Source organism: Lygodium microphyllum, chromosome 13 (genome assembly GCF_053477565.2).
Source record: "Lygodium microphyllum isolate KBCC chromosome 13, Lygodium_microphyllum_v1.1.10, whole genome shotgun sequence".
In the NCBI taxonomy this organism is placed as follows: Eukaryota; Viridiplantae; Streptophyta; class Polypodiopsida; order Schizaeales; family Lygodiaceae; genus Lygodium; species Lygodium microphyllum.
The window spans coordinates 126,096,125-126,168,213 of NC_141147.1; the positions used below are offsets into that span (position 1 = coordinate 126,096,125).

General features: G+C 40.1%; 2 pseudogenes; both read left to right on the forward strand.

Annotated features, from left to right (window-relative positions):
- The first annotated feature begins 3,250 nt into the window (after positions 1 to 3,250).
- Positions 3,251 to 36,353, forward strand: LOC148027180 (trans-cinnamate 4-monooxygenase-like; annotated as a pseudogene).
- A 26,398-nt stretch (positions 36,354 to 62,751) lies between these two features.
- LOC148027181 (putative flavin-containing monooxygenase 1) lies at positions 62,752 to 68,235 on the forward strand (annotated as a pseudogene).
- The last annotated feature ends 3,854 nt before the right edge of the window (positions 68,236 to 72,089 follow it).

A 72,089-nucleotide genomic window follows, 5' to 3' on the forward strand; every position in this document is an offset into this window, starting at 1 on the left:
ACTAAAGTTGAAAATCTGTAAATTGCCTCGCGTATTTCTGGAGTAAGGCATCCGGTGATCGTGATCCATAGTACAAACCGCCACAAATGAGGAAGCATTATGAACAATGACTACACTCCAAATAACAAAATATGCAGGCCACTTACAGTCTATTTGTAGTACAAACTTGACATATCTTATGCCAATCATGGGATTTTAGCCGTGATAATTGGTTGTCTTTAGAGAACGTGGACATGAAAGAACGCATCATACCCCTCTAAGTGTGGATAGACTTGACTATTTGCTTCACAATGCGCTCTTATTTAGTGGAAAAAACCCAAGGATCGTGAGGTAGCTGCAAGCCACCATCACGACTTGACTACGGCCAAAGCGCCTCCATCTTGCCTACCTCCTTCAAATCCATTCATGTCCCTACGATGTCTCTCTTTCCTATGATATGGTCCCATAGTAAGCTGCCCATGTTCTTGAAAATATACAGGGGATCCAACAAGTGGTTGATTTGTAAGTGGGTTGAATACGAAAACTCGTAGAAAACTGAGAACCATTGCATTCCATTTAGATGTGACTCCGTGTGGACCATTTTTAGCTCGTACCAGCTTTGGGCATTCATACGTGCTGGAGGTCCTCCAAGAAAACCTTCCCTGAGTTCATGACCCTCTGGCAAGAAAGCGGTGTGTCCTTGATATACCATCTTCTTCATGGTTCGTGACCTTCGGGAGTCTAATTGTGGCCCACACAATGGACATGCATAATAACCTAAGGTAACCAGACCTGTCCCAACACCTCTATCTAGTTGTTAACCTCGAGTCAAGATGGCAAAAAATGAAGGAAAAAGCAGAAAAAGCATGGGAAAAGAGCAAAGACATACAGGCAACCACTAAAGCTAAGCTGGGACAAAAATCACAATTTTAAATGAAAGGCACCTCAAAAACTTGGAAAACTCTTGTAAAAGAGCGCCAGGCTCCCTCCTGTGCCAATTGTAAAATATTAGACGGGTGTAGGCTAAAGGCATAATGCTAGAAGAGTAAAATGGAAAAAGGACCTTGCCACAATGGCCGGTCATGTAAAAAAGGGGATGGGTGCCCATGGGATTTTAGGGCTTGTATATAAAGTTCAAAAAAATGAATGAAAGGTCATTCTTTGGTGTGTGGCTAACAAGAGCTCTTATCTTCTTCTCTTCTTCTCTTCCTTCTTGCTTGTGTGTGCTCTTGAGAGAGGGAGTGTGAGAGTGTGAGGGAGTGAGTGTGTGGGAGTGAGGGATCAAGAGGGTGAAGCTCTTCACCATCTCCTCTTCTCTTATTCTCTTCTCTTCTCTTCTCTTTTCTCATGCACATAGCTATGGAGGATGGAGCTTGGCAATGGAGGAGGCTTGAGGATGCTTGAGCTTGTGTCAAGAATCGTGGAGCTACCGAGGTGTGTGAGGGAGGAGGCTACTCACTTCGACATCAAGGTAAGCTCACTACACTTGTAGGATCAACGGTGCGTCGGCTAGGTGAGAGATAGCCATTAGAGCTCGCTTGAAACGCTTGAAGCAATAAGCGGTCCGTGGGTCTTAGCAGTTGAGTGTGAGCTCCCTCTACATTTTGGTTCCGTTGCCGGGACCAACGGATTCTAGCTTGAGCACTTGCGCGCCTCATATCGAGCATCGAAGTAGGGGATTCATCCTTGAAATGGAGCTTGAGATAAGTAGGAAGTTTGGGTGTTTTTTATCTTCAAAGACAAGTAAGTATTTTGGGACATTTTGTGTGTTTGATGATTGGAAAACATGGAGAAATTATTTCAGTTTTTTGCTTTCGATCCTTGTTGCATTTAGAGTAAGCTAGCATTAGGAAATTGCACCCGAGAGGCATAGGGTTTGCTACTATAAAACATGGAGAAAATCGGGAAAAAAAAGTGGAAAATGGAGGAAATGCTCATTTGAATGTGTAGGAATCGCAAGGAGAGTGATTGGTAACATCCGAGTAATGTCCAGCAGGGGTATAAGTTCTTGGAGGGCAAGGAAATCCTTATTTGCAACTAGTTGAGAGAGAGAGAGAGAGAGAGAGAGAGAGAGAGAGAGAGAGAGAGAGAGAGAGCTTGGGTGACCCATTTTGATCGACCAGTGCAAGGAGTTACGTTGCTATTGGCGATCCCCAGGTATATAGATCTCTTCCCCATCACTCCAGCATCATTCCTGTTGAATCTTGTAGCTTGTAATAATCAATACCTTAAGATTTTTGACGATTTCATGCTCAAAAGTGCGTTCGGGTCGGCGGGATCGGGACATCTGATCTAGTGTCTGATTCTCAAAATCGGACGTTCAATTCTAAGAATTAGACGCTCGGACAACCGTCCAATTGGACCATCCTGTTCGATTGGACCACTCAGATCAACCCGTCTGATTTTGAAAATCGAACCACTCAGACCACTCAGACCATCCTATCCGATCAGACCACTCGGACCAACCTGTCCGATCGGACGCCTCGTCCGATTGAGGCAATCGGACCCAGGGATTAGGACACGTCAACAATCGGACTACCCATCCTATCTGATTAGACCACTTGTCCGATTTTCGAAAATCCGACACTTGACCGCTGTCCGATTCTGAGAATCGGACATCTCAAAATCGGATCCACCTGGTCCGATTCTCAGAATCGGACACACCCTTAGGCAAAAAAAAAAGAAAACATCAGAAATTGTCCCCCGCGATCGACTGGAAGCACAACCCGCTCAGGATAATATAGCGGATGCCTTGTATGCAGTTCCCGACGTAGGAGTCACAACCAAGGGACAGGGGGACAGTGCTGGAGCACTACCCAGCGACCTAACGCGTTGAGAACGGAAATCCAATTGTAGGACCTGTGATCGACCCTCGAGTGAATAGCAAGAAGTAGCGTAGACCCTAGAATCCACTAGAACGGCCAGGACTTGAGTGACGAAGCTTATCAGGCCTGAGACAAGACAAGAGGGCATAAGGCATATAGAGATTGTTTGCCGCACTTGAAGTACACATAAGAAAGATGAAAGCTTGATTGACCACAAGTGCACGAGAAATGACACACACTGAGTGATCATAAATCGAGGATTGTATTCAATAAGTCAAGGAACTCACTCCGATAAAACCACTCAAGGAACCCACCAGCAGGAGAGAACCAAGTCATAGACAAACTATCAAAGCACAGAGTAGGACCAAGCAAGGAGCGCCAATGACGTGGATCTGTCAAGTCTATTTAACCTGATCGACAGCTTAGTGGAGTGCGAGAACTCGACCATGGCGAAAGAGAGCTCAGACCATCGATCTAATGAGGACCTTGATTTGAACGTATTCCCAGCTGGTGAGCAGTTACAACGCACACGCCCAGTACGAGCACCGCAGCAGGACAACAGATGCAATCATCGCACATCTAGAGGAGGAGAGAAGGCTAGCCTGCAAAGCATTGTAGATCATAGCCGAGTATAATAGGGATTAGCAGGCTAGGAGCCAAAGGCAAAGCATGGAGCTGCATGAGGTGCAGCGAGTGCTGAACTTAGCTGGCCGAAATGTTTGTTTTGTTGGTTTTTTTTGTGTTTTTTTGTGCTCCTTTGTGATTTATTATTATTATTTTAGTTTTGTTTGTTTATGTTGGGTGTGTTGTTTTTTGTTTGTGTGTTTTTTTTGTTTTGTTTTTTTTTGTGGTGTTTTGTGTGTGTGTGTGTGTTTTTTTTTTTTGGTTTTGTGTTTTGTGTGTATGTGTGTGTGTGTGATTTTTTTTCTTTCTTTTTTTGTTTTTTCTCTTATTTTTGTTGGTTTTGTTTTGTTTGGTTGGCGAAATCCATTAAAAAGAGAACACACCCCCGTCCCGTACACATGTGCGGGGTGGGAGTAAAAAAATTTGCATCGACAGGATCAGACGGGGTAGGGATAGCGACATGCAAGGCATAGAGAGCACAGGGGCGGCTCGAGGCACTGGAAACCAAAAACATGCGCGTTCACGCGCGACATGAGAGACGCGACCACACGTCAAGAGGAAGAAAAATTAATAAAACCCAAACTGTACATCGGATCGAAAGACCGTAAAAATGAAAAATGTTCCAGGAGATGAGGGGAAGATGATAAAAAAATGTGAGATGGGTTCCAGGGCAAAATCAGGGTGTTCACATGGAAAAAACACAAAAAACGGCTCCAATAATACATACGAGGATTAATATGGAAAAATCCGCTCGTCGAAACGCAGGGCAGAAAGAAGGAAAAATGTGCCAAATAATGTGTTCGACAAACCTATCACGTTAACACATGGTTTTGACCGAGAGAGAATGCGTTCACATGGGAAAAACCCAAAAATCGTACTCGAAAAGGGATTCGAAAATTAATATGAAATGATCCGTGCACCGGAATACAGAACAGTAAAGAGGAAAAATGTCTGAAAAAATATAACCGTGGGGACTATCACATCAAATCTTAGGTCGAATGGGGTTAGAAGGTGTGAACGCATGGAAGAAACAAGAAAATGACGCTAAAAAAACACCAATGAAAATTAATAACAAAAAATCTAGATGGTGAAGCATGGCAGAGAAAAAAAGAAAAATTGTGCAAGAAGGGTGGTCAAACAAGGCGATCTAGCCAGAATGGAATTCGTAAAAGAGTAGGGCAGGTTCACATGGAAAAATGTTAAAAATATGCACGAAAAATACACGAAAACTTGCAAAAAGTAATATCGGATGAACCGTGCATCGGAAGGACAGGAAGCAAAAAGAAAAAAGGTCAGAAGGAAGATGGAGGACAAGGCTGTCATGTCATATTTGTGTGCAGAAGCAAAAATGTGCGTTCACATGGAAAACCGTCCAATTTACAGGAAATGCTTCAAAAATTAATAACTCAAGAACCATCGGTCAGAATAGGGGTTGGTAAAAAGAAAAAATGGAAAATTGAAAGGGACAAAAAGGACTGTAAGGTTGGGTTTGGATTCCGGTGAACATAGGATGCGCTCACAAGCAAAACATTAAAACAAGGGATAAAGGAAAATAGGGAAGGAACGGCCCAAAGGGGGGGGGGGGGGGGGTAAAGTTAGATGGGTGGTTAGGAAAGGGACCCATGAGGGAAAAAAAAGGTCATGGCATACATGCATGATCAACTTGAGGCATATGTAGGGGGTATGCACATAAGACGCGTAGGGATGTGTCCCCACACTTAAAACCTTTACAGACAGAGTAGATTAATCGACACGGCCATAGACTTGTCAACCGATTGGATGCTGGCATCCCTACACTTAAGACATCACATACACTTGCAAACAGAAAAGTAGGGTTAGGAACACTTGGCCCGTTTTGCGTATAGTCTAAGGAACCGTCACTACTATAGAAGGGTTGGAGTCAACTGCAAGAGAGGTACCACGGCTCGCTCCAACGTTCAGTCAGCATGGCAAGGACCATGCAGCAGCACCCTAGGAGGTAGCTAGTTGATGAAGCCCGTCGGGGAAGGTGTCGTTGACGAAGGATAGTCACTCAACTCACTGGCACTCAAATGGAATGAGAGAACAGTCACTCGCCCCATAACTTACATCACTCGAGGTAATATTGATGGAAACCCAAATCTCACACCCGATTTAGGAATCGAAAAGGGGGTGGGGCAAAGGGAGTATGCCAGGGTGTACAATTAATGGTGCATTAGTGCGTCCAACCCGTGTGGCATAGGTGCAAGCAGGAAGGCTAGGGAGCCTTGCAATGCAATGTACAGAATAGAGTGACGTGTCTTGTGCTGATAGCAGAGACCCATCCCGTGGGTGCAGAGGGAAACGAGAATGTACCGGACTCCAATTGTCGTAACGCCCCTCAATCCTCACCTCTCAATAATTGATTGAAGAACCATCCGTCACACTTAGCCCACCCTTTGTCTCACACTCTGTTGAAAGATACAAAGGGTAGCCCGTTCCTGAAACCCCTTGATGTAATCTTCACTCTCACTTGTGCAGAGGTTGTATGCCTTGTGCGCATTTGATGGTGCAACTGTACATCCTGCCCTGTGTTGGCATACAGTGCAAGAAGGAAGGCAATGGAGCCTTATGGTGCAGTGTATAGTAACAGATCGTGCGTTGTGTAATGAAAGGCCCATCCCATGTGTGCAACACTCCATTCACACATCTCACCTCTCATTTGATTTGAAGGGAAAAACTGGTCACTCACCCCACCCTCTGTCTCACTCACTGATAGATACAGAGGGTAGCCCATACTCACATCCCTATCTTGTGAGGATGAAAGCTCACATCACTCAAGGGGTTGATGATGAAGATCGCTTTATCTGTTGTTGTCATCAAGATGTTGAAGAGGAGGCATACCTAGGGAGACAGACAACAACAAGTCTCGTACTTCAATGATTTGTAAGAAAGATCATATGTTAAGAAGGGCAGATGGACTGATATTGCAAAGACATCGCACCAAGGGAGGTGGCTTCAAATTACTTGCTGAAAAGGTGCTATTGATGAGTTAGCTATCCTGAACTGTGGGGTGTTACCACCTTTTTCACAGTCAGCTTCCCACCCAAGGGTGTTTCCACCTTTTCTTGGAATGAGGCATGTTATGACAGGGAATTTCTTCCTTTTCTCCCATAACAGTTTTGTTTGTTTTCTTTTTCTTTTTCTTTTTCCGTTTTTTTTTTAAGAAAGAGACTGGTAGAAATACCATGTGTCAGGACCAACCTCGCCACCGTTGTTGGATCAGACTAGAAGAGAACAAGGTCAAGTTGAGAGGTATCTGTGAGGGGCTAGCAGAACGAGATTGCCTTATAAGGAGAATCATAAGGGCTATCAGAAGCATGAAGAGAAGGACAATGCGAACCCAAAAGGGAGAGGCTAGGTTGACATTGATTGTCAAGATTCCCAGGGAGGGAAGTACTTCTTCAGACGATAGCCATTGATCAGGAAAGAATCATCAGCGGCATCAATGGTCTGTACTTGAACAAAGGCCATTAGGATTGATAGCAAGTACCTTGTATAGGCCCATCCATCATTGTTGAAGCTTGCCAGGAAACTTTCCAAATCTTGAATTATAGGCTAAGACAAGATCACCTTCTTTGAACTCCTTGTGTTTGATGAAACTGTCATGATAGGCCTTGTGTCACGCTTGAGTGGTTTCCATACATTGTAGGGCCATCCGCCGTATCTCATTCAATCATTCCAAGTGCATGAGGCGGCATTGCAATGACTTATCATCTCCCAAGCGTTCTTTAACTGCCACTCGTAAAGAGGACAATCCCAGTTCAACAGGGAAGACAGCTTCTGTACCATACACTAACTAGAAAGGGGTCTGCCCTGTAGCTGCCTTATGGGAAATTCTATATGTCCAGAGGGCCTCTATAAGTCGATCATCCTAGTCGCGACGATGTGCGTCAATCGTTCTTGTCAGGATTGAGCAGAGAATGCGATTGGTGACTTCAACCTAGCCATTGGCTCTGGGGTAATAGGGAGTGGACTTGCGATGGCGGATCTTATACAACTGTGTCAGCTCCTCCATGATTTTGTTAAAGAAATGAGTACCTCTGTCACTTACCAACTCAAGGGGACTGCCAAAAAGAGTGATAATATTCTCGTACATGAACAAGGCTATGTTGTTACCATCGTCTCGCTTCAGGGCTTTAGCTTCACACCACTTTGTGACATAATCCGTACATACTAAGATGCATCTGCTCCGCTTCTATCTGGTGGGTGGATCAATGGGACCCACAAAATCAACCCCCCACTTCTCGAATAGCTTTAGGGGAAGAATAGGTTGCAATGGCATGGCACTTGTTTTGGTGGTCTTTTCCATTCGCTGACAAGTGTCACATCTCTTACAATAGTCATGTGCATCCTTGTGGAGGGTTGGCCACTAGTATCCTGCTAACACAGCCTTCCTAGCTATCGCTTCTCTTGCGAAGTGTCCACCACATGGTTCGTCATGGCATGCTTTCAATACTATGCCGATTTCATCCCTTGCAACACATCTTCGCAGCACTTCATCTTTGCCTCTCTTGTACAGTGCACCGCCTAGCAAGGTGTAGAGGGCTGATTCTAACATAAGATTCTTCTTCTCATGGCTTGAGATGCCAGGAGGATACTGTTGAGTTGCCAGGAGGTTGGCTATGTCTGCATACCAGGGAGCGACTGTTTCTACTAGAAACAAGGAAGCATCAGGAAGATCTTGATCATCCTGTTCCTCTTTTGCAATTTGAGGGATCCGTGATAGATGATCGGCTAGGATATGGGAATGGCCAGGCTTAGTGACCACTTCAAAATCATACTCCTGGAATAGGAGCAACCATCTCATCAGTCATTTTTTAACATCTGCTTTGTTCATCAAGAAGGACAGGGCTTCATGATCCACGTAGAACTTGAAATGTGTTGACAATAGATAGTGTCAAAACTTCTCTAGTGCAAACACCATTGCCAAGCACTCAAGCTCTGTCGTTGTGTAGTTTCATTTCCTATCAGTGACCTTTCGGCTTGCATAATATATTGGTTGATCTAATTTAGAGGGGCCCTTTTGACATAGGACAACACCTAGCCCTTCAACTGATGCATCTGTGTGCACATGGAACTCCTTCGTCCAGTCCGGAGGTTGTAAGATAGGTGCTTTGTGATAAGGTACTATTTTAGGGTATGAAAGGCTTCTTCATAGTGATCAGTCCAAAGAAAATCCACATCTTTCCTTAGGAGCTTGTGCAGAGGGGCCGCCTTGGTTGCACAATGTGCAATAAATCTTCTATAGTAGCCCACATGGCCAAGAAATCCTCTCAATTACTTGAGTTTGTTGGTGCTGTCAAGGCGAAAATCTTCTCAATCTTCGCCGGGTTTGTTACAATCCCTTGTGCAGAGACAATATGGCCCAAAATAACTTCCCATGAGATGCCAAAGACACATTTGTCGGGGTTGAGAGAAATCCCATACTCTCGACATCTGTCAAAACATTGCTCTAGGTGTCTCCAATGCTCAGGAATCAAATGATAGACACAAAAGACATCAAGATACACCTCAATGAAATCATGCAAATGATTCTAGAAAGCAGCCATCATTACTCGTTGGAAGGTGGCAGGAGCATTACAGAGCCCAAATGGTATCACTCTATAGGTATAGGTCCCCCATTCTGTGGTGAAGGTTTTTTTGGATTGGTCATCTTCTGTAATTTGGACTTGGCTATATCTACTTAATCCATCCAAGAGGGAATACAGCTCATAACCTACCACTATGTCCAATAGTTGGTCTGTAAAAGGGATAGGGAAATGATCCTCCTTCATCTTTGAATTGAGCTTTCGAAAGTCTACACATATTTGAAGTTTCCTATTCTTCTTGGGTACTACCACAATGGGTGAAACCCATTCACTGTTAGCCACGGGATAAATGAACTCAACTTCAAGAAGTTTCAATAATTAAGCCTTCACCAGAGCAGAATAATTAGGATTCATATGTCTTTGTCTCTACCTTATAGGTTTGGCATCGGGTTCTAGGTCAATGTGATGTTGGCATACTATGGGATCAATCCCCTTTAGATCTTTATATGACCAAGCAAACATGTCTAAGTTCTCTTTAAGTAGGTCTCGCAGGACCACTAGTTCTTCTTCTGGAAGATTGAGACCCACGTTCAGGTGACGTTCAATACCGTAAGTATCCAAGAAGGTTACTTGTCTTTCACCTTCCACTTCGCGGATAAATGTCCCACGGATTTCTTCTGGAAAGAGGTCTGACTCTTTCAAGGGAGTAGTGTCATTGTCTAATGTTCCATTAGAACCAGTGTCCTCCTTCTAAACAAATGACTCATTTGTTTGTTGAGATTGCTGGAAAGGTATTAGAGTTTTGTTTGCTTTTGTGTGAGTGGTGATTTCTTCTAGACTTAGGGATTCATCTTTAGAGGATGCTTCTAGGAATGTCACATAGGATGGATCCTCTAGAAGCTGTGGCTCTAATGGCTCTGGTTTCTGTTGACAGGGGGCATCATCATCATCTTTTCTCCAAAATGAATGGTTAGGGCAACAGGAGCCACTAGTGAACTTAATTTTTATGCCTTTGATCCATTGCTTATGCAGATTCTTCATACTTTGTGGTCCATTGGTCAACCCGAATGGAACCATGGTCATTCCATCCAACACTTCCAACACCCCGATATTTTCGACCTCTGAGGTTTCTCTAGGGACATCAACAAGATCGTCCACTATCATAGGAAATTCTTCATCTGCACTTTCATAGCCTGCTTCGTTTTTTTCTTTATCATGTCCATCCTCTTCCTCTGGAGGCTCTGTCTCTGCTTCTGTAGAGGCTCTGTAGGAGAAGAATAGATCTTTTGTCTCTGCATATGCTTCTGCTTCTATTTTTGTCTCTGCCTCTGTCTCTGTTACTGTCTCTACGACTGCCATGTAGCAGGGAGAACCATACATCCATGCTTCTATCTTGTTGTTAGAGGCGATTTCAGAAGTTAATTCTAGTTGAGGTAGGAGGTATTCTTCCATGGACAAAGACTTTGCTTCCTTTGGTAGTTGGCTTAAGTGCCCACTGTTAGGGACTGTGCCTCTGTTTTCTTGGGAGAGATCTGTTTAATAGCCTCTTCATCTCCTGATGTACCATCTGTTACCTCGTTGGAGGAGTCAGTTATGACTTCGATGGATGTGGATCCATTGCCTTTTTGCGAGCCATACGATTTCAGCACCACTTTGTTGGGTCCTCTGCCTTGGGTTAGGGTCCCTTTGAACCAATCCGTCCTAGCTCTGGCTTCAAAAATCCAAGGTCTTCCCAACAACAGAGGGTATGAGATCCCATAAGAATTTGGTTTGACCACCAAATATGTCAGCCAATAGTCTCTTCTTGCAAGGGTTGTTTTTACGTATGGGAAGATGCCCAATGGTTTAATTTTGCTTTGGTCTGCCAATCTGATAAGCCACTCTGTAGGTTGAATTCCTTACAACCCTAAGTCCTTCATTGTCACATCCTTCATTATGTTTACTGATGAGCCTCTGTCAACAATCAATGGATCTGAAATAAAGCATCCTTCAATCCATACACTAATCTTTGGTATTCCAAGATCTAGGAATGTGTTAGCCACATCTACTTCCTTCGCAGGTTCTGTGGCTTTTTTGGACTTTATTATTATTGGGGGAGCAATCCTTAGTCCGCGTCTTCTTATCAAGATGCTTTTGAATTTCTTTCGACATCTGGGAGACAGCATCAGAGAAGGTTAAATTTGGTTTAAAAGTGTCTAGGTCTTTGACCAAGTCATATTCTTTGATAGGATCCATGGGCTTCTCCAACCTGTTGGGAAATGGGGCTACACTCATTTTCATATTTTCTTTTTCTTCTAGTAATGGCAGCATTGGCACTTCTTCTATTTCTGGAGGTGCTTCTGCATCATCTCTCTCTCGTGGACCTCTGGTCCTGTTTCTGGGACTGTCTCTGTGACTCTCTATGGCACTACAGTGCTCTATATACTACACTGTTATGTCTTGTACTAATCTATCCCTTTGTTGATAGGTTGAACTTCACAGTCTTGGCAAGGGAGTTGTTCTCTTCTTGGACAACTAGTTCCTTCTTCTTGGCATGCGTGACAGTAGCAACTTCCAACTCTACCAAATTGGAGGCAAGCTCTTGTACCTTCTGTTGGCTATCAGTACCATTGGCCTTTACAGGGGCTAGACTTGGACAATCCTTTGTAGTGTAGCTTTCTCTGCGGCCTTCTCCTTTGCATCAGTTGCATAAGGGCTTGTAATCCACAGATTGTCTAGGGTTTGGACAATTCGGGGAGATATGACCCTTTTCTTCACACCTATAACATTCCACCTCTGATCTCTGACCACTACTAGACTATCGTCCTCTGTAACTTTGAGAGGGAAACCTCCTTGGACTGAAATTAGGACCAAACTCCCTAGGCTTTGGTCCAATATCTTGTGTTGTCATTTTGGATTCTAGCAATTTTAATCTTGCATTTTCATCCTTTTGTCTTCGTTCATGCATCTCTTTCAGAGAGCAAATATCCTTTGTATGGTTCTTTCGCAAACAATAGGAACAGAAGGCTCCACGAATGGTTGGTTTTTGGGTACATTCAATGGCTAAATGTCCCGCTTGATGACACTTTCTGCACCACGTATTAGAGTGTATCACATCTCTTCCAACTCCCGTAAGGGTGGATATATTGGCGGTATTCATCTTCAGCGTCTGTAGCTACTATGTAATCACATCCATAAGCTCTTTCTTGATACTTGCAACTGAGTTGGATAAGTAGTCCTTCAGATTTTCACCTTCTGAAGTACTTGTAGTAGGATTTTGTGAAGCTTCTGTAATTACTGCATACACTGGTTGGGCCAATCCAGAGGGTCCTCTGTTCTAGTTCTGATTCAGAGCTCTTGTTGAGACTTGGGTTTGTTGATTCTGGTTGGTAGGATTCCACTATTGTTGAGTTGCCATTGGAGGAACTGTTTGAGGTCATTGTTGTTGTGGTTGAACCATCATTTGAGGCACTATCATCTGTGGTGACCATAATGGATTAGGTGCATTATACTGCGCACTGTTTGCATCTGAGGATAGGGGTAGGGAACTATCCCTGGAACTGCGTTTGGTGGGTATACCATTCCTGGCATGGGAGAGGTAAGACTCCTTTTCCTGGAGTCATTGACAACCTTGCTTCAACTTCGTCATACAATCTTGCACCTTCCACTGTAGCTTGCAGATTGACTGGTCTTCTCAATTTCATGAACTTGCAAACTTCTAGTTATAGGCCTCTAAAGAATACTCCTTTCTGAATGCCTTCGTCCAAATGATGGTTAGTCCATCTCTTTAGGATGGATTCCATTCGCGAGACATAAGCTTCTACTCTTTCTCCGAAGGACTGACTTAGGTTCATGAACTCCTCTCGCATACGCTCTTCAAAACCTTCACGCCTGAATTTAGTGAGGAAGGCCAACTTCAGGTCGTTCCATGTGCCAAAAGTTCGTGCTGCTTGTCTCTCATACCACTGAAATGCCCTGCCCTTGAAAGTAGCAGGGAATATTGCTAACCAATGCTCAGGGGTTCTGGCATTGTTAGCCACACATGCTACCATAAACTCTGCTACATGAAGATTAGGGTCTTCATTGTACTCTCCCTTAAAAAGTAGAAATGGGACTACATTTGTTGGCTTGTCATCAATATTTCCAGGACAAAGCTGACTAGGAAGGGGACATTGAGTCGCCATGGGGACTTTTGTAAAGAGTGCTTTTAGGGCGTCAAAGGAGGCTTCTACTGCGAGCTCGTTCTCAGCTTTGATTCTTGCCTTCTCTCTTCTCACGTACCTCTAGACTTGTTCTAACGATTGCCTCTTGATTGCATCATTCATCAGGGGGATGCCTCCAACCAGTTGGTTAGTACTCAATAGAATAGAATCAGAGAGGGGCTTCAATCTCTGGGGGATTCTCTAGCCAACATCTCCTCTACTTCATTATTTTCAACATCTCTAAATTTAGCTTTCAAACCACTATAGAGGGGGAGATATTCCATTCTCAAAGTATCAAAACTCATTCTTCTTAGGATCGTTGTTGTGCCAACATTATAATAATGCCAGCTTCTGATGGTTTCAACAATGTATGTTGTGAAAAACACTTTGTCTACCAACTTCCAGTGGGTTGCTAATTGGACAAACAGAAGATTGTCAGTGCACCAAGCATCCCACGTATCTTGCTGTTGAGCATCCACGAACAAATTCCAACTCTTTTCCTTCTTGTTTTCTTGAACCTCCACAGACCACAACTCCTGAAGCTTCTTCACAATCTCCCACTTGATGGTGTCTGGAAACTTCTCTATGAATACCAAATCTTCTATGGGTAGTCATTCTCTCTGCTTCTACTCTTCAGTTTGTTCCCAAACAATTTGCCACCAAGATGCAAGTTTTTGTTGCTTCAATAGGAAGGGGAAATAGTCCACCACATAGAGCTTGCATCATGATGGTAATATTTTTCCGCCATTGTGGGATGAAATTTTTGTGGAAAGTGGCTTTGGCAATAAGAATCTCCAACTCTTCAATGGAAGAAGAAACTTTGCAAACATCCATTGAATTCTGCTCTTCTTGGCAATGCCACTTCCTTCATTTTCAGCCTCTTCTGATGCTTGTTGATGGCAAGTTTTGTCAAGATTGTGGGAGAGAAGGAAGGAGTCTCACTTGTAGCTTTCTTGCTTGCACAATGGGGGAATACACACAAAGATGGAGGCTGAAAACAGTTTTCCTCTTCTTAGTTGTGTAAGCCAAAAGAACTCACATACAAAGAAATAGAAGAACCCTATATATGGGTCTCAAACCAAACTCAAATAACTAAGGTGGCATACTAACTGAGCCACGAACTAGAGTAGATAAGGATAGCTGTCATCTAGCTATTATTCATGGGCGGTGTACCAACTGCATCTACAACTGACAAGTCGGTGACATAAATGCACAACGGTCACCCTGGCATATCACGAGTGGAGCTCGATATCTCAACACTCCCCCTTGAGCTCAATCCCAATTCCTGCACACCAAGCAGGTCTCTGAACTTGTGCAGCTTCTTTGCGTCCAATGCCTTCGTGAATATGTCAGCTACCTAATCCTCTGTGCTGACATAAACTAGATCAATAAGACCTAGTAAAACCCTCTCTCGCACATAGTGATAATGCACCTCAATGTGCTTTGTTCTAGCATGATAGACTGGGTTATTTGCCAAGTGTATACTACTCATGTTGTCACAATAAATGACAACTGGTCCATCTGTATGCTGATGCATATCATAAAGTAGCTTATGCAACCAAGATACCTCACATGCAGCCATTGCTGCGCCCCTGTACTCAGCCTCTGTGCTCGACAAGGCAACTGTAGGCTGTTTCTTGCTGCTCCAAGTGACTGCAGCACTCCCAAAAGAGAACACATATCCACTGGTAGATCGTCTATCAGAAATACTACCAGCCCAATCAGCATCAATGTATCCATGCAACTGTATCTGAACCCCAGTCTCATAAAATAGTCCATACTCCAATGTGGACTTCACATACCTGAGTATGCGTCTAGCCGCATCCAAATGGGGTTTCCTTGGAGCCTGCATAAACTGACTTACCAATCTAACATCATAGCTCAAATCTGGCCTAGTAATAGTCATATAAATCAAACTTCCTACTATGCGTCTGTACATAGTAGGGTCTTCTAGAAGCCCACCTGCATCTGTGCTCATCTTCACATTCTGCTCCAAAGGAACTGAAATAGGCTTACAGCCTGTCATCCCATATTTGGACAGCATGTCCAATCCATACTGCCTCTATAAGAGCTGTATCCCACTTGGTGATCTAATCACCTCAATGCCCAAGAAATAACGCAGCTCTCCCAAATCCTTCATCTCAAACTTCTGCTTCAATAGCATTTTCACATGAAGGATATCTTCATCACTGTCACCTGTCATAATCAAATCATCAACATAAATGACAAGTAGCATAATACCTTTCTCTGTTTTTCTCACATAAAGTGAGAAATCTGCCTTGGAAATCTGAAAGCCAATAGTGACAAGATACTGTCCTATCTTGTCAGACCATGCTCTAGGTGCTTGCTTCAAGCCATACAAGGCTTTCTTCAACCTACAAACAAACTTAGGATGAACAGCATGCACATAACCTGGTGGCTGCTCCATATAGACCTCTTCTTGCAAATCACCATGCAAGAAGGCATTCTTTACATCCATCTGATGTAAAGACCATCCCTTTGATGCAGCCATAGCAATAACTGCTCTTACGGTTGCCATCCTTGCAACCGGACTGAATGTTTCTTCATAGTCAATGCCATATGTTTGTGCATACCCCTTGACTACTAATCTTGCCTTGTATCTGTTCACAGAACCATCTGCATTGTGCTTCACCTTATAAACCCACTTACAGCCAATTGCATTCTTACCTTTAGGCAAAGGTACCAATTCCCATGTAGCATTTGCTTCCAAGGCATCCATTTCTTCATCCATGGCTTTCTCCCATTTTTCTTTTTCCATGGCTTGCTCAAAAGAAGTGGGTTCTGGTTCCTGTATCACTTTGACCATATATGCATAGTGAATGGCTGTAAATCCATCATATTCCAGCCTATCCTTAGGATACCTAGCTCTCGTAGACCTGCGCAAAGTAGGTTCACTCCTAGGTGCTCTCAAAACATCCCTGGTCTTCCTTACTCCAAGTGTAACAATAGAAGGAATACCCAACTCATCATCAATGCTCTGTTCTGAGCCACTGGATTCACCATCCACATAAGAGTGACCTGCATTCACATCAAACATGGGCTGATCAACCTTCTCTTTTCCTTTTCATGATACCTGCATACCACTATCTGCATTGCTTTGAGAAGATTCTCCTGATCTCAATCTGCCTGTCCATGGCGAAGAATGTGAACCACTGCTAGAGGACGCTCCATGTCCACTAATATTTTGTGATTGCTGCTGTGAATTCTGTGCAGCATTACCATTTTGTGCATCTACATCATCAATCACATTTACTAGTTTATACCAGCTACTCATCTCATCAAAAACAATATCTCTGCTCACTGTAAACTTACGAGTAGAAGGGTTATAGCATCTATACCCTTTTTGCTGTAGAGAGTAACCAATAAAGATGCACTTCTCAGCTTTTGGATCCAACTTGGATCTCAACTCATCTGGCACATGTACATAGGCAATGCAACCAAAAATTTTCAAATGAGAAATATTTGGTTTCCTACCAGTATACCTCTCCTCTGGAGTCATCCCATGTATTGCTGCAGTGGGATTCCTGTTCATTATATAGACTGCTGTAGCAACTGCTTCAGCCCAGTAAAAATCTGGCAAGTCTTTTTCATTGAGCATGGCACGAGATACCTCTCCAATATGCCTGTTTTTCCTTTCTGCAATTCCATTTTGTTGTGGGGTATGACTGCATGAATATTGCTGCTTTATGCCATGCTCCTACAGGAACCTTGCAAACTCATTTGAGAGGTACTCTTCCCCTCCATCTGACCTTAGGCATTTTATTTGCAGGCCTGTTTCTTTTTCAACCATAGCTTTAAGAGTTTTGAAATGCCCAAAAACTTCACTTTTCTTTTTCATAAAATACACCCAAACTTTTCTGCTATAGTCATCAATAAAAGTGACAAAATAATGACAGCCTCCAAGAGATGCAGCTTTAGTAGTCCACACATCAGAGTGGATTAATTCCAATGGCTTCTTACTCTCTTGAACATGTCTAGGAAATGGTTTCCTTGCCTGTTTTCCAAACTCACAGGCTTCACATACCTTATGTATTTTTGCAACCTTGAATTTAGGCAATCCTGCAACAATATTTTGGGCCTGCATTGATTTAAGTCGCTGTACATTAACATGACCAATGCGTTTTTGCCAGATATCAATATCTACAACTACACCAGTCCCATGTGCAAACATTGCTGCACTCAATTCAGACATGTCTGCATCCAACGTAAACATTCTGCCCTTCTTCTTTCCTTTTGCTATCAAGCGACCTTTATTTTTCATATCCTCAACAAAGCATCCATGAGGATTAAATCTGACCTGCAAGCCCTGCTCAACCATTTGACCAACAGAAACTAGATTCTTGGTGATATTCGGGACATGAAATACATCGGATAGGTATTTTTTTTTCCCATCCTGCATAGACAAAGGAATTTTTCCAATCTGCACAATAGGATGTACAATATCATCACCAGTCTCCACAAATCCTGGTTTGTCCATTTTCCTTGCATCCTCCATCCATTCTGCATGACCTGTCATGTGGTTTGATGCACCCGAGTCAACATACCACACATCGTTGCTTTCTACTGCACTTGTCACAGAATTGTTCATGTGCTGCACCATAAACAAATGCTCATTTCTGTCATCACCCTGTCTACTAGAAGATGCATAATTTTCTTGTTGCAGTTTTCCATTCATGATGTCATTCTACTTTTTATAGCAGTCTTTAGCCATATGACCCATTTTACCACAGTAGTAGCATTCAACATTACTGTTTGCATTTTGGTCTCTTTGCCATCCACCACGACCTCTTTGGCTCCCCCTGCCTCTAGAGTTACCACGTCCTCCTCCATAGGACTGGTTTTCTTGAGTTTGCTGCATATTCTGATTTCTACCACGGCCTCCAAATCGGCCTCCTCTACCTTTGCCTCTACCTCTTCCAGCATTTGAGTAGAAGACAGCTTCTTTTGAAGTTCCTCCTGAAGAAGATGCACCACCATTTCTCTGCTTCTCAGAAATTAGAAGAGCAATCAACTCCTCAAAATCAGGAAATCTTTCACGGACGGAAATGGATGTTCGGAACTGTGCATAATCCTTTCCTAGACCATTCAAGGTCACAGAAACTAAATCATCATCTTCCACTGGCGACCCAATGGAAGCAAGTGCATCTGCAATCTTCTTCACCTTCATGTGGTAGTCATTGATGCTCATATTTTCTCTTTGCACATTATGCAACTCTTGCTTGAGCTGCATTTTCCTAGCTTGTGTATTTGTGCTATACATTTTTGACAAAGTATCCCATGCCTCCTTTGGCGTACTTGCATCCTGAATATGCACAATCATAGAGTCTGAAATGCTGATAGACAGCCAGTACATAACTTTCGTGGCTCTCTCATGCCATGCTTTAAATGCCTGCATTTGCTGTTGATTGGAAACATCAGGAAGAACTGGTTCTTCTTTATTTCCTGCAACAAATTCCCAATATCCTTTTCCCATAAGGAAATTCGTCATTCTAAACTTCCATGCTTGGAAGTTGTTCTTGTCAAGCTTTTCAGTTACAATCTGTGAAAGAGAATCAGACGCCATTACAGAACACTGCAAAAAACACAACTTCACCCTCACAAGGGCAAATCTGCAAAACTGGCGAAAGTGGTATTTGACCACACAGTCACTTTCTAGTGACGATTTTGCATATACAGGAACCAAGGATGATTCTGTAACTCCCAATGTCTCTGCACACAAGCATACGATGCAATTTTTGTGGTAACTTTTCACCGACCTGTAGAACAGTGGTCGCACAGCATAAAACAGGGCCTTTTCCTGAGTGCGTGCAGAAAACTTCTGCCTCCAAAACAGGCCCCGAAATGGCCTCAAATAAAAAAAACAAGGTCGCCATGGGCTAAAGCCCGCTCCCGCAGCATATACTGCCCTCTTGCTTCACCGCGAAGGGCGTCTCAACCTGAGACAATGCACTCCTGCACTCTTCGGCTGTGCTGACTGCAGAGACTTGCTCCCAAAACAGAAAATGAAAGCAACACTGCTCTTCTTACCAGAACACCGCGAGCTTGGCTTGCTTTCTTGAGCTCCTTACCACGAACAAGGCTCTGATACCATGTCAAGATTGTGGGAGAGAAGGAAGGAGTCTCACTTGTAGCTTTCTTGCTTGCACAATGGGGGAATACACACAAAGATGGAGGCTGAAAACAGTTTTCCTCTTCTTAGTTGTGTAAGCCAAAAGAACTCACATACAAAGAAATAGAAGAACCCTATATATGGGTCTCAAACCAAACTCAAATAACTAAGGTGGCATACTAACTGAGCCACGAACTAGAGTAGATAAGGATAGCTGTCATCTAGCTATTATTCATGGGCGGTGTACCAACTGCATCTACAACTGACAAGTCGGTGACATAAATGCACAACGGTCACCCTGGCATATCACGAGTGGAGCTCGATATCTCAACAAGTTTTCCTGGTTACGCACCAAAAACATGGAGCCCCAAGAGAAACAAAGATGACCAAAACAAAGAAAACAACAAATCTTCACGCAGCATCATAGTAGATAACTCCCACGGATTTGATAGAATCAATCATAATCTTCAACTTATTCATAGAATCCTTCAATAGAACAAGGAACATAAAGGAATACACCATTTTTGAATGGAAATCAATCACATAGTATTTATCTTCAATATCTTCATAGTTTTCTCTCTCAATCTCTCATATACAGATACACTATTTTGATAGAATTGGTTCTCTCTGGCTTTCTCTCTCTCTCTCTCTCTCTCTCTCTCTCTCTATCAATAATACATCATCTCCTCATTAAAACACTCAATAATGACTCTCAATAATCCTTCTTAGGTCGTGGATGCACCTCCCAAGAGGTACGTCTGATGCGAAGAGGCACCAGAGCCACTATAGTGTCTCTTCATAGCTCACTACTGTCACTTCACTTCAGTCTTCAATAGCTGCTTCTTCCATTTGTTTTAGCTCTTTTGAACTTAGATTCATCCTTTCCAAAAGTTAGAAAACTTTTCCAAAGTCACACATACATTCTACAGAACACTTACAGAAGATCTACAGAATAGGAACAGAGCAGATACAGAACTGAGAGTGAGCAGAGACAGAAGATCTACAGAAGGTTTACAAAGGGTTACAGAAGGTCATCAGAGAACATCAAATCCTCATAACTCATACTAAAACCATTCCAAACTATCAAAAACTATTCAATAAACTTTCAAAATATTTCAACCTTCATCAATCATCAATCCATGCTTCATACAAAAGAAAATCAGAACAAAACAGAGGCTATACAGAAGGTATCAGAACCAATCAGAACCTTAATAGAACCTATCAGAATATCACAGAGCCTCATATTTCTACTAATAATCATCATGAACTTCCAAAACATAATCAATATCATCCAAAACACTCTCAAACACTTCCATTAACAACCATGCATCACTCTAAATCCATCAAAAATCAATCATTGAGACCTCAAAAACAACAAAAATCAGTAAAAAATTTAGTCTTTTTCCACTCTCAACAAAGAAAGGGGACGAAATTGAAAAGGGGAGAAATGAAAAGTCAAACATAAAAAATAAGAAAATAAAAATTCAAGTCACAAACTTCCAAGAAGTTTTAGCATTGTATTCCCCACATTTCCCCTTATTTTATTATTGAGGGAAGATTTGGGCCAAGAGATGGCTAGAAGATTCATGTTACATGAATTTGGAATCCCAACTCTCTCATTGGCTAGGCCTATATTTGTTTATTCACTTCTTAAGGGGGGAAAAAAAGTCCATATTTCTCCTAATGTTTCCTTGCCATGTCATAAGTTAGACCTTTCTTTTTAATCTTAACCTTGCCTCCATGTATACCTAATGAATTTAATAGCTCCTTGACTTTCTCAATAGCTACTTTACATCTGGAGGGAGACTTCATTGTATATACATAATTGATATGCAACGTCAAAAACTTATCAAATATGTGCATGAGGTAATGCAAAGTACAAAAATGGATATTCTCAATGTTAATTGGAAATATGGCTTTCCAATTCTCATCAAGATGTGACCTATTTAGTGGAAACCTTTCTATTGTAGGTTAGTGCTTCTTCCTTCCATACAACATTATGTGCAGCCTAAGAATTTTTTTTAATTCTTATGCAAAATAGACAAGGTAATGATGCTAATGCCTTAGTATCATAATTAACATACACTTTATAGTCTTAGGATTACTATCCAAATGCCAATTAATATTGAATTCTCCCACTCCTTCTATAGGTAGAGTTTCTCGCCACTTGTTTACTTGGAAATTATATGTGGTATGGTCTATGTTGGAAGATCCAAGCGGGAATATCATTGGCCTCCTTGGTGCTTTGGTTGTTGCTAGCCACCATATTTTCTTTTGTGACTACATGCCAAATGGCCGAATAAGCATGCTATCTTTTGTTGGAATTTTTTTTAATTCTTATGCAAAATAGACAAGGTAATGATGCTAATGCCTTAGTATCATAATTAACATACACTTTATAGTCTTAGGATTACTATCCAAATGCCAATTAATATTGAATTCTCCCACTCCTTCTATAGGTAGAGTTTCTCGCCACTTGTTTACTTGGAAATTATATGTGGTATGGTGTATGTTGGAAGATCCAAGCGGGAATATCATTGGCCTCCTTGGTGCTTTGGTTGTTGCTAGCCACCATATTTTCTTTTGTGACTACATGCCAAATGGCCGAATAAGCATGCTATCTTTTGCTGCATAAACCATTGAGTAATTCATCAATGTAAGACCCACTCTCTCCAACTTACATCTCTTTACGATTTGGAATTTTCCAAGCTTGATAACAAACTCTAAGGTCAAAATAAAACCTAGCAATTATAGTTGCTACAAAATTTGTATAAATAAGTGTACTATATTGAATTCGTAATGTTATTATTAGGGCAAGTCATTACCTTCTGAGCATTTCACCTTATGGAAATGAGCCATAGTACATTGTAACTTAACAAAAATATTATTGAAATTATTATAGTTATAAGAAATCATTTCAACTTTAGTTCCATCTAATTCCATTTGTGTCAGTGATTAAAAAATATTTTCCTATTTAATTAGTAATGGATATATTTTATGATTGTCTTGTAGCTCTCAACCAAAAAGGATGAGGTAAAATCATGTGCTTTATTTTACTGCACGCCAATGCATTTGCTATCATCTTGTATAAGGCTTCATAGCCTTGTTGACTACTCCTACCTGTATCACATGCTATTTGAAATTATTCCATGGATAAACTATTAAGAACACATGTAAGAACCTCATTCAAAGTAGTAAGCTAGAGGGCTTGATATCAAGGTTCTCTCAAAATTCCAATAAAATGCGTATGTTTTAAGAATTTCTTTAGAGGCTCCATTTGTTGACCCTCACCTTGGTCTCTAGCATCTTTAAAAACGTTTTCAAGAAAAAGAGATATTTTTAGAGAATATAGTTAAATTTGAAGTTTTTTAATAGAAAACAACAAACCTTAATGCTTATACATCTTTTTCATGATCCACCATTCAAGAATAATGATAGTATTGGTAGTAATCGACGTTTTCTTTCCTTATATAAACATGGGAGTTTTCTTACACCTTTGCAACTTTGCTTCTACAATATTCTTATCTTTCTCCATTTACTCCAAAAGTGATTTTAATGAAACATTCTCCTCATCCAAGGTTGAATTTCTTTGTGTGTCCTTTGCTATCTCTTGTTGCTTGTCTTTATATTGCTTCAAATTGTCTTCAAGTTTCTTCACTTTGATCTGTTGATCTTGTAGGGATTTTTGTAACATATTTAACGAACCCTATGATTGTAACAATGATTGATGAGTGCTATATAATATTGATTGATAGTATTGATGTATATGGATATATCCATCTGAGCATTTGTAATAATGAAGAAGTGAAATTGAAAGGTGGATTTAGTCTATTGCTAGGATTATTAGGATATAAGGAACCATCTATCCAAAAATTAATATTTTTCTTTCCCTCTAAACAATATTAGGGAGACATTGTTAAATCTAGGCCACACTTGCTATAATGGGACTTTGCAATAGCATACTCTTCATATACATAAACATGCAAATCCACCTATCTTTTATGATTCCTTATGTCCTTGTTCCATTAGAAAATAAAAGGCAAGAGATGAAATGGAGTAGATTAAGTTTTCATGATATAATATTGATTTAGAAGGATTAAAGGGCAAAAGAGAGCATAAAAAATACTTAGATATATATGTACTATGGACATGCACTATTTGAGGTGAAAAAGTCTATGTTTTGAGAGGGGAGGGAAAAAGGTGACATTTTGAGAGGAGAGAGAAAAATCCATTTATTGGGATCAAAATTAATCCACTTTGTTGATGTGGCATTTAGAAGGAATAGTGTAGTATAAAGTAGATATGTTAGTACCTCTACAAGGTCCCAAGTATCACATGTGTGGATACAAACAAATATAAACTGATTTGGAAGGTCTTTAATGCCAAAAAGTATATCCAAAATCAGTATTTCAACTTGCAATATGATTGGATATCTTTTAAGAAAAAACATTTTTATTAAAAATTATTAAAAAGTTATTTTTGAGATTTAAGAAATTGAGCTATTGATATGGCACTTTTGGAAGAGTCGTGGTTCCACCTTAGAGGATGAAAATGACTAGTTACTACGGTGAAAAGAAACGGATACTTCCCTTCTTTGATAGGGAACAAAAAGACATGCAATGATGTGAAGGGGATGCAATGGCAGTGGAGAAAGAGAAGATGAAGATGCGGGAGAGAAGAGCACATACAATGTAGGTGATGTCAAGAATGATATGACAACCTTATTTCCTTATCTCATATATATGAATAAAGAATATGGGTAGTCACTATACACGAGCAAGCCCAAGGGCCTTTTACCCCAACAATCTCCCGCTAAAAGGCCAATGGGCCAGAGAGTGAAAAAAAAAAGAAAAAAAAGAGACAAGGTGAGAAATCATGACATCTCACCCAATGCCCAATCGCAAAGCGAGCTGTGCAATAAGCGGGAACCTCTATGGAAGAAGAGTTAAGCATCCATGAGTAGCAAAAAAACGTGAGCTGCTACAATGGGACGGCCTGCTAGTTATCCTGAGGATATAAGGGGAAAATGGGGGCATACAAGGTACCCAATGAAGCTAAGTAACACGTGCAAATTATTGTGTATGTAGTGCATGAGTGACAGCTAGTTTCTTTTATTATAAATTATGATGTGTGTGTTTGACACATGAAGTGGTGTCATGTGAATGATATGTTTATCTTATTTTATTTTGATAGTATGGTGAGAACAAATGTGCATGGAAAATATGATCAACTGGGTTCATTTAAGAAATTAAAAGTGGTTTTTAATACAAAAAAAAAGTCTAGGATATGTGTATGCACCCTAATTTGAATGCGCACACTAAAAAGGAATGGCCATATCCATAAAGAAAATCAAAATGCAATCCAGCCAATCTAAACCTGCATCATTCCATCTCTCTCTCTCTCTCTCTCTCTCTCTCTCTCTCTCTCTCTCTCTCTTTGTGCACCTACTGGTAGTTGGGCTAGCCTTTTCGCCATTTCCATCTTTCGCAGTCCATTGATAGCATAAGAAAAAAGATAAAAATACAGTGTGTATATTTTTTTGGTAAATTATTTTTGTATTTTTTTGGTTTTTTTGGAAATTTATGTATTTTTATTTTTAGGATTAAAATGAGCGAATTATAAAGGAAAATAACAATAAAAGGTGTGGAAATTTGAACAAATTTTTAGAAATGTTTTTATATTTTTTCATATTTTTTTATTATTTTTGTAACTTTTAAAGATTTTTAATGGAATGTTTAGCTTTTAAGTGGATTTTTTATTTTTATATTGTTTTTATATTATTTTTAATGAAATGTGATATGATGATGAAAAGAGGAAACATGAGATTTGAAAAGTTATTCGTCTCTATATATCTCTCTCTTTCTCAAGATAGAGAAAATAGTTGGGTAAACAAAAAATAAAAATAAGTTTTCATTAGAAGGGTGATATGATGATGAAAAGAGGAAATGTGAGCCTCGGACTTATCCGACTCTCTCTCTCTCTCTCTCTCTCTCTCTCTCTCTTGAGAGTAAGTTAGAGAAAGGTTAGGTATACACGAAATAAAGAGGGGTTTTTTCATTTCAAGGGTGATATTTTCACAGTGTGCGTCAACGAGAGAGAGAGAGAGAGAGAGAGAGAGAGAGAGAGAGAGAGAGAGAGAGAGAGAGAGAGAGAGAGAGAGAGAGAGAGAGAGAGAGAGAGAGAGAGAGAGAGAGAGAGAGAGAGAGAGAGAGAGAGAGAGAGAAAGAAGCATTCGACGATGGCATCCCTTGGGCCGTACCGGCGTAGCACTTACCAAACTAATGATGAGCAGCCACCAGTGAGACCGATGGTGCCATCCTCAACCTAATATCTTTCATTTTAAGTTGCAAGCTGTTTTTAATTTTAAAAGCAAATTTCCATTGAAAGTAAATTATCTCTGGCCCCATCCAGAGGCGCCATGAGCCATGGCCTATATTACTGCAACATTCTATCAAGTATAGAAGGACTCATTACTCCAACAATCATCACCATTTGTAGCCCACTCGTTTCTCTTCTTCTTCTTCTTCTTCCTCTTCTTCTTTTTTGAGGAAGCATGAAATATGTATTGAAAGAGAGAGTATGCGAGTTTCTAGTGTAAGATTTGGGATTGGAAAACGAGAATGCTTGTATATATTATATTAAACCTTAAATTTTGTAAAGGTCAAATTTGGGGCCCAATAATTGTTTTAAATCGAGTTAATTAACTTACATTTCTGTGTAAACATTGGTTGTCTAATTATTGTTCCCTCTAACGTAAAGATTTCAAAACTCTCTCTCTCTCTCATTGCTTTTATGCATTGATTTATTAGATTGGAGACACAAGACTTATACCAATATTATCATTGCTAACTAACTATTCATTTTGGAGGTTGGAGCATTGTTGAAAGGGGGGTGGGGGTTTAAAGCCTTCACATGGATGGTAGAAATAAATTTGTCCTTCACAATATTGTAGCATTCCAATCACTTTTCTTATGATGAAGTTCAAGTTCTAATATGGCCCTTCAACCTAAAAATTTGGCCTACCCTAAGTGTCCTTCTAGATTGCATGCATATGAGGGTTAGTATAATCCTTCAAATAGGGCTTTTTTTGGGGGGGAGGGCAAATGATTATCCTTCATCGTATTGTGCGGCCATCCATGGGTTGTACCACTTACCAACAAACTAATGATGAGCAACCCCAAGTGGTATCAACATACTATTTTCAATTTTAAGCTACAAGTTTTCAATTGAAAATCACTATCTCTAGCTCCATTTAGTCCCCATGGACCTCCTAGATTACCAAGGGTAATTCTAGGAGCTTTCGCACAAGGGTTTCCTACCTAAAATGGTTTTCACATAAGTAGGGGATTTTTATTTTTGGAAAGAGGTCACATTGAAAGGTTTCACATTCTAAATTTATTAAAAATACTTTTAATGTACTAAATTTGATCCTCTATTAATGAAAGAGAGAGAAATAGAAAGTGAAAGGTGATGTGATGGTTTCCACTTGAGAGCATCGAATAGAGTGTTTTCCAATTGAAAACCTTTCAAAAAATATTTGAGAAACCAAAAAGTAAAAAACCATTCATGTGTCCTCAAATAGTTTCCAATTTTCTCAAAAAAACCTTGGGAAAAACCCCTTCCAGAAACCCCTATAAGAATAGGTCCCTACTTTTAGTCGAGTATATGAAGGACTTAGTACTACAACAATCACCATCTTTAGGCCCAGTTGTTTTCCTTCTAGGGAATCTTTCTTGTTTTTCAAGAAGTTAACCCTCTTAGAGCTGTAACATTTACCTTCTCCACATGATATAATTTAAAGCATTTGTGCATTTTATTAAAAAGAAACAATCACCATTTCACCAATGAATCAATTAATACTTGGAGGTAGGATTAAATCTAGCATTTGGACTAAATATATGTTTCTCCTTCCTCAACCCAACCATCTCTAAATGGATAATTTTCAAAGGTCAAATTCGAGGCATCATAGTTGTCTTAAATTGAGGTAACTAGCTTATATTTTTGTGTAAAGAATGGTTGTCTAATTATTGTTCCCTCAAATGTAAAGACTCCAAAACTCTTTGTCTCATTGCTAGTATGCACCCATTTATTATATTGGAGGCATGAGACTTATACCAATATTGTCATTGACTTCACAAGAATGGTACAAATAAAATTGTCCTTACAAATATTGTAATCTTCCAATCACTTTTCTTACGATTAAGTTCAAGTTCTAATATATCCCATCAACCAAAAAATTTGGCCTATCCTAAGTATCCTTCAAATTGTACGCATCTCATGATTAGTAATATCCTTCAAAAGGAAGGAGAAAGGGGGGGGGGGAGTCTTTTGATTATTGTAACCTTACTATCTCTTTCTCACAATGAAATTGAAGTTCTAATATGACCTCTCAACTAAAAAATTCAACATGTGTAAACATGTATCTTTCAAATTATGCATATCTTAGCATGTATAGGTGGGAGGAGGAAAAAAGCTAGGCTTTACTTACACAAGGAACTTTCAATCGTTCCCCACATAGGCAATTTGGTGAAATATAGGAAATTCTCCAATATTTCCTATGTAGACAAGTCCGTATTCCCCATCTATAACTAGGAAATTGCATTCCCTACATCTTATAATAGGGAATATAGAGCATTCCCTACATTCTTTTGAAAGTCCCTACATTCCCTACATCTTATAATAGGGAATATAGAGCATTACCCACATTCCTTTGAAAATCCCTACATAAGGAATTATAAGGATGTGATTCCCTACTTTTATGTAATAGTGAATTAAAGGTACAATGAGGATAAGATAAATATGATGTTTATCACAATTCTCTATTTCTCAATTCAAGTTGATACTGATGGTTTCGAGAAGGTAAGGACAAAGGTGATGATGACTATCACGGTGGTGATGAGGATAAGAAAAATGAAAACCACGAGGAATATATATTTCAATTGCAATTTGAGGCGGCTCTAGTTGACGAGAGAAAGGAAAGGCTTTTGTAAAGATTATTCAACCTTTGTTTTAATTTCATCCACAAGTCCCCCCCTTCACACCCAAAGAGACACATGCGTGGACAAAACACAAGATATTACAATTCCACAATGCTCCATGCCAACCATTATCCCCTCCATTCCCATGCAAGCATTCAAGCTTATTTTCTTATAATCACATTTACAACATATGTCATTTCTAGAAATGCCAAGTGATTAAGAGATTATTGTGCAACCATAGCATGTGTCTCTTGTGCTAGTACTCGAGCTTGTAGAAAGTGAATGTGCCTTTGCTACAGCTTATACAACACTAAAATTTCTAGCTTTGGGTATACAACACCTAGCCAAACTTGCTGGCCCCACACCTAGCCCACATACTCGACTAAGGTGACTAGATCAATCTTATTTTTACTTTACTAATATTTAGTATTTTATTTATTTTATTTATATGTTTAAATTTTATACAGGCCCCATTTCTAGACCACATGGGTAGCTATGATGGGTATACAAGAAAGGCTTGGTAAACTAAAATTAATCATGAGAATTTAAATATATTATAGTTGTATTTATAACATTAAAATTAACTTCTAAGGGTAACAACTTTGTGCACGCTCTCTCTCTCTCTCTCTATGTATATATATATATGGGGTTATAATGGAATAATGTCCTAGGTGGTTTGACTTAACATACACAAACAAAGATTTTGTTGTATTATATATCTGTACAACACATATTCCCAAATAAACCTAGGAAAAATGAAGTCAAAGTGGCAAAATACCAAAAAATGCAACCTTTTTAGTTAGATTGTTTTTTACAGTATTGCAATGAAATGCCTTGTGTGTGTGTGTGTGTATGCATACCAATCTTGTAATGTATAACAACCTTTTGTGATGTGTTTTTGAAAGTATCTTCCAATATCATGTGACGTGCTTGAAAGGTGTATACCATGTGAGAGTGAAAAGACTGCAATGTGTGTAATGGAAAGTGATGGCACATGCTAGTGTCAGACACACTTGCACATTGAGGACATGTAAGTCTATAGAGATTCTGATGTTGAAGAAAGACAATCAAGCAGGAGAGAACAAGAACAAACAATGGAAGCAAATCATCAAGCAAGAGGATGAGAAATGAGAAAGTATTGATGATGTAGATGCATCCAACCACATTATCACACTACATGCATTGGGGGTTTTATTCTCAAATGAAACTACATGAATTAGCATTTAGGTTAGTAAAATGGGTTGGATGTTGTGGATTAGAACCAAAGGAAACATTGAATTTCATCCTTAAAGAGTATTAATGTTTTTGTTGTATTTAGTTATGCTAGGATTGCCATGAGGCTCTATTATCATTCATTGAAGAATACAATTCCTAAGAGCATCGAAGTACTAGCCAATCTACCAATGGCTCCCAAATGCAATAATGCACTGAAATAAAATATGAGTGTTAGCTACCTAAAATTTGTGCATGTATTTCCTAGAGGGCATCGACATCCTATTGAGGAGGTGGCGTGTGAATGATACGTGGTTTCTTAATAATGACCAACATGGTTCAAGTATAATGCATAAGCATCATATTGTAGTCCATATCATGCCCTACATAATCCAAGGCACAATAAACTCTAGACCACTTACTATATAGAAAGTTCACACTATAACTAGGAAGAATAGCAACCAAACTAGGAAAAATGCAACAAACTCTAGTCAATTACATAAATTGAGATTTACAACATCATATGCTAGGTAGCCTTAGATCCGAACTCTTATTTGTTGTCATGAGTGGGTTACAGTAATTAATGTTGTCATCCAATTCCTCTACTAAAGATAATAACATGAACCCTCAGATAGCTTGGTGATAATTGGATAAGTGTCTAAGTAATAATTGTGACATAGATTAGATTACCCTACGTAATGCATTTTGTGTCAAGTTGAGTAATCTATAATATAAAGCATCATTAATTGGTGACTTGGTACATCAAGGTGTTTATGCTATCATGGAATTAATAAGACTAGCATGCAAAAATGCTAATGTAGAGATAGATGTGATTGTTGAGGAAGAGTTAAACATGCTCTAGTGGCAATTAGTTGAATATGTGAGTCTCAAGATCAAGTGGCTAACCTTAATAAAAACGTGGCTTAGCCTTGAACTAATCATTTGGTGCAAGAAGCAGGCATCACCTCAAAGGATTATCATTTCCCCCCCCCCCCCAAGCATTTTGATCTATTGTTTTGAAAGGCTCTAAAACTCTATGGGATATCAGCTACAAATGGGGACTCATAAATGGAGGAGCCTTATATTGCTACTATACAAAACTAGCATGCTTAGGTAATGATTTGCCTTACTTGTTCAAGCTTTAAAATTTTAACCCAAGTTAGTTGGCATCATAATTAATATTCTACATTTTGCTTTATCTTTACTAATCAGTAATCAAGAATGCATGGCTATGATTTCTCCCCCTTTTCCCATAACAAAATGACAATGGTCTAGCTAGAAAGCATGGCACACACTTGTCTCTTTTGTATTCTCTCTTAAAAATATGTATGTTTCTCTATTTCTATTTAGTTTCTTCTAAATTTATTTATTGTTATGTTGATTTTTTTATTGATCACATTGATTTAAAGGACTTCCTTTACTTGTTCAAAATAAATCAATTAGTTATATTGTAGATGATCTAGCATTGCAATTGGTGGAGATTTTAGTAGATGACACTAATAATGAGGTCCTCAAACATATACAAAATGTCATATATTGACAAAACTTGCTTCTACAATCCCTCTTCTCAATTCCTTTGAATTTTAAACTTGTAACCCTACTAGATGAAGTATTTATTAGATGAGATGTTAGCTCTTTGCAAGAAGACAACAAGTTGAGATACCAAGTACATGCTATTTCTATATTTGAAATTCAAGTTATCTTTATGTCATTGTAATAAATAGCACATCATTTCCTTTAAAAGGATCCAAATGGCTAATTATATTGCTACATCATTTTCTTTAAAAGGATCCAAAGGACTAAATTATATTGCTAGACTACACCCTATTTTATTGTAAATGTGGCATGAAGTCCCAAAAAAGGAAGACTTATTATCAACATTGTTCTAGTACTAGGCATGGTTAGCAAGGAATCCTCCCAAAGCATGAGAAATTTTCTTTGAATGAACAAATAATTGAGCATTTTTAATAAAAAAAAGTCATTTGTATTCAATCCAGGGTATAAGGTGAACCTGCCATGATGGGAGATGCCATGAGTTCCATCCTGTTATTAAATCTCTTAGATTATTTAGTCTGGAACCTGAAATGGTAGTCACATTGGACACTTCAGTTTTTAAGTCAATTTAGGCGTTTTGGGCTGCAACAGGGCCACTCCGAGTAGAGGCAGGAGCCACAACAGCAGATTTTAGTAAGCTACATGATTGAGAGGATTCAGTTAGATGCAGTTAGATTGTTGTAGGTTTAAGTTGGTTGGGCATTGGTACTGTATATCATTCTTTAATGATTCTTGTAGATTATTCAGTAAGGTAGCTGAAATGATGGTTTTTTTGCACACAGTTTGTTTTGTATTTTTCACTCTGGACTCATATTGGACCTATGTTCTTGCAAAAAAAGTTCTGCTTATTGAGCTATGTTAATATAAGTGTGCTTTTAGTGTGAACTCGATGGAGAAGGTAGGCATCTAGGGGGTAGCATCATATCATGACATGGGATACATTTTACTTCCATTTTTAATCTCCTTTGGTCATAGGAGAATTTGCATACTATGGACTTGGGTGTACTCTTGTTTGGCATAATGGAGTACCTAGATGGGTTGATTGTTCAGGATTGTTGGATTGCTATAGTTTGTATGGGTGCTGAGTTGGTGGGTTGGCACAGCATAGTCTGGAAGTGCAAGGACAATAGTTGAGCGCCCAAGCACAAGGGCCATCTAAAAGAACATCCCCATGTGCAAAAGAGGCCAGGACACTTTGATGTCTGGCAAGCCCTTGGTCAACTCACATTTGGGGATATCCTGAAATACTTGTAAGCTTCTTCGATGCACTACTGTTGCATTTTATGATCAGCACTACTATTGCATATATATGGGCTCTCCTTCCAATCAGCACAACATTGTGGAGCAAGTAGAAACAATGTTCAAATAGTTTATATGGAAGAGACATGATGGAAATGGTGGCCCAAATCTCTTAGGATACCCTGAAAATTGATAAGGAGGATGGGGGCCTTGGATTAGAGTCCCTCCCAAACAAGGCCAATAGATTGCTCTTTGGTCTACTTAAGAAGGTTCTTTCTGATCAACTATCGGTACACCTTTTAAGGGATTGGATTGATTCCTCTCAGACTACTACGAGGCGCCATTGGCCACAATCCAAATCGTTTGATATTCTTGGCAATAGACTGCCAATTAAAATCACACAATTTACCACAACCCAAGAATGTGATCCTGCAAGAGGGGAGCTTCCCCCCAATCACAAAAAACCTGAGGCTATCCAAGGCAATCCATATCAAGGGCTTGAAGACTTAGATGGATCTTAGGGATGGAGGAACCTAGAAAGAACTACATGTGATCAATTGCTCATCAATTGGCCTTACAGAGAGAGAGTCATTGGCTTTGTAAGGTCACATCCGGACACAAAACCCAATGGTCAACTTGACCAACCCCCAAACTGGTGCAGCTAACTAAGCTTATAACATCCCCCATAGGCAACCCACTTTAGGTGTGCAAGAAAGAAAGGGATATTAAAGACCCGTAGTGACACATGACAATCAATAGGCTACTTATTAGAGCTAGGATCTCCAAGATAGTTAAGGTACCTTCGTGGTGTGTATCGTGTAGGAATAACAAGGAATGTACCAAGCACCTGTTCTAGGGTTTTCCCCTAGTCCCAAGTAGTTTAGAACAAACATAGAGTGCCAATGACATGGTAAGAGTGCACATGGAAGTTTGTCTTATAAAGAAAAAAAAATGGAAAATAGATTGAAAAATGGTTACAGAAAATACATTGGTGCCTATATCCATAGCCTATCTAGTTGTCCTTCATATTCTATAACACACGCAATTTACTTGCAAGATTTTGCAAGTAGCAACCAATCATGTGACAATAGCTATATGTTTCAAGGATAGAATCCATCATGATCCTAAAAGGTCAAAGTTTGAACCTGTTAGTGCAAAAAAAGTGGATTTAAGCAAGTTAGAACTCATTCTATTAGATAGTGTGGAAGGAAAATGGAACTAATATAGGTAATGCTTGTTCTAAGGGAAATATTTTGGTGAGATTTCTTAGATAGCTTTCACTCCATTGCCCAAATAAGTAATATCATAGCTTATTTTACATCATGCCATAATTAAAATGTGTAGGTGTCCCAAAAGATGTCACCCAAAAAAAACAATGCATGATGATAAGAAGGGTGCCTAAAGTGTCTCTTTTGGAAGATGAGAGGAACTACATTGTCCAAATAAATAACATCATGGTTTATTGGACATAATCCCATCATTGTAATATGTAGGTGTCCCAAAAGATTACCCACAAAAAAATGCATGATCATAAGAAGGGGACCTAAAGTGATTCTAATAAAAGGTGGTTTACAGGACAAGCATTACCAAGGTGGAGAGAGAACAAGATAAATCCATATACTTGGGAGTTTGTTGCTCATTTAAAGGTCCTACGTGAGCAAAAAGATAAGTGTTGTGTTAATGCTTTTGGGGGTGCATTTTGTGTTAATCCTTATAGGAAACAATGCCAAGCCAGACCATGTAGATTGGTTAGCAACATTGTGAGGTATAATGTTGAACTATGTCAATGTGAAAGATAGAAAACACCATTGTCAAAATTAGATGCCACCAACAAGTAGCCCAACAAGTAGTCCAAGAGATAGACCTTGCTGTCAAAGACATCAGGGACATACCCAATGTGCTCGCCACAGGTATTGTCATCCGCGACCGTCTGCAGCTCATGGGCATGTGCTCGCCACAGGTATTGTCATCCGCGACCGTCTGCAGCTCATGATGTACAACATTGTCTACAGGATGATGTTCAACACAAGGTTCAAAGGGTTTGATGACCTCCTCTATGTGCAGCTCATGACCCTTAATAGAGACAATATTGGCCTTCTCGTGCAGAGCTTCAAGTATTAACGATGGTGACTCTGTGCCTTCCTTCAAGCCCCTCATCTGCGGGTACCTCAAGCAGGTCTCGGACGCCAACCAGCGCAGGCTCGCATTCCTCCAGTACACGTTTCTTAACAAGCGCAAGAAGTAAGACTTACTCGTCATTTCCTGCTTTGTCTGTAGATTCCGACCATCTATTGCACTATTCCGACCATCTATTGCACTATGCCGAAGGATTTTGAGACCCACAGTGCAATGCTTTAATCTACAAACAGGTTCCAATGTTGTATGGGTGCAATTCCTACCATTCTGCAAGACCTGTAATTTCTTATGTATTCTTTTAATTGGCTTTGCAAGTAGAAGGGGGAGAAGATTGGAGTGGACTTCTTTCTGGATGCCTTCCTCAAAGGAGAGATCAGTGAAAACAGTGTGCTGTATCTTATTCATCAAAACATGAATGTTGCAGGTAGGCTATTCGTATGTATCTTGCTGTAGCAAATTTAGTCTTTTCACTTGGAGCATTGAATAATCTTCACTACTTCTGGGGGCCTTTACAAACCTGATCTGTATATAGATAGGGAGTTCTCCTCACTCATGGTGGAAGAAAAATATCTAATAATGGATGACACTCTACTTAGTATTATACACTTGCAGGTGCTACAAGGAATCACTTTAGGGAAAATTGATTCTATAAAGTGCTTAGATTCTTCACCTTGTCAAACATTCATAAATTCTGTTCTTATATGATTGTTTGGACTTATTTTCATGTGCAACAATTGATACCACATTGTGATCATCAAAATGGGGCGGTGCAGAGCTAGTGAATAATCCATACATCCAAAAGAAGATAATGGATGAATTGAATACAATGTTAGGAAAAGGTGTACCAATAACTGAGCCTGATGTCCCAAATCTACCCTACTTGAAGGCAGGCTTCCCAGATTTGTGCATAATTTTTGGACCCTTGAAAATATTCTGCATGTATATGTGGATGAAATGCAAGATGTGTGCAAAAGATTATTTGGAACTGTAGCACTTCATGTGTGCAAAATTCTCTTCAAGTCAATGAAGATGAAGAAAAATCGGTACCCAGCATTGGTGTTGTTTGTATCAGGCCACAGTGAAGGAAATCCTCCAAACACACATGCTCATTCCCTTGTTGGTACCCCATATGAACCTCCAAGCAGCCAAGCTATGAGGCTATGACATTCCAGCAAACACCATAGTTTTAGTAAATGCATGGGGCAAAGCAATTGATCTCAGGTATTGGGACAAGCTAGAGAAGTTCATGCTGGAGTGGTTTTTGGAGTGGAAGATAGAGCTCAATGGGACTGACTTCAGGTTAATCCCATTTGGCTCAAGCAGGAGGAGCTGTCTAAGGAGTATTATAGCTTTGCCAATACTAGCACTAGTGTTGGGCAAGATGGTGCATGCCTTTGAGCTTCTGCCTCCACCTGACATAGATAAAGTGGACCTGAGGTCTGTTGGAGGAGGGCAGTTGAGTCTTAGTATTGCGGTGAGGTCCACTGTGGTGGTCAAGCCAATGGAAGAGAGAGAGAGAGAGAGAGAGAGAGAGAGAGAGAGAGAGAGAGAGAGAGAGAGAGAGAGAGAGAGAGAGAGAGAGAAATTTAATGAACGTCTGGGGTGTTGTGCTTCTATTGCCTAGAAGCCCCTACAGCATGTATACTTCCTCCATAAATTGGACAATGGTAGTCTAATTATAGATGCACCAACAAGTAGTCCACAGGTACCTATGATGCACCTCAATTAGAGCCAGCTCAAATTTGGCCAACTCAATTCATTAACGGAGGGTTAGTGCATTGCTAGAGTCTTTGTGGCACTATATGCTAGCCACATCTTGGCCTAGTGATACCTCAGTTCAAAATGTGTGCTAATATTTCAAGGACTAATATGGTGTGAGGTTTTCCCATCTAACGTTCACTATGTGTACTGATATTTGCTGTATATGCAGGTTTCTGTTTCAATAAGCAAAGCATCATCATCAAAGGATGTTTCAAAGAATAATAAAGGCTCCATGGAGGAACTAAAAAAAAAAGAGAGAGAAAGGTGTATAGTTTACCAGGGTAGAAGCATGATGCTCCAGAGAGTCAGCCTTGGAACAGTAGTGGGATTCCGCAGAAGGCAGGGGCATTTAACAAGTACTCCTGCAATCATTGTGTTTGTAGCTTTCAACTTATCTTGAGGTGAAGGAAGTTGTCTCTAAAACCCATGGCATGTGGTTTTATGGCCTCTAATTTTGTGATCAAGTTTAAGCAATAACTGCCTAGATTGCCTGTACATGAGAAGCGTTATGATGTCAACTAAAGATCCACAGGTAAAATCAATGTAGTGGACTCCTTGCTTAACTTCATGGTCCCTTTTTGAGAGAAGTTTCCTTGCCTGGTTTTCCATGAGTAATGTGCAGGAGAAAAGTCCAGTTCTGTAAAAGTGCTGAATCATTATCTAAGTTGGCAAGCTGACACATAAATATTATAGTTATACCCATTTGGATGATTTCAGGGACCAGCTGGAGGCATATGGTGTGATGTTGATGTGGTAGAGTTCTCTTATTTTGGTATCCTAGCCACAACCCCTAAGCAAGAGGTATACACAGAGCTGGCTGAAGGTTTAAGGGGCAATGACCCATCCATCGGTCTAGGATCTCAGGTAAAAAGCCAGTGAATAACTTCAAAGTTTGAATACAAACTGCTCGTCTTGAAATTTAGTCATTCTATAATTTTACGTTTGTTTTGGAGGTGTTCATCTTATAACCAAGTTTCGGAGTCTCGCCAGGCTGTGGTGGAAGTTGCCATGGCGCAGGGCCAGGGTCAATTGACATCAAATTTGTAGATGAACTTCCCCGATGAGATTCTACTGCAGGGAGAAGAGAAGGATACTTCCCTGCGTAGGAGATCATTCCCAATCCTGAACAGAGCAGTTTCCCATCAAGGATGTCATCCCCGTGGGGTACTTTGTGACACTGCCTAACGGTAGAGAAGGATACTTCCCTGCGCGTAGGAGATCATTCCCAATCCTGAACAGAGCAGTTCCCCTTCCACTGTCCTTGAAAGAGATGTGAGTGCATGCCTTCAATCTCAGGCCTCTTCAGCTAGCAGTGGATTGTTAGACAAGGATGCAAATGCATCTACACCACGTTCCCTAGGCTCTTCAGTTCACAGTACTAAGAAATGTAGAGCCAGAAGAAAAGGGGCTGGTAAGAATCAGGAGATGTTTTTTTTTTCTACTCGGTTTTTCTGCTCAAAGAGGCACTGTATGTGTTGTCTAAATCCTCCAACTTGGGTCCATGTCAACGGCACCCTCAGCCTCTCCACTTCGAACATCCCGGGCTCCTATTTCGACTCCAAGATCAGGGCACATGACTTCCACTTTTTGCGCGTCCCCACCGATATGCGAATTGGCATTTTATTTTTGGGAAAACAGATCGTCATTTTGGTATTACATTGACCAGAAAATAGCAGCAGTATTGCGAATTCAAACTGTCATTGTTTTATCTTGCTCTCATCTTCCCAGAAAGGAACAAAATATGATGTATCAGAGAATGTTTCCACAACTATTGTGGCTAAGCTAGAGACTGCAAGTTCCGAACTTCTCAAATTTACTTCAGATATCCAGTTTTACATAGTTCTATGGACCTTTTCTAGAGGTGCTGCAGCAGACTTTAGATCCTATTGTTGCAGTAAAATTAGCTGGAAAGCAATCCCCATCTTGGTTTTCTGATCCTGTGAAATCCAAGTTTGAAGTTGATAGAAATGGTGCTCTAATCAAAATCAATGAGTCCCCAGTAGATGATCAGATTCAGCTGGAGAATGTAGCTGATTTTGAAGCTTGGGAGGATGCCCATTTGAATAGTGTGAACTCAGAAGTGAAAGTGGAAGATGTGGGGATCCATAGGGATTTGGAGAATATCTTGTTTGAGCAGGAAAAGGCAGCCAAGGTCCTTCAAATCTGGTTCAGAAAATGTCAGAAAGAGAGAAGAACAACAGCCAAGGTCCTTCAAATATGGTTCAGAAAATGTCAGAAAGAGAGAAGAACACGCACACATGAAGAGTCTAAGTGGGAGAATTTTTATAAAGAAGCTTACAAGGCAACCAGGTCCTGGCTTCTTTCTGCTGAGCCTTTGCAGGACGGTGTTGTAGAGCTTCTCTACAGAAAGAGGTTTGTGTCTTCTATCATTGTATGGTCTCCTCAATTTAGTTAAAGGACAAAGATTCAAATGCTAATGCAGTTTCCTGGGAATCAGTATCTAGTCTGTCCCATATACTTACTGTCTTTAGTTACTGTCTTTAGTTAATCAAATGCTAATGCAGTTTCCTGGGAATCAGTATCTAGTCTGTCCCATATAATTACTGTCGTGTAGATCATTGTGCAACCATGTTCATCTCTGTTGATCATGATGTATGTTTACTTTTTCACTGATTTCCTGATTGTGGGCAAGAACCAATAGGGATTTGACATGCAGGCATTGTGGGCGAGAACCTGTGAGAGTGCGTAATGGAAGAAGAACACGAACACAGAGGAGAGGAGAGAGGAAGCAGGGAATGAAGGAAGAAAGTTTGCACTGACTGAAATGAATGCTGAATACACTGAAATGGATAGAGCAGTCCCTGCACGCAGCCTAGAGCGTTAGTGAGGGCACCAGAACAGACTGAAAGCAATGGCAGCACCAATGCCGGAGCGGGAGACGACGGAGATAGTGCTGAACCTGCAGAATACAATGTTGGGAATGACATGGGGGCTGGTATATATAGCCCCAGGCCAGTAAACTGGCCGACCTGCCAAATCTGGCCGACCTGGCCAGATTTGGCCGACCAGCCAGATTTGGCCGACTTTGGCCAGATCTGGCCGACCTGCCCAGAAAACTAGCCCGACTGCACAAAAACAGCCCAGTATGGGCTGTGTGTCTCCCGAAGGCTGAAGACTGATAAAAACAGCCACTAAAGGACTGACAGAGCTCCTCTGTCTCCTGTCAGACTCTGACAGGAGCTCACAACCAGGAGATGACAAACTAAGAATGATAAAAGAGCAGGCTAACACCCCCTCTTAGATCCTGGGAGAGTCTGAAGACCCAAGAACCGCATGTGATGAAGCAAAGAAGCTTGAGGCAAAGTCTTTGTAAAGAGATCAGCTGCATTGGCCGTCGTAGGACAATAGACCACCACCAGCTCCGAATCCACAATCCGCTCTCGAACATAGTGATACTAAACCTCAATGTGCTTCGTGCGAGCATGAAACACCGGGTTCTTGGCTAGAGCAAGAGCACTCTGGTTATCCACGCGCAGCTCCGTAGGTCCAGTCTGGGAAAAGCCAATCTCCGTGAGTAAGCGACGGAGCCAAACTGCCTCCATAGCGGTTGAACATAGGGCCCGATACTCAGCCTCTGTAGAAGAAAGTGCCACAGTAGGCTGCTTCTTGCTGCTCCAAGAGACAACACCAGAGCCAATAAGGCCACACATAATGACTAAAGTCGTCCACAATCAGCATCAAATACCTGGCCTTCAAATGAACAGTCAAATCTGTTTTTCGGAAAAGTGGATATTACATATTCAATTTGTGGAGTCTTATATTAATGATGCAATACAGTTCTATTTGTTGTTCATGGATGGTGATTGCCTGTACATGAGAAGCATTATGATGTCAACTAAAGATCCACATGTAATACTAGTTTCAATGTAGTGGACTTCTTGTTTAACTTCATGGTCCCTTTTTCAGAGAAGTTTCCTTGCCTGGTTTTCCATGAGTAATGTGTAGGAGAAAAGTCCAGTTTTGTAAAAGTGCCGAATCATTATCTAAGTTGGCAAGCTGACACAGAAATATTATAGTTATACCCATTTGGATGATTTCAGGGACCAGCTGGAGGCATATGGTGTGATGTTGATGTGGTAGAGTTCTCTTATTTTGGTATTCTAGCCGCAACCCCTAAGCAAGAGGTATACACAGAGCTGGCTGAAGGTTTAAGGGGCAATGACCCATCCATCGGTCTAGGATCTCAGGTAAAAAGCCAGTGAAAAACTTCAAAGTTTGAATACAAACTGCTCATCTTGAAATTTAGTCATTCTATAATTTTACGTTTGTTTTGGAGGTGTGCATCTTACAACCAAGCTTCTAAATTATCTGGAGGATCAGTTGCATAGCCTTAGAGCATGGTCATAATCTGGATGTGTCTACTCTTTTGATGTCATGCTTGTGGTCTTAGTTCAATTTTCGGATCAACTGTAGGCCCTTTTATGTAATCAAGATTGATGTCTTATATTGATCTAACAAACTGTTTAGTATTTTTTATTTAATTGAGTTGTATAAACTAGCATATCAAATGAGGGCATTTGATGCATTATGATAGTGTACAGTTTAGTGGCAGATTGATATGTCTACATTGATATTCGAGGGGCATCACTCTCGAATCTATCATCATTTTGTTTACCGATATACTCAATTGCAGCATGATGATATCCATATTTGTGTATAGAAAATAGAAATGACCATCTCATGTGTTTCTGTGTTTTTGGTGTCATTAGATGTTTTTCGCACATTTTTCCCCTCCTTTCCATAAACTTTGAGAAATGCTGAGAGTGGGTACATGCTTCATCATATATCAATTAAACAATTGATGGTGTTTTTTACATTGTAGAGGTGAAGATTGGCAGCTTTTTAGTTGCAATATATGTAAATAATTGTTGCATCATTACTAGTTTGACAATTCTAATACGTTTCTCTCTCTAGTGAATTTCACAGGTTGCAGGTCAGGAGACATTTGGTACACTTGGAGCCATAGTACAGAGTAGGACAGGGACTCGTCAGGTTGGGTTTCTGACAAATTGACATGTTGCGGTTGATTTGGACTACCCCAACTAGAAGATGTTCCATCCACCACTGCCTCCAAGTGTTGGACCTGGTGTTTATTTGGGTGCAGTGGAAAAGGCAACATCTTTTATTACAGATGAGCGATGGTATGGCATTTTTACAAGTGTGAATCCATGTTTCCCTCTTTGCTGTTAAGGCATTCTTTATTGTCCATTTTATAAACTTCTCTGTGAGTTGAAAGAAGAATTTTGGTTTCCGTTTCTTGATATGACAATATTGATACTTGATGATGTTTGCTCATGGGGCAGAGACATTTGTGCGAGCTGATGGTGCTTTCATTCCATTCGGGGACAATTTTGATGTCTCCAAAGTCACAACTACTATCAAAGGGGTAGGTGAGATGAGAGATGTTATAACTATTGACTTGCAAGCAAGCATCAACAGCATCGTGGGGAGAAGGGTAATAAAAGTTGGCAGAACCTCAGGGCTAACAGAAGGAAGCATCATGGCATATGCTTTTGAGTACAATGACGAGAAGGGCAATTGCTTTTTCACTGATTTCCTGATTGTGGGCGAGAACCAGTAGGCATTTGACATGCAGGGATACAGTGGCAGCCTGGTATTGATGCTTGAGGAAGGCAAGAAAAAGCCTAGCCCTGTGGGAATAATATGGGGAGGCACAGCGAATCGTGGGTGCCTGAAACTTCAGAATGGAGATGCACTTGTGAATTGGACAAGTGCAGTGAACCCACAGTCACAACATCGTCAATGGATCATCAGATTTTGACGAGGAGGATAGATTGGATGAGGAATTAGATGCAGCAGCTATTAGGAAATGCGCTGAAATTCAGCAAGCCATATCCATAGGAGCCACATCGTTTTTTCTGACAGGGTACAAGTATTTGGTTTATCTCATGGGCATATTTGCTGCTGTCATTTTCTTGTTCTTGGGATCTGTGAAGGGGTTCAGTACTAAGCCCCAGCCTTGCAGATACGATCCAAAGCAGGAATGTGCCCCAGCTCTCTTTACAGCGATTTTCACTACAGCTCCATTTATACTGGGAGCTTTGACGTCCATAGTGTTGGGATTTTTGGGCATGATGATCGCAACATATGCGAATGCTCGCACAACTTTGGAAGCCAGAAAAGGGATAGGCAAAGTATTCAAAATCGCCTTCCAATCAGGTTCGGTGATGGGTTTCTTACTTGCTACTAATGGCCTCATAGTTTTATACATCACTATAAAACTGTTCCAGCTTTATTACAAGGATGATTGGGAGGGCCTTTTTGAGGCCATCACTGGCTATGGGCTTGGATGCTCATCCTTGGCTCTATTTGAAAGGGTTGGAGGTGGAATCTATACCAAAACTGTGGATGTTGGAGCAGATCTTTTTGGAAAAGTAGAAAGGAATATCCCAGACTTGGAAAAGTAGAAAGGAATATCCCAGAGTAGGGATTTGGGTAGGGTTGGTAATTGGCTACGTTACAGAGTATTTTACCAGCAATATATACAGACCAGTCCAGGATGTTGCTGATTCTTGCAGGACAGGAGCTACTACCAATGTCATCTTTGGTTTGGCACTTGGCTACAAGTCTGTAATTGTTCCAATATTTGCTATTGCTGTTGCCATCTATGTCAGCCATACCCTAGCAGCCATGTACGGGATCGCAGTTGCAGCTCTTGGAATGCTTTGTACCATTGCCACCTGTATAGCCATAGATGCATATGGTCCCATAAGTGATAATGTTGGTATCGCAACCGGTCTCTGGATGACCATGATACTTCTTACACATCTCTCCACAAGAAGCGAAGCTGCAATATAGACTATGAGGCCGCGAAGGCTTTCAAGATGGACAGATTCCTCAACCATAGGACTTCTTCAAAGTCCAGCTTGTGGCATCAACAGCCCCCAATTGACAGCACTCCGCTCTCCGAATTAGTCTTCGTGATCCGCTCTTTGGGGGAGCACTTTCTCAGATTAGAAGAGATGAAATTGCAGATGCAGAGAGAGTCTGAGCGATTTCGTGATGATTTGGAGGCCAGGCGTACAAAGATGTTCCTAGAGTCCCAGAAGCAGATTGCTGAGATATTTGCTTGGGCTCTGAGCAGCAGTAAGAAAATTGATGGCATTTTTGGGGTTCCACTTCCAGTGTCTCGTGTCTCTCTTCTCTTCTCTCTTCCTCCGTTCCTCGTCTCCCTCGTGCACTGTTCAACAGGAAGTTTGTAAGATGCTTCAAACCAGAAGGAGAAGTTGGTGAGCCCATAAAAGTATGAACAATGAATTCCTTGTTTTCACCTGCTCAATTTACTATCAGATGGTGTAAAGAATAGGGCAAAAAAGGTATGCGTGTTTTGATGTTTTGATGTTTTACAAATGCGTGTTTTGATGTTTTACAAATGTCTCTTATGTTTCTAAACTTTGGTTTATTATGTGTACATAAAGGTAACAAAATCACAAATGATGGTACAAGAGATAATGGAACAATGAAAGCTAAGGAGGTCATTGGCCCTAACGTCTCTTCAAATCACGATACATGTATATATCTTTATTTCTACTAAACTTTGAAAATTAAAAATTTGTACATATTTTACATCTTGCTTTATTAGGTGATTCATTTTGAGATTAACTAGCTTTAATTAGTCTCTTTGTCTAATTTAAAGTGTTCATAGTTATTCGTATTTTTAAACTTTGAGTAATTGTGTGTATACATATAAATATAGATTAAAGAACAACAAAAGGTGGAAAAAGAGGTGATGTAAGAAAGGGAGATCAGGAGGTTACTTGCAATAATGTTTCTTCAAGTCAAGATGCAGGTATCAACTTTAAGGATCAAAAACTTGTACAAATTTGGTGACCCAAATTGATACAAAATATCTAATTACTTTCTTTTGTGTTATTGAAATTTTTCATAACCTTGTATTATTGTGAGCTTTGGTTAACTCTATGTATATATAGGTAAACAAGTTACTAAAGAGACACAAGAGACAATGCAAGAAAGGAAGACATTGAGATTGCTTGCCTTAACACTTCTTCAAGCCAAGAATCAGGTATTACCGGCTTTCTTATGTTGATAATGAGTCATTTTTTGAAATGGTTATACTAACTAATGATATTTGATCACTTGAGTATCAATAGAAGTGATACGCATACCATCATATGATGATATCTATTAGCCACCCATGTTGAAATTAAGAGAAGGGGTAGACAAACATTTATTACTTTGCAACATATTGGAGATTTAAGGGATAAAACAATCAAGACACACATGTTGCTTAATTAGTTTTTAGTTCTATGCTCCTTTAAAATTATTTTCATTTTTCTTTTGGTTGCTAGAAGTAGATGTTGATGTCTTAATTTGTTTAATCTATTTTGATAATTAGATGTATGTTATTGATCCTTACTTAGAAATGATGACATTCTCTATATAATTTTCTAGTTAAAAATTTATTGTGCAATTTCTTGTTTACTTAGAAATGATGACATTCTCTATATAATTTTCTAGTTAAAAATTTATTGTGCAATTTCTTGTTAGATATTAGCATGTCTAAAAGGAAGGGCAAAGTAGATAAAGTGATAAGGAAAAAAGAGAATTTCCACGGAATTCCCTAGTTGAAAGTACATATAAGTAGGGAATGTAAAAAATAGGAAAAATGAGAGATTTCCTAGTGAGAGTACCTAGGGAATCACCTCTAGAAATTTTTTCCTATATATGAAATATTTCCTATATAGGAATTATTCCCTACATAGAAAATTTTGTATTTTTCTATGTAGGAAATATTTCGTATGTAGGAAATATTTCCTACATAGGAAATGTCTTATGTGATTCCCTACTTATTCTCACTAGGAAATGTCCCATTTTCCCTAGTTTTTACTTTCCCCAGTTATATGTATTTTCAACTAGGGAATTCCATGGGGAATTCTCTTTTTTTCCTATATGGGGATCGATTGAAAGTTCCTTGTGTTAGAGCACATAGGGAAACAACAACAACAAGCCCTTGCAAATCCTAATATGTCCTAGCAGATGTGTTTCAAATTGTACACATCTTAGGATGTGCAAAGGGGGGGGGGGAGGAGGGGGGATGGTATTTTGTTTAGTTTTGTGACTAAAAGCTTAAATCTAGGTTGGTTTTCTGAAAATGTTGTTGGAGAAAATGCACCAACTTAGGGATGATTTTCTATGAATGCTGAAGGCTCCTTCGAATGGTACACATCTAAAGCAATGTTCACGAAAAGCTCTTTTCCCATCCAACGCTATTGTGGCTAGTTTTTGGGGAAGTGAAATAAAGAATTAGGCTAATTTTGTGACTAAAATGTTCAAAAGACAGGTGGTTTTCATTGGGGGGAAAACTTGAATTTCAATTGATTTTTCAAAAATGCAACTAAAAAAGTAAAAAAATTCAAGAATATTTGAAAACCATAGCTAATTTTCCTTAGAATTTCAATAAAAAAGAATGAAAGGAGGTTGACCCATTTTTCTAATCACACGGGGCAAGGCAGTCACAATTGATTTCACTAAAGAGAGTGGTCGAGAGAGAGAGAGAGAGAGAGAGAGAGAGAGAGAGAGAGAGAGAGAGAGTTGTGAAAGGAAAAATGAAGAGGGAAAACCCTAAAATCATCCAACTAAATGCAGGGTAAGAAGTGAGATATGCTTTTATTTTATGCCAATTTTCACTTTTGAGGCTAAAAATATGGGTCTTGAAACAAGTAAAGCAAAAGATAGGGTCATTTTTTGAGTCCCAAAATCATAATGATTGTTGAAGATTGAAAATTTTGCACAAATTTTGAGTTTTGATCACCTAAAATGGCTATTTCTATAGAGAAAAAATATGGGTACCCATAAAGATCCATGCAAAAGTATATAGCTACATGTAATAAGGTACCTTTCAAGTTGAGGACCTTGTCACCAAATTGTGATCAATCTTTTAAAAGAGGTACTTGAAGAAAAAGTACTAGAAGTCTGCCATGCAATAACTTTACTTTCCTCACAATGCATGCAAGAAATGCTTATATAATGCTAACAAACCCATAAAATTGACAAGCTTTCCCTCATGGAGACTTCCCGCTCCTCCACATAAGGCTCTATATCAAATGTGGGCAATTCACCCTTGTAAGTCTGCCAAACCATGAGGTATTTTTGCTTTGTATCCCCCCTTATAAAGACATGGTAGCGATCATAGAAATTCATTCATGACATGACAAAACTACTATTGTAGACTCAACTTGCCTAATTGTATCTCAAACTCCGCTTGAACCATTTGCAACCTCCCCCTCACCTCCCCTTCTTGGCATTATGGGATCATATCATTGGGTGGTTGCTTAAAGTTTTCTATCCTCTTTACTAGGGGGAGACATCATTGGATGATGGCTTAAACTTGCCAATGTCCTCAACCTTAGGGGAGTCATCAATGAGTGGTATCTAAATTTTTGCATTGGTTAGTGTGCTTGAATAGTGTCATTGAGGTCAAGGGTTCACGCATCTCGAGTTTACCATGATAGATGCCAAAGTGGATGCCTGTATGTCGGTGTGCTTGAATAGTGTCATCGAGGTCAAGGGTTCAAGCATCTTAAGTTTACCATGATAAAATATGCCAATGAGAATGCATGTATGTTGGTGTGTCATCCCTCTCCATGTTGAGTAAAAGTAACTTAAGATGTGAAATAAACAATTGCTCCTTCAATTATGAAGAAAGATGTTGAAAATTAAACAGACTCAAGGAGAAATTGAATGCATGGTGAGTAACTCGACAACATGTCAACAAGATGTTTGCAATGTTAAGTCTGTAAGAGAGGGGGATTTAATAATGGGGAAATACTAGCTACACTGGCTAGTATATAAGGTGTTAGGGACTTGATTTTTCATTATCATATTTTAACACAAGTCTCCTTTCATCTTCATCTCCTTCTCCAAGCTCTCATGGCTTCTTTCTCTCTCTTTTTCTAGTCTTTCTCTCTCCTCGTCACTCTCTTTCTCTCTCTTCCTGTAGTCTTTCTCTCTCTTCTGCACACACACACACACTCTCTCTTCTTCTCTCTCTCTCCTGTTTCCTTCATTACAAGTGGTATCAAAGCTCTAGTTCTGATCCATTTAGTTACTTTACATGCTCAGTTACCATCATTTTCAGTTTTAAAATCCAAGAAGCTTCAGGTACACAGTGAGGCACAAAAATGGAGGAGCACTGAAGAGCCACAGGTCAAGGATCAAGAGGAAAGCAGTCAGGAGCATTAATGGAGTCCTTAGACCAAGATTGGATGCTGGAACACCACATTTAGTAGGTCATGGGCCATTTTGGATCAAATTTGAAGGTAAAATTTTAGAAACAGTGGTCACAGGAAGTAGGAAAGAGTTAGTCTTGGTTACTTTTCATATGCAGTCTTCTTTCTCCTCATTCTCAAGCTCCTGCCAAGCTTCCATGGAGGAGAAACACCATGAATCTTTCAATCTCAGCTCCAGTGATCTTCATCACTCTGATTGAGCCTCATAGGGATTAAAATGACCAACTCAAGCTGTCCAGGACTGGTTGGACTCTTCCTTTCCCTCCAGGAAGTAGCCCACAATTTTTGGTGCAATTTACGGGCTGCATCCTGGGCAAAATCAGTAGTAGACCAGACCCCTTCTTCATCCTGGTCTTCTTCCCCATCATCTGACAGATCATTCCATCAAGATTGAAGCCTCCTTTTCATCCTCTTTAGCCCCCACTGAAACCCTAACAAGTGCAGGCCATGGACAACCATGGATTCTCCTTCAGCATTCATTGATTTCTGAGGGCTTCTACCTTCCTTGGCCCCAGGGACTTGTACCTACAGGAATCCTTGAAGAAGCAAGCATTAAGAGGCCCGTACTTGAAGATGGAAGCAAGATTGCAAGCTGGACATTTGGGGCATCCATAGCCATAGACCAGGATCTTCATCTTCTTCAAGTTCCCTTCAACATTGGGTCATGTGGCTTCAAGATTGGACTCTTTACCATCAATCGAGCTTGCTTACTCAATGGGAAGAGCTATGGAGCACGGGAAGGCATTATGGGGTGAGATTTTGGGGCATTCTTCTTCTATGATCTTCAAGGCATGGTGAGAACTAGTGGAGTTCAACCTTTCATTTCCCCATTCAAGAATCAAGCTTAAAGACTTAATTCTTGGCTGAAATTGTCATCATGGAGCTAATGGGAGTATTGGAGACCGACCATGGGGACATTAGTTACTGATTCTTAGCCGGCTTCACCAATTTAAGAGGTAATTAACTCTTGAGCTCTATTCTAATTTCATCCTCTTGCTGAGCCTAATAAGCCTATTTCTGTGAAGGGACCTCAAATGGGCCGACACTGGCTATGGCACTAGCCGGACCTCTGCTCATAACAGACAAACACACCAACACGGCCTCACGGGCCAAGAGTGTCTATCTGCTGCTAAAGGATGAAGTGTCCTAAAGCCTACTCTGTGCGTTTATAGTTTTGTAGTCCAACGTTTCTCTTTCTATAAACTCCACAGAGGGAGAACCCATACACATTGGCAATACATGCCACGATAATCACATACATGGGAGGCAACCTCTCGGTGGAATCACCGCGGCCCCATTGCAGCTCTCCTACATCGTAGTGATTGGCCCCTTGATGCACTGCTCAACATATAGAACAAACAAACAAACTCCACTCTTTCATTTTGAACGTATTCCAGGAGATACCATGTGTCGTTACCAAATAATTCCCCAAGAAACAAACGTCTATCCTACGGCTTAGGTTGCCTTTCCACACTCAAGCGTGGGTCATCGTAATCGAAAACAGGTGCTATGCATCGAGTTCTTTGTATTCTAATACCATGGTTGACATGCACATGCAAAAGTGGATGATCATAAAGTGCTCAAACATAATTTTCAATCAGAAACGTGTTGTGCACAACCAGGCTTTCTAATGCTCATTCACTAACTCGTTGCGGCGATGTAAGGATAGCACCAAGACAACGCCCGTGCTACTATCCTCTTAATTAAAATACAACAAACTCTATATCATGATATGCATCAGAAAATCAGCAATAATCAGCACGCAAATCGCACCATTCAAACATCCCACCCCCTACGTTTAGGTATTGCTTTCGTTGCATAGATGTAGAGGTTCATTTTGTCATGTTTTGATGTATGAAAAGCGGTAAATCACAAAATTTGACAAAGAGATAGGGCAAACTAAGGCTAAACCTCATGCTTTGCCACTACCATATATCCACAAACACTCATTATATTTTTTCTTATTTTTGTGAGGCATATTTCTATTTTTCCCTTTATTTTTTTTCATTTTCTTAATTTATTGGTCAATAAAATATGTTATTTTTTTATTTTTCTTGTTCCAATCACTTCAGCATACTAACATTCAATTTATTTTTCATTTTTTTCCCATAGGAACACATTTCACCCACCAAAAACGACAAAACTATCATTTTACCGCTTAAAAACTGCATTTCAGGTTTTGCGGGAATTTAAATAGCGTATGTAAATCATTGCAAAATCAAAATTTTTTTATAAACAGCAATTAAATATGATGCAATCAGCAATCAGATAAATTTTCATCAAATAAAAATATCATTTCCATAATAAAATACCAAAAAAAACCTTCATTTCCTTCATAAAAATAGTCATACCGTGTTTTTATGAAACCTGAGACGTTAAATGACTGCGTGACCAGCAGACGGAGCCTCCATTGCTCTCAATCCAATGCTGCACATCAATCTTCACCATCTCCATCAATCTCCATCATCGTTTCCTTTAATCTCCTTCCCGATTCCTCCTTCAAGATAGTGCCCATGAACAGCCCATAGAGAGGAGAGAGAGGAAGGAGAGAGAAATACTAAATTCTGATCTCTCCATTCGGTCAGCCATATCTCGCGCAAAGACCGGCAATATGATCAGGAAAGAATGGGGATTTGCCGGCTGATCTTTGATGTATGTGTTACTTTGAAGCTCCATGCTTGATTTGGGGAGGGGGGGACCGTTTTTCTGCGTGGCATTGATGGCGACGACATGCTACCGCCTTCCATTGAAAAAAATGGGGGGGGGGTGTCCCCTCCCAAAGGGCACCCTCTTTGGTCTTAATTTTGTTCACCTCTTTATTTTGGGCTGATTTCCGGCATCTTTCACGTCTAGGCTCTGATTCGCCCTCTAAAAAATCTTACGCGTCCGTCTCAGCGTCCCGCACTGACTGGCAGCTCTCGGCATCCTGCATGGCAGTCAAAAAAATTATGAAAAAACTGCAAGTGTTGCTCGGGCGCCTTTTGAAAGCCGTCCCTCGTTTGACGCTTAAAATCGTCCTAAGCCGCCGCCTTCGATGTTGAAGATTTTTCCCCTAACTTTCGGATTTTTTGGCAAATTTTAGGCACATTCCGGGCTCAAAACTCTGCTCTCATTGGCGACCACGGGATAGGGCGACTCAGCCCGTCGAATCCCACAACAGATCTGCACAAAACAACCAAAGGAAGCATCAAGCTGATACAAAATAGATAGATACTAAAACATAGCACAATGCTCACCCTACCCCTGACAAAACCGAGGCATGAAATCCACAAGGAGTAGGCCTAGCATAATCTGATAGAAGGTCCGAAAGCTAGTCACTAACCGACTGCTCCAACACAGCCAAACTAAAAAGAACTATCAAAGAGGTTACCCTAAGTGGTGGTCTGAACTACCTACCTAACTAAGGACAACACACCCAAAAGCTCCTAGTAGGCGAGGACTCCTATAGCCTGATCAAGAAGTATTTTCTTTTAGCACATTTCTTCTTTTAGGTTTTTATTTTTCCATACTTGGGCATGTAAAAAGGAGGGAGCTGAGCGTAGTGACCCAAGGAGAACAGGGCATCGGCCTCGGGTCCTGTCTCAGTACCCAAGAACCTACCAAGCCCTCGCGAGGCGACACTTAATCCTTTTCGAACGCTCACTTTTATTTTCGCTCCAACCTTCCTTTCTTTTTCTTATGGTAAGATGTCATCCCAAGGAAGGGCAAGGCATTGGCCTTGGGTCTGACTCGTCCCTAGGAACCTACCAAGCCTTGGCAAGGCAATGATCAACTGCTTCTAAGATTTTTTTTCTTTCGTTTTTTTTTTGTATAGGGGTTAGAACCCCTTTTTACACACCTTTGTATATATTTTTCCTTTGTGATATTCAGGGTTTTTTTCCCCTTTTCTTCTCTTTATCATCATCATTTTTCCTCTGGCAGGCTTCTCTAACTGCCTCACAACTAACAAGAACTCCTAGAATGGCTGCCTAGCAGGCTAGCAAAATAGGGTCACTAGACTGCCTTCTAAAATAGGTCTTTCAATGCATGGCAATGTCTTTACAGGAGGCAACGACTACTCAGACCTCCCTCAGACATTCCTAACCTAAACCTGGGACTTCATGCCTTGGATGCCGGTCCCCAACAAGAAAAGAAAATCCCCCACAAGTACACAGACACATATAGCATAAAAAACACGGTACTCGTAAAGGAGAGATATCACCTAGATAGGGCCACGAGAAGCTTCCGCACGACATAGGCTCCTTCCAAGCTCTTCTTTGAACTTGTCTAGCACAGGACTAAAACAAGAAACCATTAACCGCACCCGTACTACATAGACGACTGGCCCTCTTGGCCTAATGAAATAAAGCATTTCACTAAAAAAACTAATCGGCCCTCTTGGCCTAATGAAATAAAACACTAATACCTCGCAAACTTGGCCCTCTTAGCCTAACGAGATAAAATAGAATAGCACCTACACATCCCTCCCCGAAATAGTACAGATATACAATAATATGCTCCCTTCCAAGGAGAAAAAATAGGGCTCACAGCCCTAAACCAAATGCATAAGATTGTGACCCATCCCTCCTGCATATATAGCAAGAGGCGTATGCATAACATGTTGGCTAATCAGCCTATGGGTCCAGGATAACAACGGTAGATGGGTCTTGGCTACTCTTTGCATCACCCATATCAACCATCGCCTGCCATATATTGCATGCTTTGATAACATTCCCCACAAGCGACCGGGTCCTATCTCATTATTAATAGCAATATCCAAATTAGGACCACAGTTGAAGAAAAGGTCTTCTTCATAAGCAATGTTTGCCAGTGAATCCGCAAACTGATTCCAGTAACGTGGAATCAGCTGAAGAGACACTCTCTCAAACTCCTCAAGTAGGGTCATGGCAGTTCGATGATAGATACAAAGGATGGGATTCCGCACTGTGTATGTCCCATATAGCTGATTCAAGATCAACTAGGAATCCCCTTTTACTAACAACCACCGAATACCACCTTGCTTGGTGATATGCAGTCCCATAATCAAGGCTTTATACTCCGCCATGTTGTTAGTGAATCCTACCCCGAGATAAGCAGCTAACTTCATCGTAACACTACGTCGGGGATCTCGGATTACTACTCCAACACTTCCTTTTTTATTAGGGCCCCTGGACGCTCTGTCAAAATATAATGTGTACGTCCACAATGGGTTTACACAGCTTGCCATCACGAACTCCTCTATTCTTAATTATGATAGTCAAAATTTAGTATGTTTAGAGGATGAACGGATGGCTCCATCCCACCTTCTTCATTAAACTCAATAGGCATACTTGTTAACATTCGTAAGCAGTGATGGTAGAAAACTTTGATCTCCCACACAAAGGTTCCACCTTCTTGCTCAATCACTTTGTATCCTTTGCTCCACCAGATAAGCTTCCCTTGATGGTATCTCTGTTCTAGATATGGGTGCTCCAAATAAGGGATTAACCACCCCATCAACCAGCTTAAGCTCCTTTTGCAGGTCTCCAATCAACCCCAGCCTGGACCTGCAATGCATTTTTTTCACATTAGCATACTTAGAAATAATAAGGTTTAATCTTATTAAGATTAACCTTATTTTTAAATTCTACTCCCTGCAGATCAGCTAGTAGAGCCGTAGACCTATTTTTCCCTATCCTGACAATCTTGTAGGGGCCATCCCATCTAGGCTCCAGCTTCCCTCGAAACAGCTCCCTACGCGCATCGTAGTACAGAACTAATTTCCCTTTTTTAAAGGTATACTTCTTTGCTTTAAGGTTGTGCAACTGCTTCATCCGACGTTTAGCTACCTCTTGGTGTAATAAGCTATGCAATTTCAGCTCATCCAGGTGGGCTATGGTCGTGAAACATTCAAAGAGTGCATCCTCGTCTCCCAAAGAGTGGTTGATTGCAAACCGTATGGTTGGCAACTCGATTTCGAGGGGTAACACACACTCTTCCCCATAAACTAATTTAAATGGAGTATAACTGGTAGCTCGCTTGAACGTTGTATTGTACGCCCATACTGTCACATACAACTTCCTGTCCCAGTCTCATTTCTTCTCAAAGACTATTTTAGAGAAGATACCCACAAGGTGCTTATTAGTACTTTCGACTTGTCCGTTTGCTTGCGGATTATAGGGGGTCATTTTGTTGTGCTTGATTTGCCAGGCTTTTGATCACTTTATTCAAAAAGTGAGTTCCACGGTCCGACACTAGTTCCTTCGGTGATCCGAAATGGCAGATAATCTGCTCTAAAAGAAAACTTGCAGTCTCTTTTGCATTGTCCTGCCTCTTCGCCCATGCTTCTGACCATTTTGTAAAATAATCAGTTGCTACTATAATGTATCTCTTCTGAGTAGTAGACCACGGGGTGATAGGACCCACAAAGTCAATGCCCCACTTCTCAAATGGAAGGATAGCCATGATAGGCGTAAGTGGGCATTTCCTATTCTCTCTACTGTCATATCTTTGACAGGTATCACATCTCTTAACGTACTGAAAGGAATCTTGGAAGATGGACGGCCACCAATATCCATCTCTTAAAGCTTTCTGTGGCGTCAACCGCCCAGCGAAGTGCCCTCCACATGTAGAGTCATGGCACTCTTCCAAGATGAAAGGAACCTCATCAGGCATCACACATCGGCGATAGATATCATCAACACCCTGCCGATATAGTGTTCTTGCGATCAAGGAAAACTTCAAAGCATGTTGTCTGATTTTCCTCTTTTTAGATTTTGATAAACCAGCTCCAGTCTCTCTTGTTGATAAATAATGTGTGATAGCGGTATACCAAGATGGGATAGAAGCTGTATCAATTTTAAACGTTTATTCAATATCACTTCCTTCAGCCAAAGTCTCTTTCGGCTCCGCGAAATCCACAAGGCATTCCACAATACCCTGCAACCTCGGTGGCTTACTCTTAATCTCATAATCGAACTCTTGCAAAGTGATTAACCACTTTGCGAGACGATCAGGAGGTTGTAGCTTGTTCATAAGCAGTCTAAGCCCTTCCACCTTCGTATAGAAAACTACATTCTCATAGAGGATGTAGTGCCTGAATTTTTTAATCACAAAGACCATCGCAAGGCACAACTTCTCCATGTAAGTGTAGTTAATTTCTGATATGCCCAATTTTCGACTAGCAAAAGCTATCGGATGATACCACTTTTCCTCCCAGATTTGGGCTAAACAGTAGAGCTGATACTATGCATGGTGGCTGCTGAAAATATGTAGAATACCTCGTCCCTTTTAGGTGCTTTTAAAACTCGTGCTTTTACTAATGCTTGTTTCACATCCTCGAAAGCTACCTTACAAGGGTCGCTCCATACAAATAGATAGCTAAAGGATAATAAGTTCGTTAGTGGCAACGTCCTTTCTGCCAAGGCATTTATAAACCTCCGATAGTACCCTATCGATGATAAAAAGCTACATACCTTTTTTGGAGTGGGTGGTGTCATAGCGACTATAACCTTGATCTTTTTAGGGTCAGTTGCGATCCCTATTGAACTGACCACATGGCCTAGCAATAGCCCATAAGGCACTCCAAAGACACACTTCCGTGGGTTAAGAGCGATATAAAATTGTCTGCAACACTCAAATCACTTTCTTAAGATAATCAACATCCTTTCCCTTACAGTGGCTGCCCCCAAGTCATCGATAAATACTTTCAACTCATCTGGGAAGATGTCACCAAAGGTCTTGTCTGTTGTTCGTTGCCATGATCCAGGTGCATTGCACAAACCAAAGGCCATCACATGGTATGCAAAAGTACCAAAGACAGTAATGAAAGTTGTCTTCAACTTGTCTTCTTCTGCAATTGCCATCTGGTTGTATCCTGCAAAGCAATCCATAAACAAATATATTTCCCTACCCGCTGATTGATCCAAAATCTGGTCAATAAATGGCAACGGGTAGTAATCCTTAACCGTCTGCTTATTCAGCTCTCTAAAATCTACACATAGTCGGATCCGGTTGTTTTTCTTCTTCCTGATGACAACTGGTGAACACCATTCTGTGTGCTGTACACATGGAAGATTAAACCAGATTTTGGTAACTTCTGTAACTCCTTAAATAGCCTGTCCCTCAATTCAAAAGGCATATGCCTTACTTTTTGATGCACAAGACGACTACCTTCTTTTACAGGAATAGTATGAATAGCCAAGCCGGGAGGAATGCCTCTCAGCTCGTCATAACTCCAAGCAAAGATGTCGTGGAATTCTTGAATCAAGGACACATAGTCCTCCCTTTCTGCTAAACTGAGCATGGAACCTAATTTAATTGGTCGCGAATCATTCGGCGTGCCAAGGTCCAACTCAATCACATCCATGTCTCTTATCTTATCTTGAGACTCTATCATCTCATTTAGAGTTATTTGATAAATATCCTCTATAGTGGACCCCTCTTTAGATTCATCACTGGATGATGTCTCACTACCAGATGGATCATTTGCTGTTTCGAATTCAGTAGAGGATAAAGGAGCTCTCTCACTTTGAGGAGACTCAGGGTAAGCATCGACTATTACTCGATTAGCACCTCTACCTAGAACCACTCGACCGGCGGGTATATCGACTTGACAGTCTGTTTGTAAGATCCAAGGCCTGCCTAGCAAGACTCATAGCTAGGATGTCCTGCAAATCTTATCACCCTAAAGTCCATGAAGCATTCTACACTTGCAACTGTAACATGGACTTTAGTAACGCAACCTTCTGGTTGCCTTAGACTATCATCAGCCATTCTAAGAAGGGTGGAGCCATCTTTTTGGATGCCTAGACCCAACCTCTCCATCAACTCTGAACTCATGATATTGATGGAGGACCCAGAGTCTACGATAGCATGCTCCACTAATATTCCATCCACGTATGTTGGAACCCTAGGGCAATTCTTTTTAGCATGATCAAACCAATCTTCCCCTACTCGTGCTATGCCCAAAGGTTCTACAATATACCCAATATACAGGATCTTCTTGAATTCCTTGCGTACTCTTGGAGATAATTTAATCAACTGTAAGAGGTTTACATCTGGTTTGACTTCATAAAGAGAACTTGCTAAATCAAAATTATGATAGGTAGCCAAAGCTCTCTTTTCTCGCCAAACCATTCTCTCTTTTGGTCTCGGGACTGGCTTTGGTGCTTCTTTTTTAGCTCTTGCCTTCTTTCTTGGCACTTCCTCATACTTCTTAGGATCCACTTTTCTGTCAACAGGCCTTAGAGGTCCACCTTCCACGCCAGGATTCAGGACTTGCGTCCCCTTATCCCCTTGCTTAGGGTTTTCCTCGATCGGTACTTTTGCATTATCTTTATCACCCTCTTTAGCCTTTTGGCCTCTTGTCATGGCTTGTAGGTTAGAAGTTTCAGTGCCATTGACGCGTATAGCCTCGATAAGGCTGACTCCATTGCCTTGTGGCAACTTCTCTATAGTGGTCTTTTCCCTTTGCAGTACTTGTCTTGGTCCATCATTTTGCTGGAGGCTATTATCTTGCGCTCTATGATTAACTGGACATGGCTGTTCACTCCCTTGTTGGAGGGAACTAATCTTACTCCAACAGGTAGTGGCTAAGTGGCCCAACTTCCCACAAATATCACATTTAACATTTGGACAGTTTCTAGGGAAATGTTGTCTGCCACACCACTTACAGTTGAATCTTGAGGGACCACCCTCGTCAGGGCATCGACTCCCTATCAGATTTTTGCTGCTTCTTCAGGAAATTGACATGAACAGCTATTTGCCGATATTGTTAAGAAATCATGTCAGTGTAGTGCTTCATCATATCCTTAACTTCGCCAAGGACATTAGAGGCACTCGACTCATAGTCTTGATCGTCTATCCGTCATTCCATTGGCCTAACAATTTGATTGGGCATTGGTTGTTGACTCACAGGAACAACATTAGGGTTCGAAGCTTGGTCTCCAACATTTGGTGGAGCCAACTGACTAGCCATAGGCATAGTCACACTGGGAGGAGCTGGCAGCAAAGGTACATCTTGAACCATGCTTCCTCTCCCATTAGGGTTATTCATAGACATCCCTTGACTTCCATTTATCAATGGTAAATTGCCTCCAGGTATTAGACCCGCATTAAGATTTATTCGAGAGGAGTAGGCCGTTTGTAATCATGACTCTACTCTTTCTGCCCGCGTGATGGCGGTGTCTATATTAGCCAAAGCCACACTGCTCAATTGTACCTGAATATTGAAATCCAATCCATGCAAGAAGTATTGCAATTGGGCAGCCGGCGGAATAGGAATATAAGTTCGTAACTTACGAAACACTTCCTTAAGCTTCTTGGCATAGGCTTTCACATTCTCATGGGGTTCTTGGCATGTTACATTCAAAACACGCAACCAGTATTGGCCACCTCTTTCAGGGGCATATTCTCCTCGGAAAGCTGCATAAAATTGGTTGATTGTAGTTATGGTTCTAGTCTCTATGCTATGATACCATACTACAGTCCTTCCTTTTAATGTCATGTTAAAGAACATCATAAGATGTCCCTCATCTTGGATGCGGTAATTAAACATTAATCTTTGGAATTGACAAATGTGAAACTTCGTATTTTCTTCGGCTAACCCATTAAAAATGAGCAAAGGAACTCCTAAAGCTGGTAGATCCGTCGTCCCTGCAGGAATTGCAATGGGTTGTACCATGACGACAATCGGATTGACAATAGGAGTTTGGACTGATGGGATCACACCCCCACTTGAAGTGGGTTGACTTGGTGGAAGAGAGGAAGAACTTGCGCTTCCTCTTGCACCTAAAGGACTATGTGCAACAGTTTGGTTACTAAGACCACTGCCTTTTATGCGTATCGGGCTGCTCTTTTAAGGATAATATTTTCTAAGAATTTCAGCCCTCCGTCTAGCCCTCTCAGCACATTCTTCTTTTTGTAACTCGGCTTGACAGCCCCTCTCGGGGAACATACACCGATTACTTGGTCCCTAGAGACCCTAGATTCGAGAACCACCACTTTGAGGCGTCTCCCGACAAACGCACCACTGAAGGGGCCTCAAATGGGCTGACATTGGCTATGGCACTAGCTGGACCTTTGCTCATAATAGACAAACACACCAACACGGTCTCGCGGGCCAGGAGCGTCCATCTGCTGCTAAAGGATGAACTGTCCTAAAGCCTAGTCTATGTGTTTATAGTTTTGTAGTCCAACGTTTCCCTTTCTCTAAACTCCACGGAGGGAGAATCCATACACATTGGCAATAAATGCCATGATAATCACATACATGGGAGGCAACCTCTCGGTGGAATCACCGCGGCCCACTGCAGCTCTCCTACATCGCAGGGATTGGCCCCTTGATGCGCTGCTCAACATATAGAACAAACAAACAAACTCCACTCTTTCATTTTGAATGTATTCCAGGAGATACCATGTGTCCTTACCAAATAATTCCCCAATAAACGAACGTCTATCCTACGGCTTAGGTTGCCTTTCCACACTCAAGTGTGGGTCATCGTAATCGAAAATAAGTACTATGCATCCAGTTCTTTGTATTCTGATACCATGGTTGACATGCACATGCAAAACTGGATGATCAAAATATAATTTTCAATTAGAAACGCGTTGTGCACAACCAGGCTTTCCAATGCTCATTCACGAACTCGTTGCGGTGATGTAAGGATAGCACCGAGACAACGCCCGTGCTACTATTCTCTTAATTAAAATACAACAAACTCTATATCATGATATGCATTAAAAAATCAGCAATAATCAGCATGCAAATTGCACCATTCAAACATTCCACCCCCTACGTTTAGGTATTGCTTTCGTTGCATAGGTGTAGAGGTTCATTTTGTCATGTTTTGATGTATGAAAAGCGGTAAATCACAAACTTTGACAAAGAGATAGGGCAAACTAAGACTACACCTCATGCTTTGCCACTGCCATACATCCACAAACACTAATTATATTTTTTCTTATTTTTGTGAGGCGTATTTCTATTTTTCCCCTTATTTTTTTCTATTTTCTTGATTTATTGGTCAATAAAATATGCTATTTTCTGATTTTTCTTGTTCCAATCATTCATCGTACTAAGATTCAATTTGTTTTTCATTTTTTCCCCATAGGAACACGTTTCACCCACCCGAAACGACAAAACTATCATTTTACCGCTTAAAAACCACATTTCGAGTTTTGCGAGAATTTAAATAGCATATGTAAATCATTGCAAAATCAATTTTTTTTTATAAACAACAATTAAACATGATGCAATCAGCACTCAGATAAATTTTCATCAAATAAAAATATCATTTCCATCATAAAATACAAAAAAAAACCTTCATTTCCTTCATAAAAATAGTCATACCGTGTTTTTATGAAACCCAAGGCACATTAAATGACTACGTGACCAGCGGACGGAGCCTCCATTGCTCTCAATCCAATGCTGCACATCAGTCTTCACCATCTCCATCAATCTCCATCATCGTTTTCTTTAATCTCCTTCCCGATTCCTCCTTCAAGATAGTGCGCATGAATGGCCCATAGAGAGGAGAGAGAGGGAGGAGAGAGAAAGACTAGATTATGATCTCTCCATTCGGTCAGCCATATCTCGTGTGAAGACTAGCGATATGATCAGGAAAGAATGGGGATTTGCCGGCTGATCTTTGATCTATGTGTTACTTTGAAGCTCCATGCTTGATTTGGGGGGGGGGGGTGTTTTTCTGCGCGGCATTGATGGCGACGACATGCTGCTGCCTTCCATTGAAAAAAATTGGGGGGGATGCCCCCTCCCAAAGGGCACCCCCTTTGGTCTTAATTTTGTCCATCTCTTTATTCTTGGCCGGTTTCAGGCATCTTTAGCGTCCGGGCTCCGATTCAGCCTCTGAAAAATCCTGTGCGTCCGTCTCGGTGTCCCGTACTAACTGGAAACTCCCGACATCCCGCATGACAATCGGAAAAATTATGAAAAATCTGCAAGTTTCGCTCAAGCGCCTTTTGAAAGCTGTTCCTCGCTTGACGCTTAAAATCATCCTAGCTGCAGCCGCCGCCTTTGATGTTGAAGATTTTTTCCCTAAATTCCAGATTTTTTGGCAAATTTTAGGCACATTCAAGGCTCAAAACTCCACTCTCATTTTGGAAGAGATTCAAGTAGTCAATCATGCATTTCCTTTTAGATTTCAATGCCTACATGCTGTCAATTTAATTTCAGTATTCTCTTAGGCTTCCTTGCATTTAAGATGGTCCATTCCATGCTGGAAATTCTTATTACTATTTACTGATTGCCTCACCCTAACCTCTTGACTTGTGATGATTTCTTGAGCAAATATTAATCCCTGAAATCCATTGTAAATGATGTGAATTAGCAGTGAGTCACTGCTTGGTAATCCCTCTCCTTATTCCCAATTCAGTTCCATGCACCTCATGAAAAGAATTATTTCCAAGCCACCCTGCATAGCATGCTAATTGCTTAAATAATAAATGTCTGCCATTTATACTCCGGGTGAGGAAAAAGCGTGATGCCAGGCGAGGTGGCAAAACAAAAGAGGGGTGACCCCCCCTTGCCATCAAAGACCCTAAGGGGGTGCACAACCCGGCCCGGGGAGAACTTTGCCCACCTCCTGATGATCCGGAGTCCAAAGTTGCTTGCAGGTGCAGGGACTCACTTGAAGAACTGAGATATTGATTTGGCACCGATGTATGGAAGTATTACTGGCTGCAAATGTATGGAAATTCTATTGAGGATGTATTTGTAGACATGGGAATACATATGCAGTCAATGGTAGTAAATGCAATGCTTTGGATGTATGAGAGATGGCTATGCATGGGAAAATGGTGCTAAGAGATGCTTATGATATGCTCAGTTCTAGAATAAGGCTACAAAGAGTGAAATTGGATAATTGGGCAATGCATTATGCCACATGGGATGACCCTTCAGTCATGCATTGACAAGATAATCTATTGTAACCCTTTTTCTTAACCCTCACAGGGTGCTGTAAGTAGTTTGTTGCATTTACAGGGGTAAACCTACTCTCAAGAACTGAGATGCAGGTCTTGTAGAGTGCCCATAGGTCCTACTAAGGGCTTTGATCAGTTTTGGAACTCTATTGGGACTCCACAAAATATGAGCTCTCAAGGCATTTTGGGGAGAATGGGCATTCCTAACAGCACTTTTGAACAGGGAGGGCCTTCACATAGACAGGAGGAGCCCATGAACAATTCAATGAGGGGAAATTTTTAGTCATCACAAGGCCCCATGCCATCTATATGAGCTCAGCCATCTTTTGGTAGAAATTTCTCTAACAATGGTTCATTTTTGGGTAGCCACATGGATCAGCCTCAGTTTGGATATGTGGGACAGCCACCTAATCATGAAAAAGAGCTGAGAGACAAGATTGTCTTCTCAAAATTCAATGGTCAATCGTCATCCCCAGCTGAACTTGAAGAGTGGCTCTCCAAGCTTGAGAGCTATTTTGACATCCTACCCCGTAATGATGACCAAAAGATCTATTTTGCAACGATCCACTTGGAAGGATTTGCACATACATGGTGGAGGTACATTAAAAGAGAAAATCAGCAAGTAAACTCATGGGAAGCATTCAAGGCACTCATGGTGCAAGTATTTGTCTCACTGGTGGAGAAAGAAAAGCTTGCTCGTCGATGGTGGCCTTGAACAGCATGGTCTTACTGTTAGAGAATATACAAATCAGTTCCTCAACCTTACCATGTATGTTGAGTCGATTAGTGATGATGTCAAGTTACACAAGTATGTGTATGGGCTAGATCCCCAACTCTCAGCTGATGTTTCAGCTCAAGACCCATCGGATTCGTTCAAAGCTATTGAATTGGCTGAAAGGTACTCTCGAAAGTATCATCGGGATGCTTCATTTCAGTATGGACAGCAAAGAGGGGCATCTCAGCCAGTGTTTGGGCAACAAAGAGGACACATGCAATCATATTCTAGATAGCAAAAAGGTGCTGTAAGGCCAAGGCAGTTTGGGACCAGTTATGGTGGTGGTAACATGTCATTCAGCACTTGAAAAATCCCCACATACCCTACTTTTAATGCTTCAAGACCACAAGGCAATTTAAGGACAACAAACAACCCAAGAATGGATAATAGGCAAGGGGACAACAAAAAAAAAAAGCTTCAGCCTTTGGTAGTCCAAGATCCATTCCCATGGATTTGTATAAAGAAAGAAAAGAAAAGGGGCTTTGTTTTAAGTGTGGCGAGAAGTATACAACTGATTATGCTTCAAAATGTGCTTTTAGAAATACTAAGGCACGGGTTCACAGCATGTTGGTATTTGAGGACTCAGAGGAGGACCCTGAAGATACACATGCTTTCATGATGACTGCTGAAACAGATGATGCTGATGAAGAGCTTGTTCAAGAAGAGTTCTTTGACCCTGCTGATTCATTTCCTTTTGACCCCGGTGGCCATTTATCACGGAGTATGGGTAGAAAAATTGAACCACATGCTGAAACACATGCTGCCACTGCTTATACCATATCAATGGATGCTTGGACAGGATCCAGAAGCCCTAATACATTGTGTATTAAGGGCCAAATTCATGGGAAGGATGTGTTTATACTCGTGGACAGTGGTAGCACTCATAGTTTCATTAATAGAGCAGTCATGGACAGGCTGAAGTGTTTTCCCACTGATTTACAGCAACCATTGAAGGTGCAAGTTGCCAATGGGGATGAAGAAATTAGCACACAAGTATGCCTTGCTATTCATATTCAGTTTGTTGAAAATTTTGGATAGCAATTGGATTTAATTGCATTAGAAATGGGCCTGTAGACATTGTCTTGGGTTGTGATTGGCTGAAAACTTTGGGCACTATAACCATGGAATTTTCCTTGCTGTATATGGAGTTTGTCAATGCAAGACAGCTCATTCACTTGCAAGGAATTCAAAATGATAGTGAATTTCAGCTCATTACCAGCAAACAACTCAAGAGCAAGTTCAAGAAACGGTCCCAAATCTTTGTATTGTAGTTAAATAAAGAAAATTCACATCAGTCCACTAAAACAGTAAAGAACTCATCATTGAAAACTCTTTTAGAAGAGTACAAGGACCTCTTCCAAGTGCCCACAACACTACCCCTTAATAGGGCGGTTGATCATCCCATAGATCTAGAGCCTCATTCAAAGCCTGTGAACAAGCTACCTTACAGATTGTCTAGGTGTGAAAGAGAAGAAGTTGCCAGACAAGTCAAAGAATTACTCGACATGGGATTCATTGAGCCCAATTCTTCACCGTATGCTTCCCCTGTGTTATTGGTCAAAAAGAAGGATGGATCTTTCAGGATGTGCATAGATTACAGGGATCTTAATAAGATCACCGTGAAGAATAGGTACCCTATTCCATGCATAGATGACTTGCTGGATGAGCTCAAGGGGGCTAAGTACTTTACGAAGATAGATTTGAGGTCAAGCTATCACCAGATCCGCATGAGGGCAGGGGATGAAGTCAAAACAGCATTTTGGACTGATAGGGGGCTTTACCATTTCTTGATCATGCCTTTTGAGTTAACTAATGCACCGGCCACCTTTCAGAGCTTAATGAACAAAATACTTCAGCCCTTTCTTTTCAGATTTGTGTTGGTCTTCTTTGATGACATCCTCATCTATAGTAGATCACTGAAGTATCACCTTTGGCACATGAGGCAGGTGTTTGATGTATTGAGGTAGCACAGGCTCTTTGCCAAGGAAACAAAATGTTCTTTCATGCAGACGGAGGTGGAATACTTGGGGCATATCGTTAATGAAGATGGAATTAGGGCTGATCCTAAGAAAGTGCAATGTATAAAAGACTGGCCCACACCTTCAAATACCACTTCACTTAGAGGATTTCTTGGTCCCTCATCATTCTATCGCAGATTCATTAGGCATTATGCCACTATTGTAGCTCCCCTGATGGATAGGCTTAAGAAAGAGACCTTTTCATGGGATGCCATAACTGATAAGAGCTTTAATCAGCTCAAAGAATTGCTTACCTCGTCACCCATCTTGGTTTGCCCAGATTTTTCGAAAGAATTCACCATTCAGTGTGATGCCAGCGGCAGAGGCATAGGGACTGTATTGTTATAAGAGCATGGGGTTATAGCATTTGAGAGCCGCAAACTTGCTGAAAGTGAGATGACCATGAATGTATACGACCAAGAAATGCTGGCCATCCTTCATGCCATTAAGAAATGGAACCACTACTTGTATGGTAGCAGATTTAGTCTCAAGAGTGACCATAGGGTCCTAAAATACTTCCTCTCCCAATCTAATCTTACCCCCAAACAATGCAGATGGGTAGCTACATTGCAGAACTATGACTTTGACATTACACATACACGGGGAAAAGACAATGTAGTTGCTGATTCATTATCAAGAATGTGGGCTTGTAAAGTTTCAGCCATTATGGAACTTCATAGTGATTGGATAGAAGAGCTTCAGGAGGCCTATTTGTTAGATGCTGATTTCAGCCACATTTTCCAAAAATTATAGCAAGGGCATGTAGAAGAAAACTCTCCATATCAGCTCAAGAACGGTCTCTTATGGTTTCAGGGTAGGATTGCCATCCCATACACTTCCCCATTCAAGCAAAAGATCATGCAAGAGATGCATTCTTCACCTATAGTTGGTCACTTGGGCATTTTTAAAACTTATGACAAAATTGCTAAAAGCTTCCATTGGAAGGGCCTATGGAAGGATATAAAAGATTTTGTTTTGAGTTGCGTGTCATGCCAACAAAACAAAGACATCACCTTAAAACCAGCTTGTTTACTACAACCATTACCTATGCTTGAAGGCAAATGGACACATATCTCTATGGACTTCATAACCAGCTTACCGGTGACCAAGAAGGGGTGGAACAACATCTATGTAGTTGTGGACAGACTCACCAAGGCAGCTCATTTCATTCCTACAAAGATTCAATATAGTGCTTTTCAACTAGCTAGCCAATTCATGGAACATGTTTTCAAATTACATGGCTTACCACAGGTCATTGTGCATGACCGGGATGCTAAATTCATGAGCAATTTTTGGCAGGCAAATTTTAGCTCTGTGGGCACTCAGTTAGCTCCCTCCACTGCTTATCATCCACAAACTGATGGCCAAACAGAGAGGGTTAACAAGTGGCTGAAAACTTACTTGAGGCATTTCTGTTATGATGTGCAAAACACTTGGGACTCATGGTTGCATCTGGCTGAGTTTGCCTATAACAACTCTATACACTCTAGCATTGGAGTTTCACCATTCGAGGCATTGTATGGATATAAGGTACCCCTCCCCACGGTTATCTTCAATGATAAAATAAACCCACAAAGCAAGGAGGAATTGGATAAAATGCAGGCCTTACTTCAGCAGTGTAAAGTCAACTTGAAGAAAGCTCAGGATCAAATGAAGCTTTATGCTGATGACAAAAGAAGGGATGCTGAATTCCAAGAAGGGGATTTGGTGCTTTTGAAGGTGCCCAAGTCCAGATATGCCACCCTTAAGGATGGATCCAGCAATAAGTTGGCACACAGGTTCTATGGGCCATATCGGATTATCAAAAGAGTGGGAGACTTGGCATATCAGTTGGAACTACCACCATCCACGAAAATTCATAATGTCTTCCATGTGAGCCAATTGAAGCCCTTCATTGGATCATTAGTGGATTATGTTGAGGAGCTACCACCGATAAATGAAGAAGGCATCATTCAATACATACCCGAGCAAATCATTGGACAAAGAGAAAAGAAGGTTCACTCTCACTCCATCATGGAAATCTTGATTAAGTGGCAAGGTTTACCACTTGAGAAGATTTTTTGAGGCCAGCTTCATTTTTGGAAGAGTTCCCATATCTATTAGAAGCAGATTTGGCTGAATCAAGCTAACTATGGCCTTGTTTTTCTCCCAGAATGATTGCAGACAGCTCTCTATTTCAAAGCAAATTTTACCCTGCACTATGGACAGCAATGGACATCATATATGCACTGAAAGTACTCTTCAAGAGCTCCATTTTGATATATGGTCCACCCCGATCGGAGTCTCCTACAAAAAGTTATGACAGATTTACTACAGCAGGGTCCTGTAGTAAACAACTTGCTATCCACTGTCTGTAACTCACATTCACTCAAGATACTTGGGTCAAAATTCATTTTTTTATAATTTCCCAATAAGACCCATGTAATGTACATACCCCAATGACCCGACATATGTAATAATACCTCTTCATTAATTTGTAAACCCCTGTAATAATGCAGCAGAGTAGTACTCTGATCTGCTCCTACCCAGTTAGCATAAGTGCCCAAATTGTTTTTGAGGGCAAAAACCTTTGGGTGGGGATGGAATGTAAGAGAGGGGGATTTAATAATGGGGAAATACTAGCTACACTGGCTAGTATATAAGGTGTTGAGGACTTGATTTTTCATTATCAGATTTTAATACAAGTCTCCTTTGATCTTCATCTCCTTCTCCAAGCTCTCATGGCTTCTTTCTCTTTCTTTCTGTCTTTCTCTCTCCTTTTCTAGTCTTTCTCTCTCCTCATCACTCTCTCTCTCTCTCTTCCTGCAGTATTTCTCTCTCTTCTACACTCTCTCTCTTCTTCTTCTCTCTCTTCTGTTTCCTTCATTACAAAGTCATACTTGTAAAGTGACATAAGGGAGGTTGAATAACTTATTTTAAAATAATGGAAATTGTGAATAATCTTACTCTCAAATTCATAAGATTGAAATTAAAAATTGGAAACACTACTATATTGAATGCCACATTGGGTGATTGCTCACAATTACTTCTATGGGATACCTATGTCCTACATGACTAGTTGTATCTCAGAGTTTTCAATGCCACAACCAGGGGGGAGCATCTTACCCATTGCCTCCCATGATAAATTTCCCTTCTCTACTCTTGCATCCCTCCTCAATTATCAATAAGGAAATATATTATTGTAAAATCTAAAATATCTCTTGAATAATTACTTGTTATTAAACAATAAGTGAATAGTGCACTATCATTTAAGCTTACATTTTCATCCATACATCCACAATGTTGGGCATTCTCTAATGCCCTGGAATACTACCTTCTCTCCACCCTGCCCTTGGCTATCCAAAAACAAAACATATTCGAAGAGTTCATGTCTTGCAAACTTACTCTCCTACTAGAATGTTTCTTTGAAAGAGTGAAGGCAAGGCATATAAAGCTTCGAAGGACATCATGTTGGTGCTTTAGAGAGGATGGAATCATGCTCCCCAATGGAGAGAAGCTAGAGGCTGATTTGATAGTTCTATGCATGGGGTATAAAGGCAAGAAGAAACTGAAATCACTCCTCAGAATGAGCTTCAGTGATCTTCTACAAGTATAAGCTGGTTGCATTCCTCTATATAGGTCTATATATTTATGAAGGAGGCCTTAATGCTCTCCTTATAAACTACTTATTTAAATTATCTACATATGGTTGGAGTGGTATTGTGATGTGCTTCATGCTTAATGTGCTAACTTGTCTTTTTGCAAAGGTGTGATACCTCCTTGGGTTCCTCATTTGGTAGTCTCAGGATTCCAAGAGAGCTATTCCAACCTATTTTTCCTGGAGATGGGTAATCCTTGGATTGCACATTGGATCGTGGGAAAGATAGCATTACCTAGTAAAGAGAAGATGGAAATGTAGGCTTGTCAATAGTTACTTAACACAAGGCCCTTTATGGAAGCCAATGATAAGACATGTGTGAATAGTACATTGTTCAAACTAGCAAACCAAATGTGCTATGACATGGGGTGGAATGCCATTAGAAAGAAGAGTTTTCTCTAAGATCTATTTGCATCATATGGAAAAATGGATTACAAAGATTCATAGCTGCCTCCCCATACAATAGCCCAAACATAATCTTCGATCATTTTTTGCACTTAAGATGATGTTAGAGTGTAAATATCTACTGAATGACTGCTTATAAAAAGTTTTTGGAACCCCATAATGAGTTTTTATAAACACTATATTTGGTTGTCTCTCTGGTTTAGGTTGAGTAGAAAGTAGAAACTATATTAATAGATGGAATTTGACATGACATGTATTCTTTATTGGATTAAGATCATTGTCAATGCCAATTATTGGATACCTTATGTAATAATGCTCATTAATTGCACCCCCTCCATTACTTTCACCCCTTCTCTCTTCTATTATTGGTGCACCAAACAACTTGTGTTTATGTTGAATAATGCTTCCTCCCTCCCTCCCTTACACAGACACATGCCCCTAAAAAAATATTTGTTATTTTTCTCTTCTTGGAACCAATTGAAACCTAGAGAATATTATCAAATAGAGTAAAACTTGGTTGAATCATAAATTGAAAATTAATCAAAAAGAAGAAGAGGGCATAAAACTTGGTAGCTAACCTACTTTATCTAGGGATGCCACAAGTTGGCATGCAACCAATTCACTTTGTCCTAACCAAACCCCCAGCTCCTTCCACCAACCATAGATAGCATTCTTCCTTTTTAGTCATGCTTCATGCAATACACACACGCACACACACACACACACTCTCTCTTCTCTCTCTCTCTCTCTCTCTCTCTCTCTCTCTCTCTCTCTCTCTCTCTCTCTCTCTCTCTCTCTCTCTCTCTCTCTCTCTCTCTCTCTCTCTCTCTCTCTCTCTCTCTCTCTCTCTCTCTCTCTCTCTCTCTCTCTCTCTCTCTCTCTCTCTCTCTCTCTCTCTCTCTCTCTCTCTCTCTACTTGACCTTGACATGAGACATACACATATAGATTTATTCCCTCTCTCTCCCATGTGCCCATATAGCCTCAGTCCCTCTCTCTTGCACACATGCACACATACACAAATATGCACACCTTTACTATTTGAACTTATTCACACACACACACACACACACACACACACACACACACACACACACACACACACAATATCTCTTTGCCTTATGTGTGTGTGTGCATGCACACACACAAAACACACACATGCAAATTAAATGAAAGGTTTTATATGTTCACGCATACATACAAGAATTAATAATCATCTTACATGCCTCTGATAGATGATAGTTCCCTTTACCGTGATGTTAAGATCACATGTTCATCCTCACATGGATTACATTTTATCCCACCTAATATTAGGTATGTGTTAGTGATAGATGCTCTCGTTTTAGCACTCCATGATATGGGATGAGAAAACTTTAATGTAGCATCTACACTCACGTTATATGGATGCATTTTCACTATAATGTTATTATGTGGTTTCATCAACCAATGGGATATATGATGTAAGAGGTTGATGCCGTATTTTAAGTCACCATTTGCTAAAATAAAGAGCCAATATTTCCTTTGTATAAATCTCACGCGCACATTATGGCCATTGAGGAGCTCAAATGATGAGTAATGCCACATGGCCTTCACAATGAACATTAACACAATGAATTCTAAACTCTTTGCTAAATAGTTTAAAAAAGACAAGCTTACTTATAGATAGGTTAGAGCATATCAAGCAAAAGTCTCAAATAGTAAAAAGTTGATGTTTTTGTACATATAATTGTTGTAAAATCCTTACTAGATAGCAAAATCAAACTAAAAGGTGACCATACAGACATTTGCTTGAATAGCAAAATTGCAAAGTTTGTGAGTTAGGGATTCCCTACAATTTACCACTTTTTCAAATAACTATATAGTAGGAAAAAATATAAATATAAATATAAATAATTTAAAAAATCAATTTTCCATTGATTGAGATTTTAACAAGATATAACTCCATCTATCTAATAAACTCCTCCTTTCAAGCTCATGGGCATAATTAATCACTCATACAAATGATCCTAATTTATATTGAATAATATAATCGGTCTTATAAGATATGGATACTAGCAAGTCAATGAAGAGGAATGATGCAAGCAAGTATAAACACCATAAACTAAAGTCTTCATAAAAGGTTCTAATTGTAATGTCTTACTTTAATAGGAGTACAATATCGAGACTTAGTGCATTGTTTGAACTTCTCATAATAATATATTTTTTGGTATAAAGAAGGAAATCCACATTAAAAATTTTAATGACAAAGGGATTTTTCTCTCTAGGATCTCCTTCCAAGGTGGCATCTCTCTTTATGATGTTGAAAGATAATTTTAACCATATATATAACTTGCCAATATTTTGAATGCCAAAAGAAATCCTAAGTATGGTCTCTTGATCTTCATCATCAAATGTTTTGACCTACTTAAGTTTAAGATACATAAAGGGTAAGAAACACAATCCAATGTTATCACTCATAATCTATAATGTATATATGTTTCAATATAAGGATAAACTTAGACTACATAACCATTATGTATCTAAGACAAAAAATGTTAAAACAGGATCTACTTATAACCCTTACTTAATAAGAACTAAGATGCTACATTATGATCAATACATACATCAATATAAAGTTAAATCTTAATTGAAAGAATTTTTTTTTACAAGGGCACACACCTTCATCTTTTTTTACTTTTGTTCTCATTATTTTTCTTTCTACATTCAATTTTGGATAGCATTTTTTTGGTCATCTTCAAAATACCATCATTGTCATAGAAAAATACAACTTCTTGTAAAACAATTGGAAAGATTGAAGTCAATATTTAACTAAAACTATAAATATACATTGCATGTACAATTATTTTTTCTTATAACAACAATCTCTACATTCTCATTTTGTAATCCCTTAATATCATCCTCATGATCATTATGTGTCACTTCAAAAAGTAACTATTTCATATATATAAGTAACGTTTACTTATATATATAAACATTGTAAATATATCCAAATTTTGTAGAGCCTTTTAATCGCTCGATAAATAATGTCATTTCTGATAGTAAGAATCCTACAATATATAAAAAGGTTATTGATATCATCTATAAATGCTTTAAAGATTTAGTACAATGATTATTCATTTTAAAAAATGGCTATACCTCATTATAATAAACAATTTGATCATATATGTTTTCATCATTTCATTTAGTCATTGTATGACATGTTTGTATTTTAGAAGCTCAACACTCAAAGATATAAAAGGAGGTAAAAACCATTACAATCATATTGTTTTCTTCTAGTGCCTCATGGGATATAACAACTTCATCATAAGAGTTCTATGCTTTGTATAACATTTTCTACAAAATGAAAGAACTTTATGTACTTAGAGATGATAATTAAAAAAATTAAATTCTTATTTAAAAAAATGACTCACACTTTCTTGGATAAGTTTATTCTCCAAGGTATTTTTTTCATGAATATGACTCTCTACTTGCTCTAGTAAGCTTTCTTCTCGTATAAGAGCCTATGGTATCTTAATAGAATTCCCCTACATATACAAGGAAATCCTTTATTAAATATGAAATTAAATTCTCAAGAAACCATAATAAAATGTAAGATGAATGACTTAATGGAAATAGACCCTTTGCTTTTTCTTTTGCTATTTGATTCTTTTGACGCACAGCCAAAGTATTAAGAAGATAGATGTATATATGTATTCTCTTTTCCATATGTAAGAAGCTCCAAGAAATGCCAGATGTAATATAATGTGACAATTAGCATCAATTTTATCAATGAGCTTTCGTTGCTCTGCCTTCTTATGTTGCGAATCATGATACATACAATGGCCCTCTAGTCTACTTTCATTTATTCTATGATTTGCGTAATAAACAACATTTTGGTTGTGTCTGTAAAACTCCAACA